We start from the raw sequence: 71,405 nt of genomic DNA, 5'->3' as shown, positions 1-71,405 counted from the left end.
AGCAGGAGTGGACCCAAACGCAGAGGCCGGAATGCAGATATGATGAAAAAACTCTCCTTTAATTGTGGATGGTCATGAACAGTCAAACAGAGCAGAACAGAACTGGCAGATGCAACAACACAAAACGATCCAACAAGGACTGAACAGAAAACCAGAACTTAAAAAAAAACTGAACTAACAAGGAGATGAGGTGCAGGTGGGGAGATGGGTGGAGAAGTCAAGAGAGGGGAGTGAACATACAGGGAGCTAATTGGCTGAGGACACACAGGGAGCAGGGCAGGGCTGACGAGGCTAACACAGGGCAGGTGTGGGGAAAACAGAGCAGGGCAGGACTAACGAGTCCAAATGCAGGGCAGGTGTGGAGGAGCACATGAACACACAAGGGAAACAGAACAAAAACCCAGAAAACAAACTCAATGCCATCTACACTAACCCATCCAAAACCAACCACAAACACAAACCCAAGCACACAACCCAACAAACCAATGACGCAGTCCTCCAAAACCCACCACCCAACCCATACAAGAAAACCCCCATGAACCGAAGGACCAAACAGAAGTGCAAAACCAGGAGACCCCAAAGAACACAACACAAGAGCAAAAAACACCCAAAGTCCAGGCAAGATGTGACACCATACTGGTGAACAAGCACATAGTTTTGAACCTAGACTAAATTAAGTCAAGGGTCAAAGTGTAAATGCCCTGAAAAGGCAGTATATGTGTCAAAGATGTGTGGACACAAACTTTCCTCTGGTCATGTATTATAATGACTGAGCACTACACAACTACATAACATTACAATCAATACTGTACATACATAGTATACTAGTTCTGTACATACTAGTACAGGTGTCACAAGACAGCTCTCCTAAATGTTTGCAGTATTGTGTAACAAACACTAATAAACTTTACTGAAATGCTTATATTAAACAGGATAATATATATATACATATATATTTGTGTGTGTATTCATGGATTATTGTTATGGATTATTATTACCATGGATTCATAATTCACAAACTAAAGTGTGATAACTTCGCTCATGTCTAGTACTGATAGCACTACCTCATAATGTACAACCTACAACACTACCAGTACACTGAATTAATAACAAAGACATTTCAGCAAACATACAACATACATAAATTTACAGGATAGTCTGCAAACTACATCGCCAGTCGAGTGACTTTCCCCACATCACTTACTTAGTCCAAAGACGACACTGCGATTAGCATAACATGACGTTAGCATAGTTAGCTTATTCGCCGTCAGTTAGCATAACATTAGATTAGCATGGTTAGCTTATTGGTCGTCCTGTAATTAACGTCATTACTCCACAATGCACTGACATACCGTAATACCAATACTTTCCCGAGAACATATACGCATTCATCTAACACACTACTGAATATGAACTGTTCATATATACAGAATCACACCTGAAAAGGGAGTTTCTCACAAAAGCAGAAGCATCACATTTTCACTTATAATTTCTCTCACTCTATCAACCACGTCCAAGCAAAGCCAACGTTAGCTAAACTAAGCTAAACTAAACTGTTCTCAAACTAAGCTAGCGTTGGCATTAATTTCCCAGAAATTTATATGATCAATTGCTGGATGAAATGGCACTTTCAACTAGCTACCGATATCAAAAAAGTTGCCTTGACTAGTTTCTGGACGTGAAATGTAGTGCTGGGTTTTGAGTCTTACCTCCTCTCCACAGGTGCAGGTGAAAATGTGCTGGTTCAGCAGGATATAACGTAATGTTAACCAGGAAATGATTTGGTGGCTGGCTGAAGAGAGGTCACCTCGTTTAGGGTAACACAGCAGTTTTGACAAAAACCATAATTATGAGGACAGTAAGCCAATCAAAAGCTGTGAACTTTACATGTGTGAATTATTCATTAGTGGGTGCAGTTACATCGACCCACCTACAGAGGCCGCTGTGTCATACACAGATTTTACACAAATTCACGTAAATCTGAATTGTGGAGACATTTGCTGAAACTTTGGATTCTGGGTCTCTACACCTATAGAAACACATCTACGCTGTCCGAATTATGAGGACCCTGTCCCTGTCCTCACAATTCAAAATGTCCTCGCAGTGTGGCGTGTATTCATGCAAAACGTCTCCATAAACCACAAATGCGCACACACACACACTCACACACACACACACACACAAATACACACACACACACTCACACTCACTCACACACACACAAACACACACTGACAAACACACACACGCACACACATGCACTCAAACACACACTCACAGGCCAGACCAAACAGTCCACGACTTACCTTCAAAATACTTACCTACCTCTTATACCTTAACGCCTACCTCATCTCTCATGGGTGTCAGGATTTTTCGAAAAGTCACTCCATGAGTGGTACGAATAGACTCCAAATGACCTGAAACGTGCTCCTAAATACTTTCTGCGTGCTCGATTTCAGCCTCCACACTTGCTGAAATTTTCATCCCATTCATTTCCAATGGGGAGGACATTTTGCTCTATAACTCGGGAACCAAAAGTGGTAGAGACTCGGGAGTGGGTGGCATCAGACCTAATTCGGGGGCTCTGACCCATGTCTCTACGACCTTCCGTTCCTGAGATACGGCCATTTCAAAAACAGGAAGTGACGTATCTCAGGACTGGAAGCTCGCACATGCTCATGGGTGGTACTGTTGGAAAGGCCGTACCTGAATTAGTGGGGATGGAGCTCGGTTCCAAGTCTCTATGACCTCCCTATCAAAAATTATTCACGTTTGTCCCGTTTTGTCCAGCGAGACAAACCTCGTTTTACCCCCATACCTAACCCTAACCCTAACCCTAACCCCTAACCCCTAACCCTAACCCTAACCCTTAACCCTAACCCCCTAACCCTAACCCCTAACCCCTAACCCTAACCCCTAACCCTAACCCTAACCCTAACCCTAACCCCTAACCCCTAACCCTAACCCTAACCCTTAACCCTAACCCCCTAACCCTAACCCCTAACCCCTAACCCTAACCCCTAACCCCTAACCCCTAACCCTAACCCTAACCCTTAACCCTAACCCCCTAACCCTAACCCCTAACCCTAACCCTAACCCTAACCCCTAACCCTAGCCCTAACCCTAACCTAACCCTAACCCTAACCCCTAACCCTACCCTAACCCTAACAAGAAGAATACAATTATAGTTAGGAGGAGTTGTTCGTGTATCTGTCTGCTTCATGTTTCTGGTCTTCATGAAACTCTCATAGTTGAATCATAGGATCAAATGATCTGGTTCTTTGATTTAAAAAAAAGTCAGAGCAACAATCTTGTTGATATAAACATTTCAGGGTGGAAGTAAACTAAGACTCCCAAGGTGCCTTTCAGCAAGAAACATCCAATCACAGAGTTTAATGTTCTCTTGTTGCACAAAGTGAAATGTTTATCTTCAGCTCACTCTGACCATCTGATCAAACATCCAGCACTTACAATCATCTGAGTAAAGTTTACAAATAAAATAAGTCAGTCAGCACACAGACACACACACACACACTGCTGATATAAACAGTCTGTGTCAGGTCTTGTCAGGTTAATTAATCCTGACAAGCTGTTCTGTTTAATCCGCCTTCCTCTGTCACACCAACCAATCAGAGCTGCTGATGTCATCCTCTCCCCTCACCCACACGGTGTGTGTGTGTGTCTTCAGCCTCAGCAGCAGTAGTGTGAGGACAGAGCTCATATGAAGCGTCGCTGTGTCCCTCTGAAAGCCGACCACAACCTGCTGACCCCCGACACACACACACTGTAAGTACACACACACACAAACGCAAACTGTGAGTACGCACACACATATTATTACTACATTTCTCAAAAAACTTAAGTACAAAGTGAAGAGATTGTTATACATAGCACAACATGCTAGTGAAGCTGTAAACGGGTAGCGTGTTACTATCTTATCACTGTTATTAGTCTTTGGAGCCATTTCAAGGGGAAACTGGCTGAGGAAGTAGAACAAGTCGTTCACTAATTGGAAGATCGGCAGTTCAATTTCCCGCATATCAAAGTGTCCTTGGGCAACATAATTAAACTCAAATTGCTCCTGAAGGCTGTTTGTGTGAATGAGCATTAGAACTCCTGATTAGCAGGTTGCCACCTTGCATGGCAGCCTCTCCCGTCAGTGTGTGAATGTGTGTGTGAATGGATGAATGTTGGCCTGTAGTGTAAAGCACTTTGAGTGGTCGGAAGACTAGAAAGGTGCCATATAAATACAGCCCATTTACCATTTCTAAACAAACTAATGCGACCAAAGTCTTTGTAATGAAGGAACATGTCATCCAGTGCAGTGGTGTGGCTGATTGATGTGTTTTTAATAGTTTTTGACAATGGAGGTCTAGGGCACAGAGAAATAAGATATATCAGGCTTTGGATACACTCACAATACTTGTTAGTAGATCAATTAATTGTTGCTTTGGATCCAAACATAAAGATAAATAGAGAAAATCACCAGAATGATCCTTTAACAATGAAAACACTGATTCAAAGCAAAAGACAGAACAACTTAAAACTAAAATCTTTCCTCAACTTTAACCAAACAGTTTATTTTCCTGAGTTTATTTCTGTTCCTCTGTGAATGTTCTGTGAAACATTATGTGAATGCTTCTGTTTAATGTTAGTTTGTGAATTCAGCTGCTCTTTGTTTTGTTGATTTTTTTGTTGTGGTGATGAGACCGACCGGCAGAGTTTAACAAAAACACTGACGCTTCTTGTGACAGCATGATGTGCTGCTTCATCATGCTTCACCTCGCTCTTTCATGTTACATTACACCCATCACACCTGTTACACTCCGTCACACTCCATTACATCTGTCACAGCTTTACCTACGCAGGTACACCCAAAAACATTCTGTTGTACCTTCACATGTGATGCTGCCATGTTGATCCCAGAACTGTTGTATGTTCACAGGTTGGGGGTCAGGTTCCGTCCTGTCATCCAGGTGAGGTCAGAGGCTGTGGCCTCACTGTCAGGACACCTGAGTGACTCATCCAACAGCGAATCAACTGTTGGATCGACGAGACGGCGCTCAGCAGCGTCTCCAACTCGTCGTCTACGATTTGAGGATGAGACAGAGACAGAGGCAGAGTGTCGTTACTTGGAGCGTCAGCGACAGAGGAGACAGGCAGGGAAGCAAGCGCTGGGCGTCCTGGTCTCTAAACCCGACCTGAACCTGTATGTCAATAGCGGGGCGGGGCTCCAGGGGCCGCGGCATATTGTTGATAGACAGCATGGAGGAGGGACTGTGGGGGAGGGTCAGTGTGACTCTTGTGGTACAGTTTTAGAAGGAGGAGTCAACCTGAACCTCCATCTCCACCCGACCCCACTTGTCCCTGACAATGCAGAGCAGAGCCTGTACTGGCCCCACCTCAACCTGCGGACTGAGCCAATCAAAGAGACATACATCGGCTCAGTCACACTCACTGACAGCAGCAGAGGAGGGGGAGGGGCTCAAGGAGTCCCTAACATGCAGGTGAGGAGGAGGACCAATCAGGTGGAACTAAATGGAAACCAGGCCCTGCACACCACAGAACTACCAATCAACCCCTACGCTGACCCACTGGTCACTCCCACTATTAAGCACACCTCTGTTCTAAGTCTGGCAACCTCCAGACCTTCCTCTTCCTCTCCTCCCCCTGTTACATCAGCAGGGGGGTCGCAGAACACAAGGCTCAATGGCACAACACCAGGCCAGAGTATGAACCAGAACCAGGAGGAGCGGGGGATACCAGCAGCAGCCAAGCCTCACAAAGAGCTCCCATCTGGAGGGGACACGAAGAAGAGCCCCTGTGTGGCTCCAACAATGAAGAACTCCTCCTCCTCAGAGACAGCAGGTCATAATATAATCATACCTGAACTCATACCTCAAGTCATACCAATACCCATACCTATACTTGTACCTATACTCATGCACTTAAATATTTTGTTTTTTTACAGTGGAGAGCCAAACCCCACCCACCTCAGAAAGCAGCAGCGAGGGACATGTAAGACAGCCAATGACAGTACAGCTCCACAGTGACCTCACTGCACTTCCTGAACAGTGAGTTTAAACTCACACTGATGCTGTAACACCACCTGTCCACACGACATACTGCACACACTACATGCGATGGTATGCGTCGCCATGGATACATCGCACAATCATCGGATCACTATGTTTGTACTGAACACACTATCATCCATCAGTCTTTGAGATACCCAATGCATCTTATCCCAAAAATAATCTACTAAAGCTGCTTGTAATTTTGGGAGTAAACCGGTTGGTGGCTCCATACAAGCTGAACGATGCCATAGTGCTGGAGCTACGAGATTATTTATGACTAGAATTCTTCCGCTAAGAGACATCTAGGAGAGCAGCCATTTCCACTTTTTAATCTTCCTGTCATCTTCTCTGTAATGCCCTCCCACTTTCTCTTAAGCATCTCTTCATTGCCAAAAACACCTAAATATTTCATACCATCTTTTTTCCATCCCAAACACCCCAGTAAAACTGGAAGACCACCAAATCAGTTTCCAAGTGCTAGTGCTTCACTTTTTCTCCAATTTACCTTTGCAGTTGAAATGAGACCAAAGTCCACCAAAATTTTGTCAACAATATTCATTTCAGACTGGTTTCTAACCAGTTACATTTAAAATACTAGTGAAATTTTCAACAGAGCCTGTCTCTGCAGTGAAAGGAGCCAAGACTTTGGGCAACTGCTGGCCAAATGCAGCTTTAGTTGATGGACCAATGTGGCGAGTGGTAAAAACATCTGTGCCAACATTAACAGAACAGGCTAATGATGCTTTTAATTTAATAGGAAAATGATCTGACACAGTGGATGTGGCTTCAGAGATAGACAGATCAGAAACAGCTATCCTTTTAGATAAAATCAGATCCAGGGTGTTGCCATTTCAATAAGTCAGCTCATAAACAAACTGAGAAAACCTAAAATATCAACAATGTCAGAAAAGCTTTACTTAGATGATCACCAACATTATTCAGATGAATACTGAAATCACCAAGAATTAGAATCTCATCAGAATGAGTAAAAAGATCTGAGATAATCTCTCAAAATTCTTCTAAAAATTGTGAATAAGGGCCAGGTGGCCGATAGAGTATGACGATGGGGAGTGAACAGAGTCTGTTCATGGCTGAGGGAGATGGACTTAGAATAAAAGTCTCAAATGAGTTGAGCTTAGTGTCAAGTTTGGAGGTTGAATTGAAAATAGACTTGTATATTAAGACAACACCTCCACCATGTTTATTTACCTGAGCTACATGGGCATAAGTATAGTCAGGTGGATAAGCTTCATTTAGGAAAGGAAAACATTTGGTTTAAGCCAGTGATTCTCAACTGGTGGGTCATGACCCAAAAGTGGGTCACAGACCCAATCTGGGTGGGTCGCGGACAGCTGGTCAAAAATAAATAAATATTTAATATGCATCTGATGTTGGACTTGTCTTATTTTGAAAAATATATATTTTGACAGACGTGTCAGAGATGTGCAGCAGTCTCGCGCCATAGCTCAGATCTCAATTTGACCAAAATAATTGTAATTATGATTTTTGCCATAATATCTAATTTTGTGGCCTTATTTATTTTGTGCAGTTTTGATGTTTATTTTAGTGTACATGCAGTTGTCATGGTCCTCAGTTTCTTAATGATGTGCTCTGAAATGCACTTGGTACACATAAATATATGTATTTATGTTAAAAAAAAAAAAAAAAAAAGGTGACATACGTGTGTTTTCAAAGGATATTTTTGAAAAATAAATTTGCTTGGTTTGAATTCTATAAAAGTGGGTTGCGACTTAAGGACCATGGGAAAATATGGGTCCCAGAGTGAGACCAGCTGAGAACCCCTGGTTTAAGCCATGTTTCACATAACCAAATCATATCAAAACTATGTTCAAGAATAAGACCGTTAATTAGTAAGGCTTTGGTAGACAGTGATCTGATATTTATAAAACCAAATTTAAGGGTCTTGTTGCAGATATCAGTAGTAGGCAGAACTGTAAAGCTACCACTAGATGAAATATTAATTGGAATAAGACACCTTGTATTATTAGTTGACAGTTTTGAAGGCCTTCCCTTGGGGTGGTGTGTGGTCACACTTGATTACATTAGATGTTTGGTTCTGTAGATTATTAGGTGCTTGGTTGCACATTTCACCACCACCAGTGGTAGTGATGAAAATTAGATAATTGTGATTCACAGATTTAGGGAAGGAGAGCTTGTGACCAATACAGTGGTGAAGGGAGACAGTCTCAATGTTATAAACCAAGCTATCAATCTAATATAATAATAATCATATAAATATAAATAAATATACACAAATAAATATAAAACCATAATAATTAATAATAATCTCTGCTGTGAGAAATTCCCTAGCTGGACACTTTAACTAAATTAGTGGATTTCAGATCCACAGTAGCTTTAAACCTAGCAGGCTCTCTAATCACCTGCAACCTGCTCATTGATAAATCCCTACTGTCAAACTAAACGTAAACACCTGTCTATATTTCTAGACAAAAGAGCGGTACCATTCCCAGTAGGGTGAAGGCCATCCGCCTTCAGCAGGTAAGGGCAGCCCCAGAAAGGCCAGTTATTAATAAACCCAAATCCCTGCTCATTACAGTAACGAGCCAGCCTGCACTTCAATGAGATGAGTCTACTGTACATCTCATCATTACCCCTCACAGGTAAGGGACCAGAGACAATTAATCGATGCCAACACATCCTTCTGGCCAACTCAAGTATCCTGACTAAGCTAACTTTTGTGATCTTGGACTGCTGCATCCTAGCATTATTGGCACAGACATGAATGACAATATTGCTGAAAGTAGTGGTGCTGTGCACCTGGGTTCTGTTATTCTCCCTTTGTGATGCCAGCACCCTCAGATTAGCCTCTATGTTGGAGACTCTGGCCCCGGGTTAACAGTGAACCCAGGCTGGCGAGGCTAATCTGATATTGTGGGTAATGGTGTCTCCTATCACTAGCATGCATTGTTTAACCACCACAGTGGGAGCAGGAGAGGCCCACTGGGCCACAAGACTACCAATATGGCTGGTGAGGGGTGAAAACTGGTTTGCATTAGCTGGACTGCTGCCAGACTTGGGGCTATGGCTATCTGGAGTGCCCATCATGTCTAATGTAGCCCCAGCCAAAAAAGCTGCTCTAACCACTAGAAACTAGAAACTAGAAAGATCTTATCTGCAACTGTGCAGTTGCAACAGTCATCGCACACTGCCATTTTAACAAGGCTGCTTTGACTGTGGATTGACAAAGCTAACTGCTGAGTTAGGCTAAGCTCGAAGTTAGTAAACAGAATAGCAATGAAATCTTCCCACTAACTTTAATATTGTTTCAGAAGAAACCAGAAAATGTGGTGATATGTGGACTAAGCACAGAACAACAACATAGACCAGAGGAGGCTCATCAATAGAGGAAGAGGAGATTGCTCCTCCTCTATTTTTGAGAGGGAGGTTGAAACAAACCATTACCAAGTCTCAGTATCATTTATAAAATATTTTTTCCTGTCTTGTTTGTGTTCCATGTCTTCCGGAAAAAAAATCCCTTATTGAAATTCTGATCTAAATGCTTCAACAGCAACACCTGCAGGACAGGAGGAGAAAGGGCAGTCTGTGTGAAGTGGTGGTGGGGAGCAGTGGGGGGGCAGTGGAGGGCAGAGGAGGACGGGCTCCTGCTGTCCTCCTCAGGGCATGATCTCTTACATCAATGTAATGTACTTCATTTTTTTCATGCTAATCTATGAATGGCCAAAATATGTAAAATGACGCTCCAAGGGAGAACATCCTCCCTAACCAATCAACAACCAGAATGCAATATTGGAATCACGTTGGTCCAATGATAGTTTCAGAATTTCATCTTCAAATCTCTACAACTGTATGCGGTAAAGCGATAGTCCAAATTTCCTTTTTTCAGATTTACAGGTTACATTTCACTTCTTTTATTGAGCAGTAGACAGCTGCTTCCGTTATCCATCGCAACAGTTGGCATGTTGTAGCAGCCCTGAAGGACTGTTAAGGACTGTCGTTCAGCTAAGGGGAGAATGGATTTGGACTGGGCGGCACAGCAGCGGCAAGACACCACCAGGGAGCGGCTGGAGAGTGCCGCTCTGCTGGCACTGTTTTTGAAATGACATTGTTCTATTGGCATATAAAATTGCCCCCCACCTCTCTGATTTCATCGGGTGGGGACAATAATATAGTATGATGTGGTTTGTTGTAAGATTCCATGTTGGTTTTCCTCCTGTTCTACCCAGTTTTTCACCAGCCACCACTAATATAGACAGTGAACTAAACACAGAATAATAACGTAGACAGTGAACTAAACACAGAATAACAACGTAGACAGTGAACTGAGTACAGAATAATAACGTAGACAGTGAACTAAACACAGAATAATAACGTAGACAGTGAACTAAACACAGAATAATAACGTAGACAGTGAACTGAGTACAGAATAATAACGTAGACAGTGAACTAAACACAGAATAATAACGTAGACAGTGAACTAAACACAGAATAATAACGTAGACAGTGAACTGAGTACAGAATAATAACGTAGACAGTGAACTAAACACAGAATAATAACGTAGACAGTGAACTAAACACAGAATAATAACGTAGACAGTGAACTAAACACAGAATAATAACGTAGACAGTGAACTAAACACAGAATAATAACGTAGACAGTGAACTGAGTACAGAATAATAACGTAGACAGTGAACTAAACACAGAATAATAACGTAGACAGTGAACTAAACACAGAATAATAACATAGACAGTGAACTGAGCACGGAATAATAACGTAGACAGTGAACTGAGTACAGAATAATAACGTAGACAGTGAACTAAACACAGAATAATAACGTAGACAGTGAACTAAACACAGAATAATAACATAGACAGTGAACTAAACACAGAATAATAACGTAGACAGTGAACTAAACACAGAATAATAACGTAGACAGTGAACTAAACACAGAATAATAACATAGACAGTGAACTAAACAGAATAATAACGTAGACAGTGAACTGAGTACAGAATGATAACGTAGACAGTGAACTAAACACAGAATAATAACGTAGACAGTGAACTAAACACAGAATAATAACGTAGACAGTGAACTAAACACAGAATAATAACGTAGACAGTGAACTGAGTACAGAATAATAACGTAGACAGTGAACTAAACACAGAATAATAACGTAGACAGTGAACTAAACACAGAATAATAACGTAGACAGTGAACTGAGTACAGAATAATAACGTAGACAGTGAACTAAACAGAATAATAACGTAGACAGTGAACTGAGTACAGAATGATAACGTAGACAGTGAACTAAACACAGAATAATAACATAGACAGTGAACTAAACACAGACTAATAACGTAGACAGTGAACTAGACACAGAATAATAACGTAGACAGTGAACTAAACACAGAATAATAACGTAGACAGTGAACTAAACAGAATAATAACGTAGACAGTGAACTGAGTACAGAATGATAACGTAGACAGTGAACTAAACACAGAATAATAACGTAGACAGTGAACTAAACACAGAATAATAACGTAGACAGTGAACTAAACACAGAATAATAACGTAGACAGTGAACTGAGTACAGAATAATAACGTAGACAGTGAACTAAACACAGAATAATAACGTAGACAGTGAACTAAACACAGAATAATAACGTAGACAGTGAACTGAGTACAGAATAATAACGTAGACAGTGAACTAAACACAGACTAATAACGTAGACAGTGAACTAAACACAGAATAATAACGTAGACAGTGAACTGAGTACAGAATAATAACGTAGACAGTGAACTAAACACAGAATAATAACAGACAGTGAACTAAACACAGAATAATAACGTAGACAGTGAACTAAACACAGACTAATAACGTAGACAGTGAACTGAGCACAGAATAATAACATAGACTGAACTAAACACAGACTATTAACGTACACAGTGAACTAGACACAGAATAATAATAACGTAGACAGTGAACTAAACACAGAATAATAACGTAGACAGTGAACTAAACACAGACTAATAACGTAGACAGTGAACTAGACACAGAATAACAACGTAGACAGTGAACTAAACACAGACTAATAACGTAGACAGTGAACTAAACACAGACTAATAACGTAGACAGTGAACTAAACACAGACTAATAACGTAGACAGTGAACTAAACACAGACTAATAACGTAGACAGTGAACTAAACACAGAATAATAACGTAGACAGTGAACTAAACACAGACTAATAACGTAGACAGTGAACTAGACACAGAATAACAACGTAGACAGTGAACTAAACACAGACTAATAACGTAGACAGTGAACTAAACACAGACTAATAACGTAGACAGTGAACTAAACACAGAATAATAACGTAGACAGTGAACTAAACACAGAATAATAACGTAGACAGTGAACTAAACACAGAATAATAACGTAGACAGTGAACTAGACACAGACTAATAACGTAGACAGTGAACTAAACACAGACTAACAACGTAGACAGTGAACTAAACACAGACTAATAACGTAGACAGTGAACTAAACACAGACTAACAACGTAGACAGTGAACTAGACACAGAATAATAACGTAGACAGTGAACTGAGCACAGAATAATAACATAGATGGTGAGATACATAAAGAGGTTAGGGCAGAATATAGGGGGAGAAAGTGTAAACAGCAGAAGTCGGTTGGTTATTGAGTGGTTATCGATCAGTTATTGATTGGTTCTGATCTGTTTCCTGCAGGTTCGGCAGCAGAGACAAATTGTCTCGTCTGTCTCTGCGTAATCTCTTCTCCTCTGTTACACTGAGCCGGACTCGGACCAGCAGCCTGGACCGCCTCACCATACGGCCCCGCCCAACTGCATATGACTCCACCCCTTGTGACTCCACCCCTTGTGGCCCCACCCCCTCTGATCCCAGGAAGTCCTCCAGCCTGCTCAGTGTGGTGAGAACACTGTTAGCAATATGATGCTGATGATGCTTACTGTTATGTTTGTACATTTTTAAACTAGAATGTAACGAAAGTTTAAATAAATCAGCTGTTCTGTTCTTTGACCCGTGTTTCCTGTCTGTACAGCAGGGGTCGCCCTTCTTGCAGTTGAGGAAGTCGTCCTCAGTTCAGAGTTTTGTGTCGGAGCAGAAGAAGAAGAAGGATCGATCAGCTGACTACAGACCAGCTGATGAGCGGTAACTTATCTGTGTTTTTACCTGCGATCATCTGTAGGTCAGGAATCTTTGTACCTTCATCTCAATCAATTTCCTATTCTGAAATGAAAATCAGAAAATGAAAAACGGGGCTTTTTACAATATCCTATTACGAAACGAAAATTGGAAAATGAAAAAAAAAATTAAATGGTTTTGTCACTCAATTTGAAAAAATAGATATCAAGGCACTTTCATTAAATTAATTTCATTAAATAAAATATATGGAAAAAGGCCTGAAATTTTGTTAGTTTATTTTTTCTTTGTAAGAACCCCCTCTCTAGGTCAATATTAACCCTAACCCTGCTGTGTCAAGTCTATAAATAAGCACAGAATGACCCACACAAAATAAATGCAAGACAACAGTGGTCTGCCTACAATATGTAGGGTAATCTCTTGACTATTTTATCAAATGTGATAGCTTATTCATGCCCATGTAATTTCTCAGACTCTAAACTTTCCAACTTCAACAAGAATCGGCTGCAAAACGATAGCACATTCTCTGTTCATATATCACTTCCACTAATCAATCAACAGCAGCCTCATTCTGTGGCCAAATGAATAATCAAAGCTATACGGCACTTTGGCCTACAATAGCACATATCGAGGACTCTACCTATTGTAAAAGTTGATGGCAACATGTTGTTGACTTGAAATTCCATAGGACAATTTCCTCCACTGTTACACTAATAGAAGTGTGGAATAGCTCTGGCACAATCCATTATTGATTATTTGGTGTTAAAAATGTCTACTGATGAAATCTGCTAGCAATGATTAACTTCTCAGTTGGAAAAATTTCTCGGTCACAAGAAATAAAAACTGTGTAGTGTTGAAAGTAAATGGACTGTACTTGTATAACGCCTTTCTAGTCTTCCGACCACTCAAAGCGCTTTTTACACTACAAATCACATTCACATACATTCATACGCTGAATGGTACAGGGGCTACCATGCAAGGTCCCAACCTGCCCATCAGTGGAAATCTAATCATTCTCACACCGATGGCACAGCCATCAGGAGCAATTCGGGGTTAAGTGTCTTGCCCAAGGACACATTGACGTGGACTGGAGGAGCTGGGAACCGAACCGCCGATCTTTCGATTAGTGGACGACCCGCTCTACCTCCTGAGCCACAGCTGCCCCAAGTTCCACTATATGTGGCCGAGACAAACTCCACTCAAGCGTACTTCTGACCAATTTATTTAATTTTAATTAGTGACAAATAAAACATAGATTAATGTCTTGCACCATATGTGCAGAACAAACCTGAGGCCAAAGGAGAAGCTGTATTTTTCTGCACCTAGCAGATATCCCTAGATTTTGATCTCAAATGCGAAAAAGAAGTTCAAAAGTTCCACAGGGTATGATGTAAGTGACAGCTGAAGAAAAGGTCACTATTTTGTGTAAAGTCATGCAACATCAGCATGTAACTGATAGATGTCCTAGAGATAAAAGACCTTATGTGGAAATAAGAATGTCAAGAAGAGGAAGTTGTAGAGATATACAAAGAAAAGCCAAAAGAGACTCAGGGCTTTTTGGGAGATCTCCTTAGTCTTTTAGCTTTTTGCTTTTTTTTACTTTTTGCTCAAGTTTTTTGTATTTTAGTTTTGCATCTTATATGACTTATTTTGTAAAAACCAAATAAAACTGGTTTGTATTTTTAAACACTCCGACCAAAGTTCCTGACTTGTGCTCATCTTTGATGTCTTCTGGTGTTCCCTTAAGGTAAGAAAAGACACCTCCTTTGGGATATGCTGACATTAGAATTAAATTTATTTAGATTACAAACTATATTGAATTTTGCTAAGGATAAACTAGTAGTGTTTATTGAATAACAGGATGGTTCAGATTTAATGACTGAGGTCAATTTACTGCTGTACATGTGATAGAGGTATGATTTCAGTATATGGAAATATTTTTCAGAATATGGTTGAGAGATTTATTATAGGTGTTTAATTGGCTAAACTGTTAGGGCCAGGGCTCTGAAGTTGCCCTATAAAACCGGGCAAGTGCCCTTGACTGTCAGAGTGGGCCTCCTCCAGAGATGACCTGTTAAAAGATTCTTGGAGTACTTTCAAATCTCCAACACCTATTTGCACCAATACACTTTGTTGTGACCCGGTTGTTAGGATTCCTGACTACATAGACCCGTTGGTAGTGGTTCAACAACAGCTGGTGATTATAGAAGCCAGGCTGAACTCTGGTTCCCTAAGCAAGTCTAGGGTGGTCTTGCATGTAGATTTTGGGAACCCCGTTCGATACCTCGGTCAGAGGTGGAGGACAACCATCTGTCGGTGCCTTATCCACATCGGCAGGGGGTATTGGTTATCTGAAGGCAGAAACCATTATAGTAGCCCACATATGAACAGAACATAGACTATGGTTTTGGAAATATTAACTGAGTATTATAAATGTCCTCACAAGGCCACAAATCCTATTGACAGCCAATAGTTGCCTAAAATAGTATAATCGCCCTATGATTATAGTTAATTTAATCTCATCAGACATATCTGCCAAAACGGAGAGGTCCAAGCATTAAAAATATCAATCCCTGACCAAAGAACAAGCAATCAGCTTTATTTAAAATAAAACTGTATTACAGGATGCTATCTGTATCTGTCCACTAGGTGGCAGTGATGTACCATAACAACTCAGGTAACAAAACATCCCCGTCTGTGGGCTGTATATTGGTCTGTCATGCAACATAGAACTAAGGTATTTCACATTATTTGAAAAAATTGCCCTGGAAATTATCCAGAATGCCCCCAAAACATATTTCATGAGAGCAAAAAAAAGCCATTGTAATAAAAAGTTTATTTCCTGCCAATCACAACGCCTGCCTGTCTCAGTTACCTACATATACTCCTACTGTAAGTACTATACATACTACTATAAATACTACATGTGCCACTCTCTCAGGTACCTGCAGCGGAGCCTTAGTGTGGAGGACGTCGGGTGTCCTGGATCGCTGCGATCTGTTGGCCGACTTCTTCATGTTCGTCCTGACGGAACGTTTCTGCTGGAGCTCAGCCGGCCACAGAACCAAACCTATGGCTTCATGATCAGCAGAGGGAGCAAAGGTTGTACAAATAGTACTGTAAATACTACATATGTTGCTACTGATAAGCAGAGGGAGAGGACGGGCCAACTCTGGCAAAGCAAATACTACTACAAATGCTACTGTAAATACTAAAGACATGTTGTGATGATGTGTGTCCTGTCTACAGGCGTGTATGTGGAGGACGTGTTGTAATGACGTGTGTCCTGTCTACAGGCGTGTATGTGGAGGACATGTGATGGCGTGTGTCCTGTCTACAGGCGTGTATGTGGAGGACATGTTGTGATGACGTGTGTCCTGTCTACAGGCGTGTATGTGGAGGACATGTTGTGATGGCGTGTGTCCTGTCTACAGGCGTGTATGTGGAGGACATGTTGTGATGGCGTGTGTCCTGTCTACAGGCGTGTATGTGGAGGACGTGTTGTGATGGCGTGTGTCCTGTCTACAGGCGTGTATGTGGAGGACACGTGATGGCGTGTGTCCTGTCTACAGGCGTGTATGTGGAGGACATGTGATGGCGTGTGTCCTGTCTACAGGCGTGTATGTGGAGGACACGTGATGGCGTGTGTCCTGTCTACAGGCGTGTATGTGGAGGACATGTTGTGATGGCGTGTGTCCTGTCTACAGGCGTGTATGTGGAGGACGTGTTGTGATGGCGTGTGTCCTGTCTACAGGCGTGTATGTGGAGGACATGTTGTGATGGCGTGTGTCCTGTCTACAGGCGTGTATGTGGAGGACATGTTGTGATGGCGTGTGTCCTGTCTACAGGCGTGTATGTGGAGGACATGTTGTGATGGCGTGTGTCCTGTCTACAGGCGTGTATGTGGAGGACGTGTTGTGATGGCGTGTGTCCTGTCTACAGGCGTGTATGTGGAGGACGTGTTGTGATGACGTGTGTCCTGTCTACAGGCGTGTATGTGGAGGACATGTTGTGATGGCGTGTGTCCTGTCTACAGGCGTGTATGTGGAGGACATGTTGTGATGGCGTGTGTCCTGTCTACAGGCGTGTATGTGGAGGACATGTTGTGATGACGTGTGTCCTGTCTACAGGCGTGTATGTGGAGGACATGTTGTGATAGCGTGTGTCCTGTCTACAGGCGTGTATGTGGAGGACATGTTGTGATGACGTGTGTCCTGTCTACAGGCGTGTATGTGGAGGACATGTTGTGATGACGTGTGTCCTGTCTACAGGCGTGTATGTGGAGGACATGTTGTGATGACGTGTGTCCTGTCTACAGGCGTGTATGTGGAGGACATGTTGTGATGGCGTGTGTCCTGTCTACAGGCGTGTATGTGGAGGACATGTTGTGATGACGTGTGTCCTGTCTACAGGCGTGTATGTGGAGGACATGTTGTGATGACGTGTGTCCTGTCTACAGGCGTGTATGTGGAGGACATGGTGGACAGCAGCATTGAGAAGCTGTACGCAGGTCTGCTGGCAGTCGGAGATGAGATCCTGGAGGTGAACGGGGAGAAGGTGGCTTGTCTCACTCTGGACCAGGTGACCCACCTGCTGACCCACAACAGCTCTACCACCGTCCGGGTCCTCAGACACTGGAAGTCACCTCAACGGTAGCCACAACACCGTCTGAGGCTCGCTACAACTGCAAGAATAACAACACCAGGGCTGATGTGAGCCATGTGATCATGTAAAGTTCTGACTGTATAATCAACTGACAGTGTTTTTATATCTGATCAACATGTTTTCACAGATTAAAAAGATACTTCAGTCCAGGGGTCCGTTTCACAAAGCAGGCTTAGTGAGTCTTAACCCTGAAATGAGGGAAACTCTTTGTTTTCCGTTTCAAAAAGGGAGGTAACTCAAACCAGAGAAAGAGGGATAACTCTAGCCTGTTTCAGAGAGAGAGATAACTTAAGCTCTTGGTCAGTTACCGTAGCAACAGACTCTATGAACCTAACCTGGTCGGGACCAGGTTTTTCTCAATGAACCTCGAGTTTCTCTCAGTCTCCGCCCTCTTTCAGAGCCAAACACTCCATTTGATTTCCTCATTCATTCAGTCAGCAGGCGAGTTTTGGCGTAGCCTAGTTCTGCCGTCTGTCATTTAAAAAAAATCATTAAAAAAAAAAAAAAAAATCAGAGTCAGTATATTAGAAGTCCATTAGGCACAGTAAGTGGCGACTTTTCACTAACATGGCATGTCCTTTTGATAACGATCCCGTGGATGAAGGTGCAGCATTACTGCGCAGAGAATTAAATATTCGTTGAGAGATGGTTATCAGACCACGCGTAGATGTTCTAGCATTTCCAGACAATTATCTTTTTGAGCGGTACCGTTTCACGTCACAGTCCATCATCTACATACAAAACCTAATCCGTCCTTACATTTGCAACATTACCAATCGTAGTCATGCTCTCACATCCCAGCAGATATTGTGTGTTGTGCTGCGTTTCTTTGCAAACGGAAGTTTTTTGTACAGTGTCGGAGCCAGCCACAGGCCTTCCTATAGTCTGGCTTATGGCCAGCTCCTCTGCCTCCGTTAGAGGTGGCGTTGCTGGACCACCACCCGTTTTACTGCCTTCTCTCTGTTGGCTGAGTAGAAGTCTGTGTTAGTTTAAATAGGCTTAGTTATTTAAAAGAACATGATGTAGATGAGAAGACATTTATGTGTGTGAAACCAGCATTATGTTGTGGATACAACTGCACAGTCAAACAGCCACTTAATATTTACTTTACAATGTAAAACATGATCAAAATGAGGTTCCCCCATGAGATTATGCCGAGGTCTCACCTGTTTGAACAATGTTTTTATGTTTCATCCTAAACTGCTGCCAAGTGCGCTTCTCCCTCGCGGGATTGGACCTAAATGAAATAAATTAATAGGCGACCAATCAAGCAGTTTTCCTCTGTAATATTATTGTGATTACAAAGGACCACATTTAAACTTACGCATTAACCGAGCAGCGATGTTCTCCCACGCCGTCTCCCTCTCTTTCGCAGCTGCAGCGGTGTTGTACTTCTTTCTGAAAACATGTTCAAACTCGCCTTATGAGCGAAATAAGATTTCTAGTTCTAGTGGGGTGAAAAACGCAGCCCTCCGCTTCCCCGTTGCCATGGTGACTCGTTGAATCGGGGTTCCATTGATGCTGGCTTTTTATAGTTGTGGTGCACGGGCTTAACTCCAGGTGAAACTACTCCGAGTTGATTAAACTGACTCAAATCAGCTGTTCTGGAACCGGAAACTCAGAGTTTTCTATCTCAGAGTAGATCAACTCAGAGTTCAGGATTAGACTCAGAGTTTGTTGAACCTGCTTTGTGAAACGGACCCCAGGTGAGGAGTTTCCTTAAAGCCATTCAGATTTTGTTTTTTTAAAACGTGTCCATACTTCTGCGTGACAGACGATCAGTAAATCATTTTCTCAGCTGTTCTCAGCTGTGAATGACACCTGCAGAGGTGTTGTGACGTACATTAGGTCCTTTTCTCTTGTAAAACAAACTGTTTGAAAACACATCAAATCTTCCCTTTACCTGACCTAACATCAGTTCACTGCTGCCCCTGGTGGATCATGTGACTTCCACTATAACTTATAACTAACATTATGCTCCAAACCTTTCAGGTTTACTGTCGCAGTTGCTGAGTATAAGATGAAGCATTTGTTGCCTCATATGAACATTGATTTACAGTATTTAATCCCATGTCTGCAGTATTTATGTACAGTTCACGTGTTTTCATGTTTTTTATATTTTCACCCAAATTAAAAAAATTATGAACTGAAACTTCATGTCTTCTGTTGATGTCTCATGTGAGCTTTTATTAATTGTTGTCCTGAATAACTGAAGGTTTTTTTATTTCTTGTGTTTATGTTTCTTTCATTTGCAGTTGAAATAGTGAGTAAATGACAATTATAGCACTCAGCTATGCTTCATGATCAGTTCAGGTGCACATTTAGTTTATGAAATATCAAGGAAATAAAAAACAATTACTGAAGTGACATAGTGTCATATATCACAAAAATAACAATTAATTCTCAAACCCAAGAATGTTGGTATTGTTGCTTTAAAATGACTGAAACCAGTCATAGTTGATCAGCATATTTTATTCATTTTCTTTATATTGGCACCTTATGTCTATTAAACTTTTTAAAAACATCCTCCATTTATTGGGCATAAGTCAACACATGTTGAGGCATCATTATGCCATCACTTCAGTCAATTACTACATCTGTTATCTAATCAATATTCATAACAAGTGAATGTCACAATGTTTGTTTTGGTTTGATAAGTTCTGCTTAATATTTAAAAAAACAAGACGATTTCTATTTATATTCTTGTCACGAATATTGAGAAAGAAGTAATTTTGGAAAAATATGGTCTATTTATGATGAAGATTAATGAAGATTTGGGTTTGAGATGATCCTGATGTCTCCCCAATTCATTATTTCCTATAGAGGAGCCCCCAGCACTCTCTCACTTATATATATATATATATATATATATATATATATATATATATATATATATATATATATATATATATATACTCTCCTCTGTTTATATAACTATAATAAAATATCTCCTTTAAAGATCAGTCTGTTTTCTTTTCTCAGTCAGTTTATTGCAGATACAAACATCACATAACTCAGCTGCTGACGAAACAAAAACAAAAACAGACTTATGTTTTATCACCAAACTTTTCATCATTCACCGATCAATAACACAGTTTAACAACCAAACCAATCATTCACTGATAAATAATACAGTTTAACATCAAACTAAAAGCTGTAATTGATGTGTGAACAAAATACAATGAGTGGTATCAGTAACACTTTATGAGCAGCAGCAGCAGATGAACAATTAATAAATACTTAATAAACTATGAAGTCATGGATGATTAATTAGAAGAGAAATAATTGTTGAAAAGTCCTTTTCTCTGATTACAGCTATAAACTGTTTATTAGGTATTTATATGCTACATAAGGTTTCATGTAATTATTATTATTCATGTTAATTTTGGTGTTAGGGCTCCATGTTGCTTTTCTTTCAGAAATAAACTTGTGAGAGGAAACACGGATGGTTCATCCTGTCACAAAACACCAACTTCTTAAAGATGAAATCTGACATTTTTTCTGGAAGTCAGAGTGAATTCTTTAGTGATATTAGTTGGAAAAGTCCTGGATGGATTTATGATGCATTAGTGTTAATACACAGAATAAACACTACAGGTTGGTCTGTGTTAAATGAGTGTTTTTTTCAGTAGGTTTTCTGAACACAGTAGTTTGATTAAAACAGTAATGTGAATATTTTTACTGTTAACAACATTTCATCACCTGCAAACATCTGCACAGGTGAGATCTTGCCGCCGTGCATACCGTAAACAACCCCCATTGAAGCTGATGATGTGATTGGCTGCTGTTTCATCTAACCAGCTCACTTGTTACTGGTTTTAAAATAGTCACAAATCTCCCTGTGTCACCACTAAGGCTGCAGCTGCTTCACATTAAAAGCCTTCCAGAGGTTCACTGAAGAAGGACTTTTAATGTGAAACAGCCACAGGAAGTGTGTGGTTTTCATCAATAACAGCTCAACAGCAGAAAACTTCACTGATCAATAAAGTGTAGAATCTGCTGATCAATTAAGGAAACAAAACAAAAAACATTAAATACTGCATCAGGGATAAAATCACAAACACAAACTGTAAACACAGAAAACATCAGCAGGAAGTTTTAGTGTTCTTACATTATTTTCCTCAAAAGTATTTTCAGATTATTTTCTTTCTACAAACCATCAACAAGCTTCAACCTCAGACTGAACAAAGAGAGTCCAGTAGAGTTTAACTGGAATTAGACTAAAGTTAAACTGGAGTTTAACTGGAGTTAGACCAAAGTTAAACTGGAGTTTAACCAGGGTTAAGGTTAAACAGGTTAAAGTACACTCAAAAAGGAGTTAAAATAGACTTGAACTGGAGTTAAACTGGAATTAAAGTAGAGTTGAACTGGAGTTAAACTGGAGTTAAAGTAGAGTTGAACTGGAGTTAAACTGGAGTTAAAGTAGAGTTGAACTGGAGTTAAACTGGAATTAAAGTAGAGTTGAACTGGAGTTAAACTGGAGTTAAAGTAGAGTTGAACTGGAGTTAAACTGGAGTTAAAGTAGAGTTGAACTGGTTCTTTTCGGAGCCCTTTAAATAAATCATCCAAACAAACAAAAACATGGAAACACACAAACATGTTTGACCCTGGTTGACCTTTGACCTCTGCATGATTCAGTCAAACAGTAAAAGAACCGAAGTGCCTTTTCAGCCCCACTGAGGAAGAGAGTCCAGGAGGGTCCAGGAGGGTCCAAAAGAGTCCAGTAGAACCAGGGTTAACAGCAAATCAGCCCCAGATGTTCCTGCTGACAGCAGCTGGAGACTGAAGACTTGAAAAGGTTGGTAGTGATGATGTGGGTCAAGGGGTGAAGACGAGAAGCACAATGTACAGTCCAGCAGAGGCCAGTAGAGTCCAGCAGAGTCCAATACAGTACAAGAGGTCAGTAGAGAGCTACAGAGTTCAGCAGAGTCCAGTAGACACAGGATTAAGACAAGGTCTGTGCTGAGAAGGGAGGGGGATCAATCAGAGGATGAAGAAGAGGAGGATGACCACGAAGAGGATGGCGAGCAACACACCGATAGCACACCACTGCCGACGATCTGTAGACACACAGACCACAAATATCACTTTAAATAACTGAAACTATGTCTAACTTTAGCTACAACTAACTTTAACTCTAAACGATAGCTACAACGTTAACTGTAACTAACTGTAACTACAACTATAACGATAACTATGACAATAATCATAACAATAACTAACGATAACTAACTTTAACTGTGACTATAACTAACGTCAGGCATCTGAAGAGCGACTGACTGGTCCGGCAAAAGGAACATGTGTACATCAATATTCATGAAGGCTTCTGCACTGACCATTTATGGTTGAATGTGGGCGTGTAGAGGGCAGATCCACATGCGCACATTTCCAGGTAGACTGTGATTTATAAAGGGGACATTTCCTGCTGGTGTGCATATGCATGGTTTTATAATCTCATATTTTGGGCACACGCCATTTTTGGCTTTCGTGCGCATGTACACTTTTAGTGTGGATCCTACACACTGTTTTATAAATGAGACTCAGGTCTTTAGCTCAAACCGCATCAGTTCACAGAAAACTGAAATACACACAGTCTGAAAACTGACAGACTAATGTTAGTGTTTCACTAGAAATTACTTCTATTACTCATTATTATTATTCTTTTTTTTCTGCCTCTAGTTCAGCAGAGACACTGAGGGTGACATCATGTGTTGCCGGGCAGATTACCGCTGGTCATGTGAGATACTTTGGCCAGTTTCTTCATGACATTGTCCAGTCTTGACTGAGTGTTGTCCATCTCATGGCTGAAGTCATCCAACATCCTGCAGGAAAACACAACACCTCAGGTTGTTAACCCAGAGCAACCTGAGACCCTGTTCTCCTTTAAGCTGTGTCCCCTCAAACCAAAGTCCTCCCACAAACCAAAATCCTCCCACAAACCATCTTTGGATTCTTACACGGCCTGCTCATCCAGCTCCATGCCGATCCTCTCTGACATGTTCTTCAGGACACCGATTGTTCCCGACACAAGCTCCAGCTGCTCATCCTGCTGCTCTGCCATCAGCTGATAAACAGACACACGCACACCTCATGCTTAATTTGAATCCACCAATTGTATTCAAGCATTCAGGATTCAGATGTTTTAAGAGGCTCTGTTGGTTCTTTGACACCCCGATACCTGCGACAGGTGAAGTTGAGCTGAACTTTAACTTACACCCAAGAACACCTCAGCACCTTCACCTTCGTAAGCAGTCTGAACTTTCTCTTTATGTCACAATGACCAAAACAATTATTCACGTTACCACACTGGCATTATGACATCATATCTTACAGCTCAGTGATCAGCTGTTTTTGGTCAGCTGTTACTGTACCTGCTGCTGAGCCTGCTGCTCCTCTATGAACTGAGAGTTGGCATTCTGCAGTTGGCTGTCCAGTCGGCTGTATTTATCAGGACCCGGCTGCCATATTGGACCCTGAGCCCCACGCTCGCCGAGCAGAGCCTGGACATATAATCAACAACAAACACACCCTCAGTATTTTACATGAACAGCGGCTCTACATCCAGACACAGACCTCCAGAGACCTGACATATCCTCACCCTGACCTCCAGAGACCTGACATATCCTCACCCTGACCTCCAGAGACCTGACATATCCTCACCCTGACCTCCAGAGACCTGACATATCCTCACCCTGACCTCCAGAAACCTGACATATCCTCACCCTGACCTCCAGAAACCTGACATATCCTCACCCTGACCTCCAGAAACCTGACATATCCTCACCCTGACCTCCAGAGACCTGACATATCCTCACCCTGACCTCCAGAGACCTGACATATCCTCCTCCTGACCTCCAGAAACCTGACATATCCTCACCCTGACCTCCAGAAACCTGACATATCCTCACCCTGACCTCCAGAGACCTGACATACTTTCATCCTGACTCCCAGTTGTTTTCTGAAGGGGTGTTTTTCTGTTTGTGACTAGGGATACAATGATTTTAGATTTTGATGGTACGATTATAGTCTGAGGGGAAAAAAATCACGGTTTCATGATTATTACGCATCAATTTATTTCACAACACTACGGATGGATAAACCCACATGAGCATGTTTTGTTTTGAAGAGGGAACCTAAGACACACTTTGCCAAGGATCCTGCAACAGTGGTTGAAATTCAGCGGTACCAGAGGTAGTCTTAGGCTAAAAGCAGTGTTTCCCCTATAATTGTACCAAGACCGAGGCCAAAGAGAACCCCCACCAGGCCAAAAAATTTCTTTTTTTGAATGCCAAAAATATTCGTAAATCAAAAATCAATAGCATTTGGGAGCCTCTGTGCGACACTGTTGCCTGGGAAACTCTTGATGTGACGTAGTGCCACTGCCATCAGAGTCCCTTTAAATTACTGCGAGAGCGAGAGCGTATAAGATGCAGGTTAGCTAACATGAGCATGGCACCGCCTAAAAAGAGAAAAAGCTGTAACGGGGTGACGGACAAACAAATATATCAACGTTTTTCTCCAAAACTGTGGAGTCAAGCAAAAATGCAGATGGGGAAGAAGGGAGAGGGACATTAAGTCATCCTCTCCTTGTGACCACTTTGTTTTAAGTCTTAAATGTACCGAGCAAACAAAAATTTGAATGCAAATATAAATTGCAGACCACCTGCTGCACCACCTGAACGAAGCCAACCACACAAATATGCCATCCCACCTGCCTCGTCCCTTTAGGGACCACAAGGCCTGAAAAAAATTCTAGGATTCTAGGGGAAACACTGAAAAACGAAAATAAACCATGCCAAAATGAACTTTGATTGAACAATGCAGTAATGACTTTAGTTGATTTCTAATATTTAAAATATAGTATTTTTAATTATTTTTATTAATAATATAAGATTAAGATGAACTTCATTGATCCTCTAGGGAAAAATAATACTAATATAGGTAATAAACTGAACAGTTTTATCATTAACTGACATCCATGCCTATTTTTTAAATTGATTTTTAATAATCTATTTTAATAATTAATCTAATTTTACATTTGGCCTAAGAAAATCCTGTCTATTATTGTTTTTGTTGTTGTTATGCAGATGTCATTAATGACTGAAATGCAGTTAATTAGATCTCATGGTGTAGAGCTGGAAGTCTATAAGATCTTTTACACCTGGTGTATCTGCCTGCCGTACCAGTGTTTACTGGTTCTACTGGAAGCAGCAGGATGTAAATGGTCACACCACATGTTGTTGTGATGAGTGTTCATGTATAAACGGTGTGATGCTCCTTTTCCTGCTTTGTTGCTGTTGGTTTACGTTGAACGCGTCACTACTCTGTTGATGGTGCCGTTTTTATATTTAAATCCCAAACAACTCAACGTTTCATTAAGTAACTAAAGTCATGTTTTTAACTTAGTTATTACTGAGTGTTTTACCTTCTCTTGAGCATTATAGCTGGGTGGTGATCTCCAAGATGTTGCATTAAGCTTTAGCAGCAAACTTTTACAAATGTAATAATCCGTCTTCTTGAACGAGCTCCTGTCTGTTCTTTATGTCTCCTAAATATTCCACACTGACACTTTGAGGTGTTTTGTGGTGGATACAACTCTTCAACGTTGGGTCTCTCAGCCAATGTCAGAACACTTCTCATCTCCTTTACGTCATGTGACCCCCTTCAAACATAAAGAAGGGGAGTCGCTCTCCTGGCAGCATGTGGAACTTTGTGTATCTGAGCTTGTTGCAGCTCAGCATTTTAAAATGGTGCACCAGGTTCCACCTGCAGTCTACTGGTTGTGCCAAAGGACATTGTTTTAAACACAACTGCCTAGTTTAGTTTAATTTTCCTCACAGCACAATTAATGCTCATTGAAAAATAATATACCGCAATATCCCTTTTTTGAGAGTGAGAACAGAAGCAGTCGGTGTAGCTGAGCCTTTACGGTTACAAAACCATGATGTGTGAAAGTGCAGTTAATAGGGAAATTGGTTAATCACTGCATCCCACAGGTTGCAACACAGGTTTCATGGCAACTTGGGATATCTGAAGATGTTTAGGGGATTTTTGATACTTTTGAAGATGACCATGGATCTCTGAAGAGGTGTCAGGGGTCTGTCAGGGAGTTTCTGTGTCTTTGATGGGTCTTTGGAGGGTCTTCATGGATTTCAGGCTTTTCTAAAGAGTTTGACTTCATTTTATTGAAGAGATCAGACTGCAGCCTCCCTCACTGTACAAACTGGGTATAACATGGAACACAAGAACACACCTGTGGGCAGGTAGGTCACCAGCTGAGTGGGCAGTTACCTGTTTGTTCTTTCTGTCCGTAGAGGAAACAGCTGGCCTCGACATCTGCTCTTTCATTTCCTTACAGAAAAAAAATGCCAGTCAGCAGCCAATGAGATTAATCAATTCTTCACATATAAATGTATAAATCAGGAAACAGATCAGCATACAACTGAATAAGGTTGTTTTATGTGCTCAGGTGTGGAAGTCTACCTGGACAGTCAGTGGGAAAGGGTCAGATCTGCAGAGGATGTTCACCTGAGCAGACAGACAGGTGAGTTAGTCCCTGCTTACCTTCACAGTGAGTCTGGTGCTGACGATGAAGGCCTTCCTCTTCGACAGCTCTGCTGCGTCCAGGTTGAACTTCTTTGGGTTGGACTCAACGATGCGTTCACTGACAGTTAAGAAACATGTCGATCTTCAAATGTTCACATCCAAATCTCTAAAAACACATCACAGGACGTCATGTGACACCCGGCGTTAGTCAGGTGATCTCAGCGCTGTGTTTAAAGGATATTGATGGTCTCATCGAGGTCCTCCAGGTCCCACTCGATGGAGCGCAGACTGTTCCTCAGCTCATTGGTCGTCCAGTCCATTTCTTCCTTAGAGGCTCCGCCCCCCTCCTGCAGCAACTCGCTCCATCTGTGATGGAGGCTCTGAGCTGCGTTCACTGCCTTCTGTACCTCACTGTTAACAAATAACAAGGTTCAGAGCTGCGTTCACTGCCTTCTGTACCTCACTGTTAACAAATAACAAGGTTCTGAGCTGCGTTCACTGCCTTCTGTACCTCACTGTTAACAAATAACAAGGTTCAGAGCTGCATTCACTGCCTTCTGTACCTCACTGTTAACAAACAACAAGGTTTTGAGCTGCGTTCACTGCCTTCTGTACCTCACTGTTAACAAATAACAAGGCTCTGAGCTGCGTTCACTGCCTTCTGTACCTCACTGTTAACAAATAACAAGGTTTTGAGCTGCGTTCACTGCCTTCTGTACCTCACTGTTAACAAACAAGCTTCTGAGCTGCGTTCACTGCCTTCTGTACCTCACTGTTAACAAATAACAAGGTTCAGAGCTGCATTCACTGCCTTCTGTACCTCACTGTTAACAAATAACAAGGTTCTGAGCTGCGTTCACTGCCTTCTGTACCTCACTGTTAACAAATAACAAGGTTCAGAGCTGCGTTCACTGCCTTCTGTACCTCACTGTTAACAAATAACAAGGTTCTGAGCTGCGTTCACTGCCTTCTGTACCTCACTGTTAACAAATAACAAGCTTCTGAGCTGCGTTCACTGCCTTCTGTACCTCACTGTTAACAAACAACAAGGTTTTGAGCTGCGTTCACTGCCTTCTGTACCTCACTGTTAACAAATAACAAGGTTCAGAGCTGCGTTCACTGCCTTCTGTACCTCACTGTTAACAAATAACAAGGTTCTGAGCTGCGTTCACTGCCTTCTGTACCTCACTGTTAACAAATAACAAGGTTTTGAGCTGCGTTCACTGCCTTCTGTACCTCACTGTTAACAAACAAGCTTCTGAGCTGCGTTCACTGCCTTCTGTACCTCACTGTTAACAAATAACAAGGTTTTGAGCTGCGTTCACTGCCTTCTGTACCTCACTGTTAACAAACAACAAGGTTTTGAGCTGCGTTCACTGCCTTCTGTACCTCACTGTTAACAAATAACAAGGTTTTGAGCTGCGTTCACTGCCTTCTGTACCTCACTGTTAACAAATAACAAGGTTTTGAGCTGCGTTCACTGCCTTCTGTACCTCACTGTTAACAAATAACAAGGTTCAGAGCTGCGTTCACTGCTAACAAACAACAAGGTTTTGAGCTGCGTTCACTGCCTTCTGTACCTCACTGTTAACAAACAACAAGGTTTTGAGCTGCGTTCACTGCCTTCTGTACCTCACTGTTAACAAACAACAAGGTTCAGAGCTGCGTTCACTGCTAACAAACAACAAGGTTCTGAGCTGCGTTCACTGCCTTCTGTACCTCACTGTTAACAAATAACAAGGTTCTGAGCTGCGTTCACTGCCTTCTGTACCTCACTGTTAACAAATAACAAGGTTCAGAGCTGCGTTCACTGCCTTCTGTACCTCACTGTTAACAAATAACAAGGTTCTGAGCTGCGTTCACTGCCTTCTGTACCTCACTGTTAACAAATAACAAGGTTCTGAGCTGCGTTCACTGCCTTCTGTACCTCACTGTTAACAAACAACAAGGTTCTGAGCTGCGTTCACTGCCTTCTGTACCTCACTGTTAACAAATAACAAGGTTTTGAGCTGCGTTCACTGCTAACAAACAACAAGGTTCAGAGCTGCGTTCACTGCCTTCTGTACCTCACTGTTAACAAATAACAAGGTTTTGAGCTGCGTTCACTGTTAACAAACAACAAGGTTCAGAGCTGCGTTCACTGCCTTCTGTACCTCACTGTTAACAAATAACAAGGTTCAGAGCTGCGTTCACTGCCTTCTGTACCTCACTGTTAACAAATAACAAGGTTCTGAGCTGCGTTCACTGCCTTCTGTACCTCACTGTTAACAAACAACAAGGTTCTGAGCTGCGTTCACTGCCTTCTGTACCTCACTGTTAACAAATAACAAGGTTCTGAGCTGCGTTCACTGCCTTCTGTACCTCACTGTTAACAAACAACAAGGTTCTGAGCTGCGTTCACTGCCTTCTGTACCTCACTGTTAACAAACAACAAGGTTCTGAGCTGCGTTCACTGCCTTCTGTACCTCACTGTTAACAAATAACAAGGTTCTGAGCTGCGTTCACTGCCTTCTGTACCTCACTGTTAACAAATAACAAGGTTCTGAGCTGCGTTCACTGCCTTCTGTACCTCACTGTTAACAAATAACAAGGTTCAGAGCTGCATTCACTGCCTTCTGTACCTCACTGTTAACAAATAACAAGGCTCTGAGCTGCGTTCACTGCCTTCTGTACCTCACTGTTAACAAATAACAAGGCTCTGAGCTGCGTTCACTGCCTTCTGTACCTCACTGTTAACAAATAACAAGGTTTTGAGCTGCGTTCACTGCCTTCTGTACCTCACTGTTAACAAATAACAAGGTTTTGAGCTGCGTTCACTGCCTTCTGTACCTCACTGTTAACAAATAACAAGGTTCAGAGCTGCGTTCACTGCTAACAAACAACAAGGTTCTGAGCTGCGTTCACTGCCTTCTGTACCTCACTGTTAACAAATAACAAGGTTCTGAGCTGCGTTCACTGCCTTCTGTACCTCACTGTTAACAAATAACAAGGTTCAGAGCTGCGTTCACTGCCTTCTGTACCTCACTGTTAACAAATAACAAGGTTCTGAGCTGCGTTCACTGCCTTCTGTACCTCACTGTTAACAAATAACAAGGTTCTGAGCTGCGTTCACTGCCTTCTGTACCTCACTGTTAACAAACAACAAGGTTCTGAGCTGCGTTCACTGCCTTCTGTACCTCACTGTTAACAAATAACAAGGTTTTGAGCTGCGTTCACTGCTAACAAACAACAAGGTTCAGAGCTGCGTTCACTGCCTTCTGTACCTCACTGTTAACAAATAACAAGGTTTTGAGCTGCGTTCACTGTTAACAAACAACAAGGTTCAGAGCTGCGTTCACTGCCTTCTGTACCTCACTGTTAACAAATAACAAGGTTCAGAGCTGCGTTCACTGCCTTCTGTACCTCACTGTTAACAAATAACAAGGTTCTGAGCTGCGTTCACTGCCTTCTGTACCTCACTGTTAACAAACAACAAGGTTCTGAGCTGCGTTCACTGCCTTCTGTACCTCACTGTTAACAAATAACAAGGTTCTGAGCTGCGTTCACTGCCTTCTGTACCTCACTGTTAACAAACAACAAGGTTCTGAGCTGCGTTCACTGCCTTCTGTACCTCACTGTTAACAAATAACAAGGTTCTGAGCTGCGTTCACTGCCTTCTGTACCTCACTGTTAACAAATAACAAGGTTCTGAGCTGCGTTCACTGCCTTCTGTACCTCACTGTTAACAAATAACAAGGTTCAGAGCTGCATTCACTGCCTTCTGTACCTCACTGTTAACAAATAACAAGGCTCTGAGCTGCGTTCACTGCCTTCTGTACCTCACTGTTAACAAATAACAAGGTTTTGAGCTGCGTTCACTGCCTTCTGTACCTCACTGTTAACAAACAAGCTTCTGAGCTGCGTTCACTGCCTTCTGTACCTCACTGTTAACAAATAACAAGGTTTTGAGCTGCGTTCACTGCCTTCTGTACCTCACTGTTAACAAATAACAAGGTTCAGAGCTGCGTTCACTGCCTTCTGTACCTCACTGTTAACAAATAACAAGGTTCAGAGCTGCGTTCACTGCCTTCTGTACCTCACTGTTAACAAACAACAAGGTTTTGAGCTGCGTTCACTGCCTTCTGTACCTCACTGTTAACAAATAACAAGGTTTTGAGCTGCGTTCACTGCCTTCTGTACCTCACTGTTAACAAATAACAAGGTTTTGAGCTGCGTTCACTGCCTTCTGTACCTCACTGTTAACAAATAACAAGGTTCAGAGCTGCGTTCACTGCTAACAAACAACAAGGTTCTGAGCTGCGTTCACTGCCTTCTGTACCTCACTGTTAACAAATAACAAGGTTCTGAGCTGCGTTCACTGCCTTCTGTACCTCACTGTTAACAAATAACAAGGTTCAGAGCTGCGTTCACTGCCTTCTGTACCTCACTGTTAACAAATAACAAGGTTCTGAGCTGCGTTCACTGCCTTCTGTACCTCACTGTTAACAAACAACAAGGTTCTGAGCTGCGTTCACTGCCTTCTGTACCTCACTGTTAACAAACAACAAGGTTCTGAGCTGCGTTCACTGCCTTCTGTACCTCACTGTTAACAAATAACAAGGTTTTGAGCTGCGTTCACTGCTAACAAACAACAAGGTTCAGAGCTGCGTTCACTGCCTTCTGTACCTCACTGTTAACAAATAACAAGGTTTTGAGCTGCGTTCACTGTTAACAAACAACAAGGTTCAGAGCTGCGTTCACTGCCTTCTGTACCTCACTGTTAACAAATAACAAGGTTCAGAGCTGCGTTCACTGCCTTCTGTACCTCACTGTTAACAAATAACAAGGTTCTGAGCTGCGTTCACTGCCTTCTGTACCTCACTGTTAACAAACAACAAGGTTCTGAGCTGCGTTCACTGCCTTCTGTACCTCACTGTTAACAAATAACAAGGTTCTGAGCTGCGTTCACTGCCTTCTGTACCTCACTGTTAACAAACAACAAGGTTCTGAGCTGCGTTCACTGCCTTCTGTACCTCACTGTTAACAAATAACAAGGTTCTGAGCTGCGTTCACTGCCTTCTGTACCTCACTGTTAACAAATAACAAGGTTCTGAGCTGCGTTCACTGCCTTCTGTACCTCACTGTTAACAAATAACAAGGTTCAGAGCTGCATTCACTGCCTTCTGTACCTCACTGTTAACAAATAACAAGGCTCTGAGCTGCGTTCACTGCCTTCTGTACCTCACTGTTAACAAATAACAAGGTTTTGAGCTGCGTTCACTGCCTTCTGTACCTCACTGTTAACAAACAAGCTTCTGAGCTGCGTTCACTGCCTTCTGTACCTCACTGTTAACAAATAACAAGGTTTTGAGCTGCGTTCACTGCCTTCTGTACCTCACTGTTAACAAATAACAAGGTTCAGAGCTGCGTTCACTGCCTTCTGTACCTCACTGTTAACAAATAACAAGGTTCAGAGCTGCGTTCACTGCCTTCTGTACCTCACTGTTAACAAACAACAAGGTTTTGAGCTGCGTTCACTGCCTTCTGTACCTCACTGTTAACAAATAACAAGGTTTTGAGCTGCGTTCACTGCCTTCTGTACCTCACTGTTAACAAACAAACAAGGTTTTGAGCTGCGTTCACTGCCTTCTGTACCTCACTGTTAACAAATAACAAGGTTTTGAGCTGCGTTCACTGCCTTCTGTACCTCACTGTTAACAAATAACAAGCTTCTGAGCTGCGTTCACTGCCTTCTGTACCTCACTGTTAACAAATAACAAGGTTCTGAGCTGCGTTCACTGCCTTCTGTACCTCACTGTTAACAAATAACAAGGTTTTGAGCTGCGTTCACTGCTAACAAACAACAAGGTTTTGAGCTGCGTTCACTGCCTTCTGTACCTCACTGTTAACAAACAACAAGGTTTTGAGCTGCGTTCACTGCCTTCTGTACCTCACTGTTAACAAACAACAAGGTTTTGAGCTGCGTTCACTGCCTTCTGTACCTCACTGTTAACAAATAACAAGGTTCTGAGCTGCGTTCACTGCCTTCTGTACCTCACTGTTAACAAATAACAAGGTTCAGAGCTGCGTTCACTGCCTTCTGTACCTCACTGTTAACAAATAACAAGGTTCTGAGCTGCGTTCACTGCCTTCTGTACCTCACTGTTAACAAACAACAAGGTTCTGAGCTGCGTTCACTGCCTTCTGTACCTCACTGTTAACAAATAACAAGGTTCTGAGCTGCGTTCACTGCCTTCTGTACCTCACTGTTAACAAACAACAAGGTTCTGAGCTGCGTTCACTGCCTTCTGTACCTCACTGTTAACAAATAACAAGGTTTTGAGCTGCGTTCACTGCTAACAAACAACAAGGTTCAGAGCTGCGTTCACTGCCTTCTGTACCTCACTGTTAACAAATAACAAGGTTTTGAGCTGCGTTCACTGTTAACAAACAACAAGGTTCAGAGCTGCGTTCACTGCCTTCTGTACCTCACTGTTAACAAATAACAAGGTTCAGAGCTGCGTTCACTGCCTTCTGTACCTCACTGTTAACAAACAACAAGGTTCTGAGCTGCGTTCACTGCCTTCTGTACCTCACTGTTAACAAATAACAAGGTTCTGAGCTGCGTTCACTGCCTTCTGTACCTCACTGTTAACAAACAACAAGGTTCTGAGCTGCGTTCACTGCCTTCTGTACCTCACTGTTAACAAATAACAAGGTTCTGAGCTGCGTTCACTGCCTTCTGTACCTCACTGTTAACAAACAACAAGGTTCTGAGCTGCGTTCACTGCCTTCTGTACCTCACTGTTAACAAACAACAAGGTTCTGAGCTGCGTTCACTGCCTTCTGTACCTCACTGTTAACAAACAACAAGGTTTTGAGCTGCGTTCACTGCCTTCTGTACGTCACTGTTAACAAGGAACACCAGTGTTCTGCAATTTATACAAACTGAGGCTACAATTAGCTTAGCTTCGTGTCCTGTTAGCCTGCAGTTAGCTTAGCTTCGTGTAGTTCTTATAGCCTGCGGTTAGCTTAGCTTCGTGTAGTTCTTATAGACTGCGGTTAGCTTAGCTTCGTGTAGTTCTTATAGCCTGCGGTTAGCTTAGCTTCGTGTAGTTCTCACCCTTTGACGACGAAGAACGGGTCTTCCATGGACATGTTGCCGAGTTCAGTCCATCACAGACCGGAGGCTCCGGGTCCGTTTCACGGTGTCAGACCGTCCGTTAGTCCTCCACACTTCTTCTTTGTTTACATGCAGTAGCGACTTCCGCAGCGGAAATCATCCAGTAACATCACACGCACACGTGACTCGAGTCTTCTTCTTCTTCTTTGGGGTTTAACGGCAGCCTGCATTCCTGGTGTTGCCGCCTTTGTAGGAGCGAAAATACGATGAGCGTGTGGAATTGTACTAAGTAATATACAAAACATTAAGAGTTGCACAACGCCAATGGATAGGTGAAAACAACTCCTTTAATGGAGATTGTTTTCGAAAGTTCTGGTTACAATCTCCGTGAAAACAAAACTTTTACCAGATCCAATTGACCTACGCCGGTCATTGACCCACCCAAAATGCGTTAGGCCACCAGACAAACAGGAGACATCTGGAAATATTGGGAAAGGGGGGAGCAAAGTACACCACACACACATAGCAGAAATTAAGAAATGTCCAAATGGTGCAGAGACACCCACTCCCAGAGGTCAAAGTCCAAGTGAGCATTTGGCTCACGTACTCAAGTGCCAAAAACATAGGCAGGAAGTCACGTCTGCTTTTGGTAAAAATAGGTTGGTGTGTGAAGTTGAATCAGCTGCATTGGTGACGTTCTGAGTTTTGTATGTTCGTGTGTAATGAAATAAAGTCCCGTTGGTTGTCTGCTCATCTCTCTGGTCTCAGCATTTGGTGTGAACATCTTAATATAGCCTGATTTGAAACCCCTATGTAATCGGTGCCATGAAACAAAGTTTCTGAAGGGAAAAATGAAAAATCTGTGGTCGGAGGAGGCTCCGAGGAACAGTCCACTCTGCGCAGGGTGACAGCCGGCAATCCTCAAAAGATAAGGCTTTTAAGTTCCTTACACCAATTCGACTAAAACAAGTGACCGTGTGTTGGGAGGCTGCTCCGGAGAGTCACTGAAGGCCAGAGACCCTCAGACTTCTGGGCACAGAACAGTTGGCTGAAAAGAATTTGGCTCTAGGTTAGATTAGGTCAGTTTAGAATACGTCTGATGAAAACTAATATTGGTGTTAGGTCAGGTTAGAATAGCTTCTTAGCGCAGTGCAGCCCAACTGAAATACAACAACTGGGGTAGCGAGAATAAGTCGGATAACCCAAGAGGGGTTGAGAGCTCCAACATTCCCAAGAGGGGAAGAGACTCAAGAGAAGTCTGTGGCCTAAGAGAGGTCATGTTTTAAGTTGTGTGTATAAGACTCAAGAGGAGTCTGCGACCTAAGAGAGGTCATGTTTTAAGTTGTCAAGAGGAGTCGGTGGCCAAGAAGGTCATGTTAAGTCAGGCGTAGAGAAGCATACGATATTTAACTGTGGGAAAAGAAGTTTTTTGGGTTTTTTTTCGGTTTTCGAGGGATTCAAGAGGAATCCAGAAGAGGTGTTGGTGTAATAAGTAGAAGCTCGAGCCAAAAGAAGTGAAGGTGTGATAGGAAGCTACAATTGGAAGCCAGGTGAAATTAGAAGGTATAAAAGTGCACTATAAATTGGCCATTAATAAGATTCATAACATACGTGTGTCATAATCTAACTAATATAAGAATAGAAATAAGTCCAGCTGGCACACAGGGGGGTAATAATAAATTATGAACCACAATCCGATAAAAGCAAGTAAACAAAAAGGTAAACAGGAAAGTTGTGTTTATTGCGGTTTGTGCATGTGGTAGAGAGTAGAAATATTAGGGAAAGTTTGTGAGGTGAAAATAGGTAGGAGAGCAACACTTAGAGTGTTGTTGTTGGGCTGTGTAAGAGAGCTGGTTTGCATGTGGAGAAGGTATCTTGTCGAAAGTTGAAGACGGACTGAGCAGAAATAAGGAAGAGCGATCAGTGGGGTTTAGTGGGAGGAACCAATATTCACAGACAAGAGCACTTCTAAAAATAACTTAGGTGCAGTAGTGCAGTCTCCTCCCAGCCCCTCCTTTTGAGAGTAACTACAAGCTGCTAGAAAATTCAACCTTTTTATTTATTTATTTATTTTCTTCATGAGATCAAGGGACAATACTTTAGAACAATTTAGAAGATACAAAACTGCAACAGTGAACTGAAACCAAAAAGACCATAGGTAAATTGCAATCTGACATAATGTATCCAACACCAGTTGCAGTAGTGGGAAACAAAAATCCTGATTTGTTAAAAGACATTCAGAAGATTTCGGAAAAGTGGCAGAAGCGAACTGAGGGGTTAGAGAATGTCTGGCCAGAGGGAGGCACGTTTGATGTGGTAATCTGTGAAAGCATGGAACATAGAATAAGAGACTATAAACCTAAAGATAAATCAAAGAAGCGACAGGGAAAGAGAGATTTGGAACTGAAAATTTTAAGACTGTTCAAAACAGAAGGCCAAAACTACAGGGCAAATTTGAAACAAGGCCTCATGAAATTAAAAGACATGACAGCAAAAGAAAAAGGTCAGATAGGTAAACAACTTAATGTGACAGAGGGCGCAGGATTGTACCCAAATTTAGAAGGTTGGCTTCGGTGCAATGGAGGCATAATTGAACATCCTGCGGAGATGACACCCCACAATATCACACATGAAGAGGCAGGGCAGGGCGGTCTCGCCACCAATCCCACTCCAACTAGGGAGAGCAAGAAAGCCACCCTAAAAAGCCCAGAAGACAAATCAAGCAAACCCGAAGCAGTTGAAGGTATCAGCAAAACAATTGAGGGGTTGTTGGAAGCAGGGGTGTTGATTGAAATGCAAAGTACATGCAATACACCAATATTTCCGGTGTTGAAAGCTGATAAATCCAAATATCGGCTAGTTCACAACTTATCCTCACACACTCCTCACAAACGTGCCACCTGATGCAAAATTTTTCACAGTGATTTATTTGTGTTCTGCATTCTTTAGCATTTCACTGGCTGAAGAGTCTCAATATCTGTTCGCATTCACATACAAGGGTAGGAAACTAACATACACCAGGCTCCCACAAGGCCTAAAACACAGTCCACATGTTTTCAATCAGGTTCTCAAACAAAACCTTGCGGGTTTAGAAATTAGCAGCACACTAACACAATACGTGGATGACCTGCTTATTTCTGCAAGAGCGCTTGCGGAGTGCTAGCAGGACTCTCTGAAGGTACTAAAACGCCTGGCAGAAGAAGGACACAAAGTGTCAAGAACGTTGTCAAGAAAGTTGCAGTACTGCAAGCCTCAGGTGGAATACCTGGGGAGAACAATCTCTGAGGTAACCATTGCTATATCTCCCTCACAATTGGGAGGAATTAGTAAAGCGCCACAAAAACAGTTCAACAAATGATGGCATTTCTGGGGCTTACAGGCTATAGTTCTGATTGGGTTGAGAACTATGCGGAAAAAACAGCTCCTCTGAGGGTTCTTATTAAAGAGACAGGAGGCCAAATGTTGAAAGCCCCTCTTAACTGGTCAAACGAAGCAACGGTGGTTTTCGAAACACTAAAACGAGAGATGCAGAGCACACCCACTCTGGAAACTCCAGACTACAGCAAACCATTTTTGCTCTATGTTTCAAACAGACAAAACATGTACGCCTCTGCAGTATTGATGCAAGAAACATGCAGTGGGCGCCAAAAACAACCAATTACATATTACAGCACAAAGCTGGATAACGTGGCACAAGGATGGCCGGCCTGCTATCAGGGTCTCACTGCAGTGCATTATGCCCATGAGAAAGCAACCACCATAACAATGGGTTATCCAGTCACCATTTTAACCCACCACAAGGTCACTGAGCTGATAAATCAGGTAAAGTTTGTAAGCTAGATGTCTACAGTATACACCGTTGTTGACGTATCCTGACGTAACAATCAAAAGGTGTGCAACAACCAATCCAGCAAATGCAATTCCACTGGAGGGCAAAGGAGAGCCACATGAGTTTATAGCAGAAACATTGAAGTACACTAAGCTAAGACCAGACTTAGAGTCAAGCCCACTCCCCCATGCAGACGTAACATTTTTTGTTGACGGTTCTTGCTTCAGAGACCACTTGGGAAATCACGCTGGTTATGCGGTGGTGAGGCAGGATGCGTACACCTTTGTAATGCAGAAAGCAGAAAGTTGTAAGCAGCCATGTTCAGCCCAGTTAGCCAAATTGAAGGTGCTGACAGAAGCATGTCGTCTGGCAGCAGGGAGAACAGCCAACATCTATACAAACTCTGCTTACGCTCATGGTGTTTGTCATTTGTTTGGAGCATTATGGAAGCAGAGAGGTTTCAGGAAGTCAGACGGAGGTCCCATACAGCATCAGAAACAGATAAATGATTTGATGTCGGCAATGATGCAGCCGAGAGAGCTTGCAATTGTTAAATGCCAAGCGCATCGGAAAGGTGATGATGCAATAATAAGGGGTAACAACACCGCTGATGAGGCAGCAAAAGAAGCCTCAAAATGTCAGGAGGCAGTCCTAGCACCAGTAGTGTCTTTGGAGCCCATGGTCGCACTATCTTATTGATAGTGCTGCAGGCTCACTAAGACAAACACTCGACTCCATCGCCCCCTTAAAAAAGAAGATAATAAAACATAAGAGGTTAGCTCCATGGTTTAACTCCCAAACCCGCAAATTAAAGCAAACATTGCGAAAATTGGAAAGGATTTGGCGTTCCACCAAAGTAGAAGTTTCTCGCTTAGTCTGGCAAGATAGTGTTAAAACATATAGGAAGGCCCTCTGTAATGCCAGAGCCGCCTATTACTCAGCATTAATAGAAGAGAATAAAAACAGCCCTAGGTTCCTTTTCAGCACTTTGGCTGACAAAGAGTCATAACTCTACTGATCCATGTATTCCTATAGCTCTCAGTAGTAACGACTTTATGAGCTTCTTTAATGATAAAATTCTAACTATTAGAGACAAAATTAACCATCTCCTGCCCTCAACAGGCACCGTTCTCTCCCCAAACACAGGAACCTTAGAAACAGCTGTAAATCCTGACATATATTTGGACTGTTTTTCTCCAGTAGACTTGTCTGAACTAACTTCAATGATTTGTTCAGCTAAACCATCAACCTGTCTCTTAGACCCCATCCCAACTAGGCTGCTTAAGGAAGCCTTACCCTTAGTTAGCACTTCTTTACTAGATATGATCAATCTGTCTTTAGTAACAGGCTATGTACCACAGTCCTTTAAAGTAGCTGTAATTAAACCTCTTCTTAAGAAGCCTACTCTTGATTCAGGTGTTTTAGCCAATTATAGACCTATATCTAACCTTCCATTTCTCTCTAAGATCCTTGAGAAAGCAGTCTCTAATCAGTTATGTAACTTTCTACATAACAATAGTTTATTTGAGGATTTTCAGTCAGGATTTAGAGGCATCATAGCACAGAGACAGCACTGGTGAAAGTCACTAATGACCAGGGGCGGATCTAGAAAAATATTTATGGGGTGGCAAAAGGGGGGCAGGAATTTTCAAGGGGTGGCAATGAATTAAATCACAGTTTGATAAGACAATAGTAGACATAATTTACACAAACACTTCTGCTTGCAGGACTTTATACATAACTCAAAAACATGTCTCATATGTGGATATAATGGCATGGGCTACTATTTACAAACTCATACAAACTTAATCTCATGCAATCAGTGTTTCATATGAAACAGTCAACTGAATGAGAGAAAGAACTTTGATGACACTGCTGTATGTGGGTCATTATCACATGAAAAGCATTAAGGTAGGACACTGGTGATGAATGACATATGTGTGAAAGGAAGAATAAAACTGTGTCAGAGTGGTAGCATTGCAGGATGCATTTGTATAAGTAACTATCCAAAGTAAAACTTACCCATGACGATCTATGCAGTACGCTGTACTAAAATTAGTATTGCTACATCTGATTACCTCATGTCACTGATGGCCCTGGGTCAACTATGGAAATAAACAGTATTCAAACAAGGACTGGACATGACTTTTAATGGTTACTCAGAGCATACTTTTGACAAATGAGGTTTTTACCAATAAAATCATATCAAATACAGAACATTACAAAAGAGTATGTTAAATTAAAATCTCCACAAACCTGGAAAGGAGTCACATGAAAATAAACCTTGCTCCCAGTCATAAAATGTACAAAGAACTTTTGTGAGTAGACTGTTCCTGGACAGTTTTATACATACAGTGAAAAAGTTTTTGGGCCCATGCATTTTGAACATTGCATTAAGAATCATTCTTAAGTCTTTAAGTACAATTTATTTTAGTACAGTCATAGCTAAACTCTAAATAAATTTTAAAGACATTAAAAACATAAAGTAGGTTCCATAAAAGTTGAGACTGGGGACATATTTAAGGGTGTCTGAACACTTTTTTCCCACCACTGTAAAACAAAGAAAGAGACATTTAATAGTCACTATCCAATGTCATGTCTATAACAGTTGAATGCGGCGATTTCCATGCTGCTCAGCAAAACGTTTTACAAATTTATCTAGATCTAATGCTTTTGTGCGTTTTGATTCAATGCTGAGTACAGCCAAACTAGATAGTCTCTTTTCTGTCATAGTAGACCGCAAATAAGTCTTAATGAGCCTAAGAGATGAGAAACTTCGTTCACAGGATGCACTGCTCACAGGTAAAACAACTGCTATTTTACACAATCTGAACAACTCATAAAAAACATCCTGGTATGGGTCCAAAAACCGAGTAACATTTAGAGTATTTTTTGATTCATGTGTTTAATTTTGGCAATCTAAAATACATTTCAAACAAAATATTAAAATTCTGTCCCCATCTAATTACACTTTCACATTTACAAGTTCCCCAATTATTCATATTTAGACTAACTAACAAGAATATTTATATTTATTTGAAGAAGTCTAAGCAATGTCTCTTGTAGCAAAATTTTATAAGGCATTAATTAGCATATAATAGCTAATACTTAGTTATGGAGTTTAACTTGTGGTATATTACTAATCAATACCAACATTTTCTCTTGTAAATAATGTAAATTGTGTCATGGTTATTATTTTAATACAGTATTTTCTATTACTGAGTTTTTTTTACTCTATTTACTGTCCACTTGCTGCTGTAACTTATCTTATGCATTATCTTATTTCATACCATGTGGACCAGCTCGACTGGAGATAGCTGGTGATGGTTCACTCCTTTCCCTTTCTCTTTCTGAGCCCTGTACTTCATCTTCTCTCTTATTTTCTCCGTCTTCATCTTGGTGGTGCACTCCCTCCATATAATCTCCGCTGTGTTCTGTCACCTCCTCCTGTCCCTGGTCACCTTGGCCTTGAACTCTGTCGCGTTTCTGTTGCCCTTCTCTCTCTCCTTTCAACTCGTCTCTGTCTTCTTTCTTTCCTTCCATCTCCTTTCCCTCTCTCTCCACCTCGTCCTCTCCTCTCTCTCCTTCCTCATCTTTTCTCTCTCCTTTCACCTCATGTCCTCCGTCTACCTTGCTCAATTGTTCATTTTCAATCTCTTTGGCTTTTCTCTTCGGTCCGAAAAAACTGTGTATGTTACCTTTCCTCTTCATTTCTGCTGGATTCACAGACGTTTAACGTTAATCAATGTTAGCTTAAATTAGACGATAGCCAATATTAATGTAACGGTTACATGTACAAAATAACCTTCTTCAACTAGATTTTTTCATCTTAAAAGCAACATAGCAACTGTACAAGTTACACTAACTAACTAACTTACAACTAACGTTATACTAGGACTGTACTTTCATCATTCGATAATTAATCGGTATTTACCTCTTTACTCCCGTGTCTTCTCTCCTTGCTCCTCTGCTTCGCGCCACACAGTTTAAAAATAAAATAAACAAAGAAAAGGTCCAGTAGTGCCGCTCTGACGCTCTCGTGCTGCATTCGGTGCAGTAGGACATCAGAGATTCGCGCTCGTAAAAGTCAAGTTGGCCATAACTTTTCTTTGAATTCGTTGCTGCCAAGTGGGGTGGCAGCAGGGGAGGCAAGGCATTATTTTAGGGTGGCAGCTGCCACCCCATGCCACCCCGGTAGATCCGCCACTGCTAATGACCTCCTAACTGCATCAGACAAAGGATTTGTGTCTATACTTGTCCTGTTAGATCTTAGTGCTGCATTCGACACAATTGACCATCAAATCCTTTTGCAGAGACTGGAACATTTAATTGGCATTAAAGGAACTGCATTAACCTGGTTTAAGTCCTATTTATCAGACCGATTTCAGTTTGTACATGTTAATGATGAATCCTCCGTGAAGGCAAAAGTTAGACACGGAGTTCCACAAGGTTCTGTACTTGGACCAATTCTATTCACCTTGTATATGCTTCCTTTAGGTAATATTATTAGGAAACACTCCATAAATTTTCATTGTTACGCAGATGACACCCAATTATATTTATCAGTGAAGCCTGATGAAACCAATCAGTTAACTAAACTCCAAGCATGCCTTAACGACATAAAGACCTGGAAGACCTGCAATTTTCTGCTACTAAACTCAGATAAAACTGAAGTTATTGTGTTTGGCCCTAAACACCTTAGAAACACATTATCTAATGATAAAGCTACTCTGGATGGCATTACCCTGGCCTCCAGCACCACCGTAAGGAATCTGGGAGTTATCTTTGATCAGGATATGTCCTTTAACTCCCACATAAATCAAATCTCAAGGACTGCCTTTTGGGGACTAGTTTTTCTGCATCTTTTAGGGACAGGACTGCACATCCTGTCCCTAAAAGATGCAGAAAAACTAGTTCACGCATTTGTTACTTCTAGGCTGGATTATTGCAATTCCTTATTATCAGGCTGCCCTAACAAGTCTCTAAAGACTCTCCAGCTGGTCCAGAATGCAGCTGCACGTGTTCTGACTAAAACTAGAAAAAGAGACCACATTTCTCCCATTTTAGCTTCGCTGCATTGGCTTCCTGTAAAATCTAGAATAGAACTTAAAATCCTTCTCCTAACTTACAAAGCCCTTAATGGTCAGGCACCATCATATCTTGAAGAGCTCATAGTACCGTATTATCCCACTAGAACACTGCGCTCCCAGTATGCAGCTTACTGGTGGTTCCTACAGTCTTTAAAAGTAGAATGGGAGGCAGAGCCTTCAGCTATCAGGCTCCTCTTCTATGGAACCATCTTCCAGATTGGGTCCGGGGTGCAGACACCCTCTCTATGTTTAAGAGTAGGCTTAAAACTTTCCTTTTTGATAAAGCTTATAGTTAGGGCCGACCAGGCTCGCCTTGGATCAGCCCTTAGTTATGCTGCTATAGGCCTAGACTGCTGGGGGACTTCCCATGATGCACTGAGCTCCTCTCTCCTCCTCCTCCTCTCCATCTGTATGCATTCATGTAACATCAATGCATGTCACTAACTTTGTTTTTTGTGCTTTCTCATCTCACAGGAAAACCTGAGTCCCGGGCCGAACCTTCGCGGTCCTTCACAGTCCTGATGGCATCCTTCCCTGGCTATTGCTGCTTATGCTTATTGTTGTTGTTGTGATTGTTTTTCTTCTGTCCCCCCTCCCCCTTTCCCTCTCTCTTTCTCTTTCTCAACCCAACCAGTCAAAGCAGATGGCCGCCCACCAAGAGCCGGGGTCTGCTTGAGGTTTCTACCCGTTAAAGGGGAGTTTTTCCTTCCCGCTGTCGCCAAGTGCTGCTCATGGGGGAATTGTTGGGTCTCTGTAAATTAAAGAGTACAGTCTGGACCTGCTCTATGTGAAAAGTGCCTTGAGATGACTTCTGTTGTGATATGGCGCTATATAAATAAAAATTGATTGATTGATTGATTGACCAGAAGACATTATACTGATACAGAAGGAAGCAGGCCAGAATGAGCATAGTCTATGGTTGAAAAGAGGAGCAACTCAGGATGGAAAAGGTGTCTGGAGGTCCCACAAGGGACTCATTGTTGCACCAGTGGCACTGTTAACCATTTTGATCTCAGAAGCCCACAGTGTTGCACACTGTGGAAGGGGGGAAGTGTTGAAAAAGATAGGACAGCAAGGCTATTGGTCTCCATACATGCAGGCAATGGTTCAAGAGATTTTGAGCCAATGTGAGATCTGTGCTGAAAACAAGGTCTGAAAAGGAACGAAAACTCCTGTAGGACATACTCCAGTCCCAGAAGGACCGTTTAAACATCTTGTAATGGACTATGTGGACATGATAAAACCTGTACATGGTAAATGGTACATGCTGGTGATAATTGATCGCTTTAGCCGATGAGTTGAAGCAACTCCATCCAAAACTCTGAGAGCTGACACTTTCATTAAATTTCTCACCAGAGAAGTTATACCACGGTTTGGCATCCCATCAGAAATAAGTTCAGATAATGGTGCTGCTTTTGTTCAAAAAGTAGTGAAAGGAGTCTTACAACATCTGAGAATCAAACAAAGACTCAGAAGCGTGTACCATCCGGCCAGCCAAGGTATCGTTGAAAGTGACATTGAGGCCAAGATGCCTGCCGAGGATACGGGTGGTTTGTTAGGCTCCACTCTTGTCCTTTTTTCCTGCTCCTCCCTGCTACTACTCACTGTTTTGGCCACTGTTTTAAGAAGTGGTCAAAGTCCAAGTGATCATTTGGCTCACGAAAGTGCCAAAAAACATGGGCAGGAAGTCACGTCTGCTTTTGGTATAAATATGTTTGGGTGTGAAATTGAAGCAGCTGCATTGGTGATGTTCTGAGTTTTGTATGTTCGTGTGTAATGAAATAAACTCCCGTTGGTTGTCTGCTCTTCTCTCTGGTCTCAGCATTTGGTGTGAACATCTTAATATTGCCTGATTTGAAACCCCTATACTTTCCTCTGGAGTTAATTATCTCCTACAGTGTCCAGTTTGTTCTCTCAAGGAAGCTGAACATTCAAACCTGTTCCTGTCAGTCCTGATCTCCTCATTCCCTCCATCATGTCCTTTCTTTCTGAGGCATATTTCCTGCAGTAAACAAGTACGTGTTCTACTGTTTCTGGTACCTGAATAATGTTAACGAAGTCCAGTTGGATGCTTCCCTACAATGTGGAGAGTCCTGTTCAGGTTACTGTGTCCTATTCTTAGTGTGGTCATTACTGTGTCCTCTCTTCTGTTTCCTCCTCTAGTTCTCTCAGTACCAACTCTGTTTTGTATTGCATGCAGTTGTCTTCCTCTTATCTCCTGAACCCAGTGCTTTTTCCATGCAATACCCTTTCCCTCTGATTTTGAGATTTTAATTGTGGTGTTATGTTTTCTTTTTTAACAGCTAGTTTGGCTAGTTTGTCCGCTCTCTCATTACCCATAATGCCCTTGTGCACAGGAACCCAAATGAGTGTGACCACAGTGCCTTGTTTTATCATTCGTGAGTGTATTTCCATTATTTCAAATAGTATGTCTCTAGGTGATTACTGGATGTACCTAGCTTTAGGCTGTACAGAACAGGGGTCTCATTTATAAAACAGTGCATAGGATCCATACTAAAAATGTACGTGCGCACAAAAGCTGAAAACGGCATGCGCCAAAAATTAATCGGATTTTATAAAACTGTGCTTACACATGAATGCACGTATATTTCCCTTTATAAATCACAGTCCACCTGGAAATGTGCGCATATGGATCAGCCTCATATCCCGCCCTCTACACACCCACATTTAACCATAAATGGTTGATGCAAAAGTTCCCATGAATACTGATATTCATGTGTCTCTGCCTGACCAATCAGTGTCAAGAGTCAGCGTTGCTCATCACTTGCACTCAGGCAGCTGCAGGTGAAGGAAAGCGACAGCCATGAACGGACTTTTACTGTTTTATTTCCCCATTTTTGGACTTCTTGAAGTTATGTGTATAATCCAAAACAACCATATACAACTTCAATAAACATTCCTGTGGTTTGCACAGTCAGACATCTCTGTTCTTATTGACACCCTTCAGTGGGCCAGCTCCCAGTTAATCAGTTTTAAATCATTTTTACAACACACACTCAGTATCTACAATACAATAAACATTGTATTCATTGATATTTACTCCACAATCCAGCATGATGAGTGCAGGTGGTGAAGATCTGCCGGTGAGGTGACAGGAGAAGACAGAGTGTATGTGGCCACTGCAGTGTCTCTAGTGACAGTCATGTGATCACTGCAGTGATTTTACACACATAAACTACATGGAAACTAAACTAAATCATACCTGCTGATATATGCACAGTATTAGAAGATATTAAAATCTATTAGCACTCTGTTCTGCAATTATTTTTAAGTTACATTTGTTTAAGTTATTTGTGTTATCTTGGATTTCTACAACCAATGATGATTATTTATCAGTTAGCTAACGTGGTTGAGGTGAAAATGAATCATGCTTATGGAATAGTTATAGCTCACTACAAGCGCAAGTACAGATAACACTGCTGGTTTGAATGTTTATGATAATGTGGATCTATAATTTACGTTTGATATTAAGTGAAACTAAATGTGTGACAGGATTATTATAAAATCTGGCTTCAATTCACCACCTCACCATCTGCGTAACCAGTTTCCCGTTTTCTAAATGTTTGTACGCATTGCTCAGAGTTTACGCACAAGTGCACATTCTCCCGTCGAGTTTGTTTTTATAGATCACAACTTCTGTGTGGGAAGTGGCGTTTGCCTCTTTCAGGCCCTATTTGTGTGCATGCAACTGTTATAAATGAGACCCCTGAGCTCTCATTGGCTTGGCTTGTTCAACCCTCTCTAAAGCCTCCAAACTGTGTACAACTCAACCATATATACACTTAAGAAGTTTGATGTTCATTTGCATATTACAACTCTGTGGCTATAAACTGCAACTGCAGAGTCAGTGTTGTCTAATATTGGATCTTTTGATCCGCCTGTAAACATTTGCACATATTCTGTATATTTACTTTATGTATAACAATAGAACTCATTTACTAAATCCGCATTTTTCTTCCTTGCCTTAATTTGGAGGAACTCTAAAACTAGCACCAGAAGTTCTAGTACCCACACAGGGGTCCAAGGCCACATCACCGGCGGACAGAACTCTGTTTTAGGTCAGTTTCAGGTTTCCCAGGTCTCTTGCTGCTGCATCCCCTGTCCAGCCAAAACTTGATTTTTCTGTTCCCTCCCTTTCCCAGCAGGCCTGTAGCACTTTTTGGTTGGGTGATTATCTCTGTGCCCTCTCAAATGCATCCAGTAGTTGACTCTGAGCTGTTTCCTGCGTAAACACAGCGGCATTTCTCCTACCTTGACTTGTAGGGCACACACAGGTGATGTTCTTACCGCCCCTATGCACAATCTGAGGACCTGCATCACATCTAATCCTCCAAGCACAGTTTTTGCTGCAGATCCACATACTTCACGTCCATAATTCAGCCTTGATCCAATTAACACTACATATATATATTTCAAGGATGCTACACAGCTCCCCAGTCCAACCCTGCAAGGCATCTCATCACATTTATAACTTTGCACTTATCCACAATACTTTTAATATGTTCCCTCCATGTTAATAAAAATAAACTCCAAAAAGTATAAATAATTTAATTGTCGAATGATTCAATAGTTTCAATGAGTATTTCCTCTAATCCTCTTTCTTGTGAAGAACGTTACTTTAGTCTTTTCAAATGAAAACTTAAAATCCAAATTCTTCCCTCACATCTCAACTTGATTTATTCCTTCTTGCAATTTTTTAACTATATGGCTCAACTTTCTGCCTATTTCTACAGAGCCAACCTCATACTTATGAGACATTTCAGATCCTACTTTTACCTGGATGGTTCTTTTATTCTGAAAGTTCCATTATCCAGTTAAAAACTTAACCTCCAATTCCTGCTGCATGCCATTCCTTCATAGCATATCATGTGCTTTTTCTCCATCAAAGAAAGCTGCTGCTACTGTTTATTTATTAATTTGCACTTTCCTTACTTCATCCTCTAGACATAACACTAGATCTAAAGGACCCCTTTCTTTCCTAAATCCACTTTGACACCCTGCAATTATATCCTGTTTCTCTAAAGAGTACATCAGTCTTTCATTTACCGTTTGTTCCATCAGTTTACATATGTGCAATGTTAAAGCAGTTGGTCTATAGGTTGTTGGTTTGACTGCATCTTTCCCTGGTTTCCTTACAGGTATTCTACCTTCCTCCCACACTTTATTATACAGTAACAATAATTTGTTCAGACCTTCTGTGCAGTGTTTTATCATCACATAGCATATTTCATCCTTTCCTAGTGCAGTCATACCAGTTTTAGCCAACACTCTGCTCATCTCCAGCATTATTACTTATGAGTGATTTTAATGTGAATTGGGAGGATAAATCTAAGAGGAAAAAACTAAAAATGGTCACAGAGAAATGGTAACTAGAACAACTAGTAAAATGCCCCAACCATAAAGTACAACTTGGCAAATTTTAGACATATTAAAAACTGTCTCTCTCTGGATGCAGCCAAAAATATTTATGCAGCTATGATTCTTTCCCAGATGTCTTATTGCATCACATGTTGGGGGCAGGCTGGAGAAACAGCCATAAAACCTCTTGAGTCCTTATACAAAACTCTAAAAACTCTGAACAAAAAGCCAATGCATTTCCATCACTGTAGGGTTCTGGAGAAATACAATTTACTGAGCTTTGACAATTTTACATTATTCTCAACATTGTTCAAGTTTATAAAATTTTAAAAAGTTTGGCCCCTCCTCCACTATGTGACTTTATGTATCACTAAGTAAGTTCTATTAGATCCTCCAGAATATCATCTATACCAGATTGTACCATTTCATCACACTGCATTTGGACAGTCAGCTTTTTCTGTGAAAGCCACAACTCAGTGGAATGTCGTACCTGATGATATGAAGAGCTGCAGGTCAATCAGTGCATTCAGAACCAGGTTGAAGAATCTGTTATAAAAATAAATATTCTTCCTTGAATCAGTTCTTATTTTCTATGTTACTTCTCTCTCCCCCAACACTTTTCTTTAAGGATCTTGACTCTATGTGCAGGAATTTTATATGGAAAGGGAAACCTCCCAGGATCAGCTTATCCACTCTTTCTCATTCCAAAATCTCTGGTGGCCTCTCTTTATCCAATTTTAAACATTATTATTGGTTTCAGTTGAGCCATTAACACATGGTTGGACACTTCCTCAGTTACAGCTTGGCACTCTTTAGAAAATGCTTTATCCTCTCCGATTAGGATTCAGGATTTGCCTTTCTTTGCCATTAAACAAAAAACTGCAGAATTATGTATGGGTCCTATAATTTCCAATACACTAGCCATCTGCTGTTGTATAGGAAAGCATTTATCTATTGATTGTAAATACCATGAACTATCGCCCATTTGGCACAATAATGCCGGGGGACTTCCCATGATGCACTGAGCTCCTCTCTTCTCCTCCTCCTCCTCTTTTCCATCTGTATGCATTTATGTAACATCAATGCATGTTACTAACTTGGCTTCTTCCCTGGTGTTTTTTGTATTTTCTCATCTCGCAGGAAACCCTGGGATGCAGGCCGAGCCTTCGCGGTGTCCTTCCCCGGCTATTGCTGCTGTTATTGTTATTGTTATGATTGTTTTACTCACAGCACACGCACTGCACTAAAAATGTATGGAGTACCTTGGGATGCACCCCTATCCCAACCCCCTTTGATAGCAGTAATTATTTCCAAGACTAAACTGGTAGCTTTGGTTTATAACAAACTATCTCCTTGTGACACCAAACTACTCCCAGTAACAAAAAGTTGGGAAAAAGATTTTCATTCCTTCAACCTTGATTGGAATTGGCCAACAGTCTGGAACATATTTTTCCTCATCTAAAAATCTTGCTCATCAGATAATTCACTATAAGTTTGTACATAAATTTTACTTAACACCAGAGCGCAGATATAGATTAAAACTGATGACCAGAATTTATCAATAAGACTGTTGGAACTATCACTGATAAAGTCCTCCTCAGCTGCACTGCTCTTTATCTTATTAGGTACAACCCAAACATTTTGTTATCTTTTCTGGAGAAACAAATAATAATTTGCCACCTCAACTGGTGCTAAGAAAACCATTATTCAAAATTGGTTTGAACCCACAATTATTATGAAGAGAACCTGGCTCACCTTTTCTTCTTTGTTTACTTGAAACGTCCACTACCAGAATCAGTGGAGCTACAATTGATGCTGTGATCAACTGGTCTAAAGCTATTGAGATAATCCAGGCAATTAACTTAACCTAACCTTTAGCCTTGCCTTGACCTCATTTCCCTTAATGTAACCTTGTCCATTCAGTACTACGGGCTTTGTACATGTATGTGTATGTTTATATGTGTATATTTTTAATTAGCTTATATTGTGTTTACTCTGTTATTTTTGTGGTTGTTTTCTACCGTGGATCTGCTATCGAGGGCAGTTCTGGGTCTGAGGTGTTTTGTTTCTTTGTACATTTACATTGACACATTGTTTTTTATTCTATTTTGGGATCTTTTTGTGTGTCTATCTGTTGTTTGTGTTATCTTTGTCTACTGACGTGGGTAATTCATGGGAGGTTAAAGTGTTACAGCTCAAGGGAAGTAATGGGTCACATCTGTTGGACAGATAGATTTGATTCCTAGTATCACAGAGCATTTTTTGATATACTGATTTGGAATAACTATACTGTATATTGTAGCTGAATAGCCATGTTTATCAACACTTTTCAATATGCAAATGTGCTGCAGATGAGCTGATCTGCTGCTGAACATTGTTAACTGTTTGATGTACTCAACACAGCCACTTGTTATACTGTCTAAGGCTGGGTATAACTGAAATATCCTGTCACCCTAACTCTCCCCCCTTTTTTCCTCTTATTTATATCATTAATTTATAGTTATTTTATTTATTTATCTTGTCTTTTTCATTTCTGACCCCTGAATGGAGTTCCCAATGAGCTTGGTGGTCTACAATCTTTTTTTATTTCAATAAACATTTGATCACACACACAGAAAACAACACATGGTGACTCTTGACTTTCCTGCACACTAAGATTGTCTCTCACTTCCTCCCTTTTCAAACCCATCATATCAAGATGATGAACTATTGCACAATTATTGAATCCTTTCAGTTTTATACTTAACCTAAGCTATTGCATTTATCACTCCCGCTATAAAGCTCACCAACCTCTTCTTCTCTGCTCACATCTTCCTTTTATTTTCCTGCTCTATATTCACTGTCATTTGCCCTTTATTGTGACTAAGCTCCTTAGCCTGTTTTTCCTGTCTAGCCATCTTAACTGCCTCTGCATAAGAGACTTTTTCCTTCACTCTAATCTGTTGCACCTCCGCCTCTCTTCTCAACACTTCACAGCTCCAATAAGCAACACTGTGATTCCCTCATGCTGCCTGAAAGATGAAGCCCAGGTTTCAGCTGCTATGATGCTTCCTTTGTGAAGTTTTTCAGCAGGAATTTCATCCGTTCATCAGGTTCATCTGCCGGGACACAGTGGATCCCACTAACATAATTAATAAAACATAATAAAATAAATACATACATACATAAAACATAATACAGTAAATAAAAAAAAAATAACAGCAACAACAAAACAACAACAACAACAACAACAACAACATCAATAATAATAATAATAATAATGATAATAATAATAATGATCTGCTGGAGAAAATCATGTCATTTTAAGAAACATTTATTTGTTTTATTTTGTTGCACTGGGTGACTCCATCCGGCAGGTGGCGGTAAAGCTCCTCTAAGCCGCTAATAAACCAAGAGAAGAAGAAAAGCTGCAACGCGGTATTTCGCTCAGCGTGAGTTTGTTTCCTTTGTGTGGAGCAGAGAGCAGCAAACAGCTAATAGCTAATCTGCGGTTTATTAAACCGGTTTGTTAGCTTAGCATCAGCCAAACATCCGCCCGGTGAGCCGTTCATCACGTTACAGGTGAGAAGTTAAAGGTGAGAAGTCTGACGTTCAGTCTGTTAGCGGTTAGCTTCCGCCGTTAGCCGTCAGTATGTGCGGTGCTAACACGCGGCTAACGCTAGCTGTTCATTAGCTTAGTTTCACCACTTCATTCGTAATATGAGACCAATCAGCACTGAGCAGCGCTCACCTGTCCAGTCTCACGCGGGCTGTCCGCAGGATCCGGGTTTGTTCTGTTTCACATGGCCGGCTAATTAGGCTAATGGCTAACGGTGCTAACTTTTTATGTTGGTAAACGTCGTGTTTGAGATCGTTTAGACGCTTTGAGGTAATATTTTTTAATGAGTGAGCTATCTGACGCAGAGGCATCAGGTGACGGCGTGCATGCGTGCAACATGATCGGAAATGTCACTTGTTAAGTCTCTTTCCTGCTTAATTTTCCGACATACTTTGGTAGCAACGGGACAGTTTGTCTTAATACTGAACCTGCTGCTGAGTCAGAACATCAGGAGCTTTACTCGACAAGTTAAAGTCGCACTACAGGCAACAGAAAGCGTGGACGGCGAGGTGGAATAAGAGCGAGGCTCAAAAGAGTTTTCTGATGAACACAGAGGCCCTACTGATCGCTACATACTCTGTCAAAGTGGCTGCAGACGTGTCCATCTGCAGCAGAGACACGTGTGTCCTGTTGCAGCAGAGAGAGAGAGACATGTGTCCTGTTGCAGCAGAGAGAGAGAGACATGTGTCCTGTTGCAGTAGAGAGACACGTGTGTCCTGTTGCAGCAGAGAGAGAGAGACATTTGTCCTGTTGCAGCAGAGAGAGAGAGACATGTGTCCTGTTGCAGCAGAGAGAGAGAGACATGTGTCCTGTTGCAGCAGAGAGAGACAGACATTTGTCCTGTTGCAGCAGAGAGAGACAGACATGTGTCCTGTTGCAGCAGAGACAGAGAGACATGTGTCCTGTTGCAGTAGAGAGACACTGTGTCCTGTTGCAGCAGAGAGAGAGAGACATGTGTCCTGTTGCAGCAGAGAGAGAGAGACACGTGTGTCCTGTTGCAGCAGAGAGACACGTGTGTCCTGTTGCAGCAGAGAGAGAGAGAGACACTGTGTCCTGTTGCAGCAGAGACAGAGAGACATGTGTCCTGTTGCAGTAGAGAGACACTGTGTCCTGTTGCAGCAGAGAGAGAGAGACGTGTGTCCTGTTGCAGTAGAGAGACACGTGTGTCTTGTTGCAGTAGAGAGACACGTGTGTCCTGTTGCAGCAGAGAGAGAGAGAGACATGTGTCCTGTTGCAGCAGAGAGAGAGAGAGACATGTGTCCTGTTGCAGTAGAGAGAGACGTGTGTCCTGTTGCAGTAGAGAGACACGTGTGTCCTGTTGCAATAGAGAGAGACGTGTGTCCTGTTGCAGTAGAGAGACACGTGTGTCCTGTTGCAGCAGAGAGAGAGAGAGACATGTGTCCTGTTGCAGTAGAGAGACACTGTGTCCTGTTGCAGCAGAGAGAGAGAGAGACATGTGTCCTGTTGCAGTAGAGAGACACTGTGTCCTGTTGCAGCAGAGAGAGAGAGAGAGAGACATGTGTCCTGTTGCAGTAGAGAGACACTGTGTCCTGTTGCAGCAGAGAGAGAGAGAGACGTGTGTCCTGTTGCAGTAGAGAGACACTGTGTCCTGTTGCAGCAGAGAGAGAGAGAGACATGTGTCCTGTTGCAGCAGAGAGACACGTGTGTCCTGTTGCAATAGAGAGAGACGTGTGTCCTGTTGCAGCAGAGAGACACGTGTGTCCTGTTGCAGTAGAGAGAGACATGTGTCCTGTTGCAGCAGAGAGAGAGAGACATGTGTCCTGTTGCAGCAGAGAGACATGTGTCCTGTTGCAGTAGAGAGAGACGTGTGTCCTGTTGCAGTAGAGAGAGACGTGTGTCCTGTTGCAGCAGAGAGACATGTGTCCTGTTGCAGTAGAGAGAGACATGTGTCCTGTTGCAGCAGAGAGAGAGAGACATGTGTCCTGTTGCAGCAGAGAGAGAGAGACACGTGTGTCCTGTTGCAGCAGAGAGACACGTGTGTCCTGTTGCAGCAGAGAGAGAGAGAGACACTGTGTCCTGTTGCAGCAGAGAGAGAGAGACGTGTGTCCTGTTGCAGTAGAGAGACACGTGTGTCTTGTTGCAGTAGAGAGACACGTGTGTCCTGTTGCAGCAGAGAGAGAGAGAGACATGTGTCCTGTTGCAGTAGAGAGAGACGTGTGTCCTGTTGCAGTAGAGAGACACGTGTGTCTTGTTGCAGTAGAGAGACACGTGTGTCCTGTTGCAGCAGAGAGAGAGAGAGACATGTGTCCTGTTGCAGCAGAGAGAGAGAGAGACATGTGTCCTGTTGCAGTAGAGAGAGACGTGTGTCCTGTTGCAGTAGAGAGACACGTGTGTCCTGTTGCAATAGAGAGAGACGTGTGTCCTGTTGCAGTAGAGAGACACGTGTGTCCTGTTGCAGTAGAGAGACACGTGTGTCCTGTTGCAATAGAGAGACACTGTGTCCTGTTGCAGCAGAGAGAGAGAGAGACATGTGTCCTGTTGCAGCAGAGAGACACGTGTGTCCTGTTGCAATAGAGAGAGACGTGTGTCCTGTTGCAGCAGAGAGACACGTGTGTCCTGTTGCAGCAGAGAGACACGTGTGTCCTGTTGCAGCAGAGAGACACGTGTGTCCTGTTGCAGCAGAGAGACACGTGTGTCCTGTTGCAGTAGAGAGAGACGTGTGTCCTGTTGCAGCAGAGAGAGAGAGAGACATGTGTCCTGTTGCAGCAGAGAGACACGTGTGTCCTGTTGCAGTAGAGACGTGTGTCCTGTTGCAGTAGAGACGTGTGTCCTGTTGCAGCAGAGAGAGAGAGAGACATGTGTCCTGTTGCAGCAGAGAGACACGTGTGTCCTGTTGCAGTAGAGACGTGTGTCCTGTTGCAGCAGAGAGACACGTGTGTCCTGTTGCAGTAGAGAGACACTGTGTCCTGTTGCAGCAGAGAGAGAGAGACACTGTGTCCTGTTGCAGTAGAGACGTGTGTCCTGTTGCAGCAGAGAGAGAGAGACACTGTGTCCTGTTGCAGTAGAGACGTGTGTCCTGTTGCAGCAGAGAGAGAGAGAGACATGTGTCCTGTTGCAATAGAGAGAGACACGTGTGTCCTGTTGCAGTAGAGAGACACGTGTGTCCTGTTGCAGTAGAGAGACACGTGTGTCCTGTTGCAGTAGAGAGACACGTGTGTCCTGTTGCAATAGAGAGAGACGTGTGTCCTGTTGCAATAGAGAGAGACGTGTGTCCTGTTGCAGCAGAGAGAGACATGTGTCCTGTTGCAGCAGAGAGACACGTGTGTCCTGTTGCAGTAGAGACACGTGTGTCTTGTTGCAATAGAGACACGTGTGTCCTGTTGCAGTAGAGAGACACGTGTGTCCTGTTGCAGTAGAGAGAGACGTGTGTCTTGTTGCAGTAGAGAGAGACGTGTGTCCTGTTGCAATAGAGAGAGACGTGTGTCTTGTTGCAGTAGAGAGAGACGTGTGTCTTGTTGCAGTAGAGAGAGACGTGTGTCCTGTTGCAATAGAGAGACACGAGTGTCCTGTTGCAATAGAGAGACACAAGTGTCCTGTTGCAATAGAGAGACACGAGTGTCCTGTTGCAATAGAGAGACACGAGTGTCCTGTTGCAATAGAGAGACACATGTGTCCTGTTGCAATAGAGAGACACATGTGTCCTGTTGCAGCAGAGACATGTGTCCTGTTGCAATAGAGAGAGACGTGTGTCCTGTTGCAATAGAGAGAGACGTGTGTCCTGTTGCAGTAGAGAGAGACGTGTGTCCTGTTGCAGTAGAGAGACACGTGTGTCCTGTTGCAGTAGAGAGAGACGTGTGTCCTGTTGCAATAGAGAGAGACGTGTGTCCTGTTGCAATAGAGAGAGACGTGTGTCCTGTTGCAATAGAGAGAGACGTGTGTCCTGTTGCAATAGAGAGAGACGTGTGTCCTGTTGCAGTAGAGACGTGTGTCCTGTTGCAGCAGAGAGAGACGTGTGTCCTGTTGCAATAGAGAGAGACGTGTGTCCTGTTGCAGCAGAGAGAGATGTGTGTCCTGTTGCAGTAGAGAGAGACGTGTGTCCTGTTGCAATAGAGAGACGTGTGTCTTGTTGCAATAGAGAGACACGTGTCCTGTTGCAATAGAGAGAGACGTGTGTCTTGTTGCAATAGAGAGAGACGTGTGTCCTGTTGCAATAGAGAGAGACGTGTGTCCTGTTGCAGTAGAGAGAGACGTGTGTCCTGTTGCAGTAGAGAGAGACGTGTGTCCTGTTGCAGTAGAGAGAGACGTGTGTCTTGTTGCAATAGAGAGAGACGTGTGTCCTGTTGCAGTAGAGAGAGACGTGTGTCCTGTTGCAGTAGAGAGAGACGTGTGTCCTGTTGCAGTAGAGAGAGACGTGTGTCTTGTTGCAATAGAGAGAGACGTGTGTCCTGTTGCAATAGAGAGACGTGTGTCTTGTTGCAGTAGAGAGACGTGTGTCTTGTTGCAGTAGAGAGAGACGTGTGTCCTGTTGCAATAGAGAGACGTGTGTCTTGTTGCAATAGAGAGAGACGTGTGTCCTGTTGCAGCAGAGAGAGACGTGTGTCTTGTTGCAGTAGAGAGAGACGTGTGTCCTGTTGCAGTAGAGAGAGACGTGTGTCCTGTTGCAATAGAGAGACGTGTGTCTTGTTGCAATAGAGAGAGACGTGTGTCTTGTTGCAGCAGAGAGAGACGTGTGTCCTGTTGTAGGAGAGATATGATGAGAGCAAAACTAAGCAGGACACTTAAATAAGCTCTTTTCACACCTGCACTGCGACCCAGAGGTTATCCAGAGGTTATCCAGAGGTTATCCAGAGGTCATCCAGAGGTCATCCAGAGGTCATCCAGAGGTTATCCAGAGGTTATCCTGCTGGGTGCTACATGTGTTAAAGGGCAACTCAGGAAAATGTCTGAACGTGATTGTGCTGTTGTTGTCCAGAGGTCATGTGACAGCTACTGTCTGAATAAAGACTTTAACTGATCACATGAACTCTGCTCTGCAGCAGGATCCTGGACCCGACATCCCACCTAAAACCGCTGATCCGTCTTGTTCTAAATGATTATTGCTCTGACTTCTCTTGTTATGAAATGTCTTGAAAAAGTGATCAATAGCCACTTTCTGAATCACACAGTCATGTGATCAGATTCAATAAAATGATCAAATCAACCCACTCAGTCACTAACAATAGTTTGATAAACAGCTTGTTAAAATGACCTTTTATTTTGTAATCTCCAATATTATTCAATTATTTTACACAGAAAGTGAAGCGCTGCAGCAGGCAGAACATAAACCTTCCTGCACTAAAGTTCATCTACTTTAATGTGTTACTGAGTAAATGCAGATGAAAGTGTGTTTATATGTGTGTCTTTGTGTACATCTTTAAATATTGTATAAAAATGTAATTTTTAATGTGCAAACAAAGAAATGAAGTAAAACATCAATCAATAGTTAAAATACTGAGAACAGAAACAGACGTGACGTCTCGCTTGTTCCCAACACTTTGTTTCAGTTTATAACACAAATTAAATAATGAAATGATCATATTGTCTCTGTAATATTTGGTTATTTAATGTTTTCTGATAAAAGTTCATCAACACATCTGAAATCACAATAATTAACATAAATTAAAGAAATCTCAGCAATATTTGCAAGATCTTCAGTTTTGCTAAATCAGCAGCTGCTTTTGATTCAGACCAATGTTTGCGTTTCATGTCGTGGTAACTTTGGTCGTCGTGGTAACTTTGGTCGTCGTGGTAACTTCAGATGCAGGAAGTGATTAACTGACTCTTCATTGGCAGAAGGTTTAGAAAGTTGTGTTGTTTTCCTCCATTTCCTGCAACTTTACTGCAATAAGAGCACAACAAACTCATCACGCCATGTTATTGATCAAACACCAATCAGCTGTTTGATCAGGTGACAGCAGGTGTGTCCAATCATGGTCTGAGGTCATCGTTGTTACGTGATGACATCAGAGCGAGTCGGGATCAAATCTAACCGGCTGCTCCGAGCCGTGATTGATTCTGACTCAGACTCATCGCCAACGAAGCTGATCTGCTGAATATCTGATCACCGATCAATCGTTAACGGTCAGCTGTGATTTTATTTCAGACGCAGTAAACCAGCTGACTCGTATCCATGGCGCTCAGACGAGGTCACATCAGGTACCTGAAGGTGAGTCGATCAGAACCAACCTGCACCTGTGAGGATGTTCTACGTAACACGCGTGTGTGTTGTATGTAACGTGTGTGTTGTATGTAACGTGTGTGTGTGTGTTGTATGTAACGTGTGTGTGTGTGTTGTATGTAACGTGTGTGTGTGTGTTGTATGTAACGTGTGTGTGTTGTATGTAACGTGTGTGTTGTATGTAACGTGTGTGTTGTATGTAACGTGTGTGTGTTGTATGTAACGTGTGTGTTTCTGTGTGTTGTATGTAACGTGTGTGTTGTATGTAACGTGTGTGTGTGTTGTATGTAACGTGTGTGTGTGTTGTATGTAACGTGTGTGTGTTGTATGTAACGTGTGTGTGTGTTGTATGTAACGTGTGTGTGTGTTGTATTTAACGTGTGTGTGTTGTATGTAACGTGTGTGTGTGTTGTATGTAACGTGTGTGTGTGTGTGTGGTTTCAGGTGTGTGAGGTTCAGGCGTCTCAGAGTGATGTCAGAGACGGTCAGCACGCTGCCAAAGGAGCCTCCACTGGAAAGGTGAGCACTACCATCTGATGGGCTGAAGCTCTCTGTGTATATTTCATATTTGTTGAAATGCATTGTGGGAGCTGCAGGTGTGTTGAGGGTGATGTCATAAAGGTGAGTGCGTGTGATTGCAGGAGCTGTACGATAACGGCTACAGCGAGCAGATGATGGAGGACGAGGACGCCAGAACCAACCTGATCGTGAACTACCTGCCGCAGAGCATGAGCCAGGATGAGCTGCGCAGCCTGTTCAGCAGCGTCGGCGACGTCGAGTCCGCCAAGCTCATCCGGGACAAAGTGGCAGGTAACTCCCCCACAGTACTGCTACACTACACCTGAACGCTGCAGGTGCTGTAACCCCACAGTGAGACGGAGCCTTTATTTACTGAGACCTGTTCTAGTCCATCAAAGTAAAACCACTACAGGTAGATGTGATGTCACAGTGATGTCATGACTCAGAGAAACAAGAGGGAAGATAGTCATCATCTGCTCACCTGTACCTGTAGAGTCACTCCCTCCCTCTCACCTGTACCTGTAGAGTCACTTCCCTCTCACCTGTACCTGTAGAATCACTCCCTCCCTCTCACCTGTACCTGTAGAGTCACTTCCCTCTCACCTGTACCTGTAGAGTCACTTCCCTCTCACCTGTACCTGTAGAGTCACTTCCCGCTCACCTGTACCTGTAGAGTCACTTCCCTCTCACCTGTACCTGTAGAGTCACTTCCCGCTCACCTGTACCTGTAGAGTCACTTCCCTCTCACCTGTACCTGTAGAGTCACTCCCTCTCTCTCACCTGTACCTGTAGAGTCACTTCCCTCTCACCTGTACCTGTAGAATCACTCCCTCCCTCTCACCTGTACCTGTAGAGTCACTTCCCTCTCACCTGTACCTGTAGAATCACTCCCTCCCTCTCACCTGTACCTGTAGAGTCACTTCCCTCTCACCTGTACCTGTAGAGTCACTTCCCGCTCACCTGTACCTGTAGAGTCACTTCCCTCTCACCTGTACCTGTAGAGTCACTTCCCGCTCACCTGTACCTGTAGAGTCACTTCCCTCTCACCTGTACCTGTAGAGTCACTCCCTCTCTCTCACCTGTACCTGTAGAGTCACTTCCCTCTCACCTGTACCTGTAGAATCACTCCTTCCCTCTCACCTGTACCTGTAGAGTCACTCCCTCCCTCTCACCTGTACCTGTAGAGTCACTTCCCTCTCACCTGTACCTGTAGAATCACTCCCTCCCTCTCACCTGTACCTGTAGAGTCACTCCCTCCCTCTCACCTGTACCTGTAGAGTCACTTCCCTCTCACCTGTACCTGTAGAGTCACTCCCTCCCGCTCACCTGTACCTGTAGAGTCACTCCCTCCCGCTCACCTGTACCTGTAGAGTCACTTCCCTCTCACCTGTACCTGTAGAGTCACTTCCCGCTCACCTGTACCTGTAGAGTCACTCCCTCCCGCTCACCTGTACCTGTAGAGTCACTTCCTGCTCACCTGTACCTGTAGAGTCACTTCCTGCTCACCTGTACCTGTAGAGTCACTCCCTGCTCACCTGTACCTGTAGAGTCACTTCCCGCTCACCTGTACCTGTAGAGTCACTCCCTCCCGCTCACCTGTACCTGTAGAGTCACTCCCTCCCGCTCACCTGTACCTGTAGAGTCACTTCCCGCTCACCTGTACCTGTAGAGTCACTTCCCGCTCACCTGTACCTGTAGAGTCACTTCCCGCTCACCTGTACCTGTAGAGTCACTTCCCTCTCACCTGTACCTGTAGAGTCACTTCCCGCTCACCTGTACCTGTAGAGTCACTTCCCGCTCACCTGTACCTGTAGAGTCACTCCCTCCCTCTCACCTGTACCTGTAGAGTCACTTCCCTCTCACCTGTACCTGTAGAGTCACTTCCTGCTCACCTGTACCTGTAGAGTCACTTCCTGCTCACCTGTACCTGTAGAGTCACTCCCTGCTCACCTGTACCTGTAGAGTCACTCCCTGCTCACCTGTACCTGTAGAGTCACTTCCCGCTCACCTGTACCTGTAGAGTCACTCCCTCCCTCTCACCTGTACCTGTAGAGTCACTTCCTTCTCACCTGTACCTGTAGAGTCACTTCCTCCCTTTCACCTGTACCTGTAGAGTCACTTCCCTCTCACCTGTACCTGTAGAGTCACTCCCTCCCTCTCACCTGTACCTGTAGAGTCACTCCCTCCCTCTCACCTGTACCTGTAGAGTCACTTCCCTCTCACCTGTACCTGTAGAGTCACTCCCTCCCGCTCACCTGTACCTGTAGAGTCACTCCCTCCCTCTCACCTGTACCTGTAGAGTCACTTCCCTCTCACCTGTACCTGTAGAGTCATTTCCCTCTCACCTGTACCTGTAGAGTCACTTCCCTCTCACCTGTACCTGTAGAGTCACTTCCCTCTCACCTGTACCTGTAGAGTCACTTCCCACTCACCTGTACCTGTAGAGTCACTTCCCGCTCACCTGTACCTGTAGAGTCACTCCCTCCCTCTCACCTGTACCTGTAGAGTCACTCCCTCCCTCTCACCTGTACCTGTAGAGTCACTCCCTCCCTCTCACCTGTACCTGTAGAGTCACTTCCCTCTCACCTGTACCTGTAGAGTCACAGATAATGAGGTTATAAGCAGCAGTATTGTAGTACTACCGTGTCAGGTTAGTGGTAAAGCTTCTAAGGGTTGTTAGTACAAATACTACAGTACTACTGAGGTGTATGACCAGAACTACTACAAAGCTCCTGATACAGTATATTAATACTGCAAGTGAAAGGTACTGAGTACACACCTGTAGTATATCATGACAACTGAACTTACTTTCCAGTAGTAGTAATCCCAGCTGCAGTAGTTGTATTAATAGCAGTACTGTCTGTAGTACCAGTTGTATTAATAGCAGTACTGTCTGTAGTACCAGTTGTATTATCAGCAGTATTTTCTGTGTACTTTCTCTCAGCAGCTGTTTTTTTTTTTGTTTTGTTTTTTTTTTTGTTTTTTTTTAAATGTTTCAGGTGTTTTCTGGTCAGCTGGTTTTTGGTTTCCATTTGTATTTTGTTTTTTTAAATGCAGTCTGGTGCTTTTGTTTTTGTTTTTAAAGGACAATTCTGTGATTTTAGTTATTTTATTAATGTGGAACATTTGAATCTTTTTGTTTTCTGCACTGCTGTTGTGACATGTTTGTATTTTTTACACCAGGTTTAATGACATCAGTCTGTGGAAGTGTTATACAGGTATTGCATGTCGGGGCTGGGCGATGTGGACCAATCACTTTAAATATCATTCATTATTATTATTCTGCAAAGTCAGCTGAAACTGTTTACAGATAAAATTAGTCTCTTTTTGGATTAATTGACGAATCAGAAACATTTCATCACGTAGACGATTATAAATCCTCCCTGCTGATTGGTCTACAGCCTGTTAACAGATATTAAAGGACGGGTAACTCAGGTGAACACTAGGGATGCAAATTTTTAACCATTTACTTAATCAATAGTGGGCTGCATTAACATTTGGTTATTGATTAATCATTAGTTATTTGAGTTATGGACGTGACCAATGTTTGATGCAAACTCAGAATACTTTAGGAATTTAAAGAACAGACTAAGTTTACACCAAGTTACTTGAAATATACATTAAATAACACAAAATAATGACTTCATTTAAAATAAGGAGCTCCTGTCTGTCGCCGTTCAACGATTGGACAACAAAATCAACAAAAAGTATTAAATAGCTAACAGCTGCACAGCGTCCAGTTTATTAGATATTAGATCAGATATGTTGGACATCGTTTTTGCTTAATTAGAATCGCTGCAGCCTTCAACAGTAAATAACTTGTAACATCATTGAACAAATATAAAACAGTAAATCTGCAGTAGAGTTACACTGCACGTCCCTCGTCTTCAGCCTTTTAATCGATTCAACCATTAACACAATTAATCAATAACTGATTAATGATTGACATCCCTAGTGAACACTGAACAGGTGTTTCTGTTCAGACTTAACATCAAAGTTTCTCTCCTGTGACGACATCAGACTTTAAAATAGAACCACAGATATTAGCTGTGTCTGAAATCACTCTTTGTACTATATAACAAAACAAGTAGTGTCCACGTTCACTACTTTCTGCTATAAGTCCCACAATGCAATGCTCCACATTTTAAAGATGTGAAAACTACCGTTGCACGACTCTACAGCTGATGGTGACGACGAGTTGGTGTCGGAAATCTGGATTTGCTCCTGTTGAGTAAACGGTTTAGTGTCTGTTATAGAGGGAGGAGTGATTCAGGACACAGCCTATATTACCCACAATGCACCTGGAGAGATTGTGGTGTGTGATGCTAGTAGCGGCTAATGCTAACCTCCAGCAGACATGAGGAGGTCTCACTTCTTTCTAACTCCAAAACCCCAAATTTTATTAGTGTTCAGCCCCAACCGATGCTGTGACATCATCAGCTCCCTCTTTACACGGAGAACACCTGGAAACACCTGGAAACACCTGCTGAGGTTCAAACACCTGCAGGTCACCTTTAATGTTCAGTCTGAACAGAAGAACCAGTTTGAGTGTTTGTTGTTTTAAGATGTGAAAAACAGTGAACATGTCCTTTAAAGGGAGCGAGACGCCCAGCCCCAGACCAACTGTTTGAGTTTTATATTTAACTGAGTTTAATAAGGATGTACAAATGTTTGAAATGCTGTTTTCACCTGTTTTATTTTATTTTTCAGTAAATCTGTAATAATGAATGTATGAAGATGGAGACTTGTAGTTCTGAACGAGACCAGAAAGCTGTCGGATGTTTCAGTTTCAGCTCTGAATGTTTGCTCAGAGTGAGCACTCCTGTCAGAAATGTTTATATTCCGTCCTCGTGTTTAGAGCGACACCATGTGGCCAACAGGTGTATCAGACCTCAAACTCTGCTGCGGCGCTCTGTGATTGGTTATTTTAAGGCCTGTTCAGATCAATGATTCACAGCAACAATCCGACATCTGGGCCGTTCACATCAAAGCAATGAAACCGTTTCCATAGCAACAATGCATCGACATACCCCACTACTTCTGTAAGACATGGATGACAGAGGCAGTGACTTGCTAGCAGTGTTCGCAGTAACACTTGTCAAGAAATGCTCGGAAACCAAGGATCTGGAGACAGTTCCTACGATGTAAAGAGTCGGTCGTTCGCCTATTTCCTGAGCAATCTCGTTGTCTGGAGGAGTCTTTGAGGCCATTAACACCAACTTCAGGGACTCCTCTTCATCTGGAGAGACTGATGTTAACGCTCCGCCTCTCGGCAACAGGTGAGAAACATTGTCATGTTGGCCTGTAGTCAGATACTTAAACTCAAATAACTCAAAGACCTAAAAGTTGAGTAAAGCGAGCTCCAGATATAACAACACAAAGGATTATCTGTTGGCTCATATGTGGAGGCCAGTCATGAAGATTTACCCTTTTCTGTGTGACAGTTTTAAGAGTCTTGGCTACCTGATCCGCATCAGTCTCTCCACTGTTGCTGACACCGTCCCGAATCTACAGAGCGCTAAAAGATGACCACTTAAAGGCAAGTTCTGTCCATTTTAAATGTATTCATTATATTTTATGTTCATTTATTTCTATTTATTTATTGAAGTTTTGGACTCTCCTTGTAGTCTGGTAGCTTCCTCTAGCTGGAGCTCGAACTCAATGTTCTCATGGATCTGATTTATCTTCTGCTCAAAGATTTTACAGAATAATTCGATCTTGTGGTTTTTGTGCCTACTGCACTGAGGACCTCATCTTCCTGCTTTTCCATTTCACTCTTCTGTTTCTTCTTGGCTGGAATGACATTAAACTGGGTGCTGCTTCCCACTCCGTCCCCTTCACTCCTCCACCTCCTGCTCCTCCTCTGGCTCCTCCTCTGGCTCCTCATTCTCCTTCTCTGCTTCATCATCTTGTAAACAACAAACATAATTAATGCATATTCCCTATCATTTCATTTGGACTCTCTATTTTTCAGTGCCCCAACAGTCAGATGAGTGGAAAAAGTGTTGAAGGGATTCCAGGAGCAGTGGCAATTCCCATAATGCCTTGGAGCTTTGGATGGACACACACCATCATACCTTCACCCTCCTCTGGCTCAACATACTAAACTACAAGCACAGCTTCTCCACTGTGCTGATGGCCCTGGTTGACAGCAGCTACAGATTACCGTATGATGATGTAGGATACGCCGTAGTTGTGGATGAGGCGTTCCCACTGAAAGAATACGTGCTGATACGCTTCCCCTGGAAAAATCTCTAACAGCTACAAGTACAGGCTGTCAAGGACACACAGGGTGGTGAAAACGCTGTTGACATACTGTCAAACAGCTGCCGTGTCTTCCTGACACACATCCACCTGCCGCCGGAGACCGCGGACAACTCAACTTCCTGCATGTCGCCACATAGCCTTTCAGTGTATTACAGTTATCACAGTGTAATAACCAGGGCTGTAGTCAACCAAAGAAAATGTTGGTCCACTGAAATCGTACATAATCTTCAACTAATCAATTAGTCGTGGGGGGGGGGGTTGACGTAACGGGACAGAGTGTGCAGTGAACCCAGCAGTCACACATTTCTCCGTTCTCTATTCCTCTGTTTAGCGTCATCAGGTTATGCTAACCCATTGTTGCTAACTTTGGAGCTAACCCTCTCCGCAGTTGGAGAAACAACAGACGTGACTTTTTAGCATTTATTAACTGACACACTGTCGTCTGTACTGTACATTTACTGCCAGACTGACAACTTCCTGCTAACTTTTTCCTCTGCTCTGCTCACATCCATCGTCACTTTCCTGCCGCTCGCTCTTTCCCGCTCGCTACACAAACGTACTACGCAATTCCTATTCCTTTACGGAGTTACGCTACCGATAGTTTCCTAGGCAACGACACAGAGGATGACTGCACAGAGACTCCCAAACGCTATTGATTTCCCAATGAATGGATATTTGGCGTTATTTTTGGCATTAAAAATTATTTTTTGGCCTGGCGGGGGCTCTCGTTATCATTATAACAGAAACACAGTTAGACCCAGCAGGACCCAGATCCATCAGGTTGGGCGAGTTCAAAGTTCTGAAAACAACGGGGGTGTTTTGAATACACAAGTAATTTGTTAGCCTGTTACTCCCGTTGCAGGAAATAATGGATTAATCCTGGAAAGCTGCTCTTGCAGCACTTTTCTCCTCATGAAAGTAACACGACGATTATTCGACCAGTGAGAATCTGGTCGGACGAGAACATATCGATTAATGGACCAGTTGACCAGCAGACTGCAGCCCTAATAATAACAGAAACATACAGAGTAGAGAACTAACTTATGTCCACTGTCCTTCAACACCAGTTTCATTCATTACACTACTCATACCTGACAAATGGATTTACAGAAGCAAGTTAATAACTACTCAGCATTAACATTATATAACTGCTCATGGTGATGGCTTGTCAAAGGTTCTGGTAACGTTAAGGTTAGTGTAGGCAAACGTTATTCCCATGAATGCTACAACTTATTGGTCACCGTTATGGTGTAACCACTAATGATAATTATCAGCTGAAGTAGTTAGCTATAATCACAAGCTACATTACTATTAGCAGATTAAATGTTACAGCTGTTTGGCTGGTGTTTAGTCTGTTAGCTAACTAAACTCACAACATTAGCTTAACGTAAATGAAAAAGAACAAGACGTATCTTACCGGACGCACCCAGGACGCTCGCAATAATTCTAAAACCGTTTGGTATCGTTGTGAATCATTGATCTGAACTGGCCTTTAAATGTCACAGAGTCGACTGAAGCGAAGGGACGTCTCACTCTGAGGAATTATCCAGGGTCTAAATAAACAGTTTTCTGGGTTTTTTCAGAAGAATTCAGTGTTGATGTTTTTCTAAAACTTGGAGTTTTCTTCACGTTTGTTTTAAGTTTGTGACTTATGTGTATTTGAATCTCCAGAATGTGTGGCGGCTGTAACACACAGTTATTTTGTTATTTTATTTTGTTGTTTTCCTTTGTGTTTCTCTAGGCCACAGTTTAGGTTACGGCTTTGTTAACTTTGTTAACCCTAATGATGCAGAGAGGGCTATCAGTACCCTCAATGGCCTGAGGCTACAGTCTAAAACTATCAAGGTAATGTGCCAAAGGTGCTCTTTGATTTTCCTGTCTCACCTGATAGATGTGTTATGTTCTCCAAGTAGCCCTGGGCAGTAGGGGGCGCTCTCTCCTGCTAACTGTCTGACGGATCCAGGTATTTTTCTCATTCTGCTGTCATGTTTGTTTTTTTTAACTCGGCACATGTCCACACTGAATCTGTGACTTTGTTCAGCTCAGTGCGACAGTCTGCCGAACCTTTATTTTCATAAATTGATGCATTTATTTTTACAAACTGCCCAATGAGCCTGTTTGATGCTTTTTTTGTCTTTTTGTTTATTTTATTTGTGACAAATCTGGATAACTGTTGTTTTTAAGACATTTTTTTCCATTGAATATTTCAAGAAATCTTCAAAGTATTTCTGGATTTTTTTACTGAATTTAACTGTATTTTTGTTTTAAATTGAGATGTTTGTTTCTGTTAATTTGAGTTCAGTATGTTTGTGTGATCGTGAGCTGAAACACTTCCTGTCCTCTCACAGGTGTCGTTTGCACGGCCAAGCTCAGATATGATCAAAGATGCAAATCTGTACATCAGCGGGCTGCCGAGGACGCTGAGTCAGCAGGACCTGGAGGACATGTTCGCTCGCTTCGGACACATCATCAACTCCAGAGTGCTGGTGGACCAGGCCTCCGGTAAACACACTGACCAATCACAGCCCTGCGATTCTCACACGTTGTCCCCTCCCCTTTTAACCATCCTCATTGACTGTTCAGGTCTGTCCCGGGGCGTGGCCTTCATCCGGTTTGACAAGAGGGCCGAGGCAGAAGACGCCGTCAAACACCTCAACGGGCACACGCCTCCCGGCAGCTCTGAGCCAATCACAGTCAAGTTTGCGGCCAATCCCAATCAGGCCAGGAACTCTCAGATGATGTCACAGGTCTACCATGGCCAATCACGGCGCTTTGGAGGACCTGTCCATCACCAGGCCCAAAGGTTCAGGTACGCGCCGCCGTCCGTCTCTGACCACTTCCTGTTTACTGTAACTGCAGCGTTTCACAGCTGTCGTGTGATCGTCCGTAAGAAGTAATCAGATCGCTCATAAAACCTTTAGAAATCAGGTTACATGTCTAAGACCACAGTAATCTGATTACTGACAGTAATCTGATTACTGACAGTAATCTGATTACTGAAAGCTGACTGAAGGGCGGTCAGGTTGCAGGTAATCAGATTACAGCTCAGAGTTTCAGCAGCGAATCATGACACTAGTGTTGTTTTTAATCATACTTCCTGTTTCATCATCCAGATTCTCTCCAATGAGCGTTGACCACATGGGCGGAGGGGGCGGAGTCTCAGGGAGCTCGTCCGCCGGTTGGTGCATCTTCATCTACAATCTGGGCCAGGACGCCGACGAAGCCATTCTTTGGCAGATGTTTGGGCCGTTCGGCGCCGTCGTCAACGTGAAAGTGATCCGAGACTTCAACACCAACAAGTGCAAAGGCTTCGGCTTCGTTACCATGACGAACTACGAGGAGGCTGCCATGGCGATTCACAGCCTGAACGGGTACCGCCTGGGGGACAAAGTCCTGCAGGTGTCCTTCAAGACCAGCAAGGGACACAAGTAGAGAGTTGAAACGAGGGAGGGGGGAAATGAACAAATAAGTCTTTTTTTTTTTTTTTTTCTTTTTTTTTCCACCAACCGTCAGCGGAAGTTGTCAGTTTGACGTTTTTTGGCAGTTTTCAACAGTTTTCAACAGTTTTTCAGCAGTTTTCGACAGTTTCCAGCAGGTGTTTATGTCGGTCCGTTACTGTTTTTCTGAGCATGCCCAGTTGGTTTCAGGCTGTTTGGCTGAATGTTTGCAATTTCCATCCAAGATGGCAGCCTGTGATCAGCAGGATGATTGACAGGTCAGCTGACGGTTACTATATAACCTCAGTTCCGTCAGCTGTCAGGGTCAAAGGTCACTGTCACATCATTAAGTGTTCAGTTTGAGTAGGATCGTTTTATTTTGGAAATATTAAAGTCAAACAGACAATGAAAATATATAAAATCAATAATTCTTAAAGGTTCGTATTGATTTAGTGATTGCATGTAGCAGAATCCAACAATCAGTTCGTCTCAAACATGTTTTTCTTTCAATATTTGCAAAAAGAATCCTGTGATGCATCACAGTGATTGGTAGCACTGTGGGCCAATCAGCATGCAGGAGGTGGGGCTCCAGTGTCTGAATTGATTTCCTGTTTGAACAAAAAGTGAAGTTATTTTATGTGTAATTTTCTCTCTGTGCTGTTTTACTTTGTGTCGCAGCTTTACAGCGAAGTTAGAATAAATCTGTTTAAGCTGAACTGACGTGTTTGTTTGTGTTTTCTGAAGAACAGTCAGCTGATGTTTCAGTGCATCAGCAGCTCTCTGTGGTCTTAACTCAGATATCATGATACTAGTAGATACTTCTACTAGGACAACAACCTCCTCAAAAACCCAAACTGATGTAATTTTTAGTAACAAACCTGAGAGAATTACTGGACTGTCAGATGATAACATGACCCTTATGTCCAGGAAACTTATTTACCATAATAACAAAGAAGTAAACATGATCTTTAGGAGGAACTCAAACAAATGGATGAAAATCTAGAGACTTCGTTGTTCAGATACAATAAATAACATTAAGGAAAATTTTGTTAAAAATATTGGAAGTAGAGCAAAGTGATCAGCTTTGACATCTGGTTTAAGTCGAGACAGACGAGCATTTAACAATGTTCGATATAAAGTCCTGCAGGAATTGAGGAGGGCCAAGACATATTTTTTTAAATATCGTATAAATATCATAAATGAAGCCAAAGGAGGAAAACCATTAACCAACTGACAAAGAAAGACTAAAGGCCCAGTGATAGAAGAGCCTTCGCACTGGACATATGTGGAACTTTAAGTCAGATAACCTAACTAACCCTGAACCTGCTGCATTTAACAACTGTTTCCTCAACTTACTGAACTTGGCTCCTCGTTTTGGAACCAAAACTAAGGAGATGCTCTGAAGCTAAAGACATTTATGAATACGACTCCTCTTTTTTAAAAAACAATAAAGAGGTTCTTTTGGAACTTCTCACCGATCTTGTTCATCTTTCCATAAGGCATCAACATTCCCAAAAACCTGGAAATCTGCAGTTGTGACACCCGTTTACAAAGCTGGTTAACCAGCAGATGTAAACTAAAGGCCCTGTAGCTTTCTGCCAACACAGGACATGTCTCACTTCACTCAATGCAATCTAGTTTTAGAAAGCATTAATCAACTGAGACCGCCAACTGTAATCTCACAGAGTCAAAGCTTGACAGGTGTGGCGTTGTAGGAGAAGTATTCTTAGATTTACACATGACATTTGACTCTGAATCATAATATCCTCTCTAAACACAAAGCACACGGATCGGAACAAAGCTCGATTGGCTCCAAACTAGCTGTGATGTCATAAATTCTGCAGGTGCGTCCAGGTGATAAACTGACAGCTGAGAGCAGTAAAAACACCACAAACACCTTTAAGGCTGAGATTTTATGATGCTTCCTTAAGTGAATCAGAATATACAAAAATGGAAATATTTCAACTTTAAAAAATGTTTTCAAAGGTTTTCAAGGTCAAATTTGAATCAATAACATTGATTAAATCTTAATGTTCTCCTTTAGCTACCATGAGACCATAATATAGTGTAATAGTGACTGTTTTTCATAACAAATTCATTCATTCAGCCAGTATTTATACTATTTATAGTATTCAGTGTTTCCTCTAGGTTGACGGCCTCGGAGCGGCGGCGGGGGGATTATATTGTTGGAAACATTTAGGATAATGTGAGTACACAACTAAACAAAATATATAACATAGGTCTGGTCATTTTTAGATATTATAATGAGGAAAGGTTGCATATTGTACCTTTCACTGGCAGCACAGAGTAGACGGGCAACACAAACGAATTCCAAAACACCAATCAGTGTCAATAAATCAGTGAAAAGCAGCTCACAATCACAAAAAGCCGTCGGAGAGAAGCAGAAAACCATTTAGACTTGGTGCGAGGGTGATGGTGCGAGGGTGATGGTGCGAGGGCAGTGCAGCATCTGGACGGTCTACAGCGTTCACATGCTGGAGTCATCTTGTCATCCAGTAGCATGTTTT

The 71,405-nt window shown here is 42.4% G+C and overlaps 4 protein-coding genes across 9 annotated transcripts in view; 2 read left to right on the top strand and 2 right to left on the bottom strand.

Moving 5' to 3' along the window:
* LOC121900015 (N-lysine methyltransferase KMT5A-A-like) overlaps positions 1-139 on the bottom strand; it is a 9,118-nt gene extending 8,979 nt beyond the window's left edge. Inside the window, exon 1 of the transcript XR_006096865.1 lies at positions 1-139. This exon is cut by the window's left edge and continues 27 nt beyond it. The gene's annotated coding sequence lies outside the window, so the exon portion shown is untranslated.
* Positions 140-3,152: 3,013 nt separating this feature from the next.
* On the top strand, positions 3,153-18,142 carry LOC121900014. Of its 3 annotated transcripts, none has more exons than XM_042415880.1 (7): positions 3,153-3,786; positions 4,946-5,868; positions 5,972-6,074; positions 12,833-13,034; positions 13,170-13,276; positions 16,209-16,369; positions 17,727-18,142. In XM_042415880.1, exons 1-7 carry the CDS (start codon positions 3,722-3,724, stop codon positions 17,921-17,923), a joined length of 1,758 nt encoding a protein of 585 aa, XP_042271814.1. In that variant the 5' UTR covers positions 3,153-3,721; the 3' UTR covers positions 17,924-18,142. The 3 variants fall into 3 exon arrangements, with proteins under 3 accessions (XP_042271814.1, XP_042271812.1, XP_042271815.1); XM_042415878.1 differs by having other exon boundaries at positions 13,167-13,276; XM_042415881.1 differs by having other exon boundaries at positions 13,167-13,276; positions 16,517-17,798.
* Positions 18,143-20,900: 2,758 nt separating this feature from the next.
* stx6 (syntaxin 6) lies at positions 20,901-34,804 on the bottom strand. Its single transcript, XM_042417839.1, has 8 exons — positions 34,581-34,804; positions 27,720-27,889; positions 27,497-27,591; positions 27,224-27,283; positions 24,304-24,432; positions 23,890-23,996; positions 23,660-23,754; positions 20,901-22,992 (listed from the first exon to the last, which is right to left on the bottom strand). Exons 1-8 carry the CDS (start codon positions 34,613-34,615, stop codon positions 22,916-22,918), a joined length of 768 nt encoding a protein of 255 aa, XP_042273773.1. The 5' UTR covers positions 34,616-34,804; the 3' UTR covers positions 20,901-22,915.
* Positions 34,805-52,266: 17,462 nt separating this feature from the next.
* LOC121900668 (ELAV-like protein 1) lies at positions 52,267-69,593 on the top strand. Of its 4 annotated transcripts, XM_042417141.1 has the most exons (8): positions 52,272-52,439; positions 58,580-58,642; positions 59,099-59,173; positions 59,296-59,464; positions 67,182-67,285; positions 67,789-67,942; positions 68,024-68,249; positions 68,554-69,593. In XM_042417141.1, exons 2-8 carry the CDS (start codon positions 58,607-58,609, stop codon positions 68,870-68,872), a joined length of 1,083 nt encoding a protein of 360 aa, XP_042273075.1. In that variant the 5' UTR covers positions 52,272-52,439; positions 58,580-58,606; the 3' UTR covers positions 68,873-69,593. The 4 variants fall into 4 exon arrangements, with proteins under 4 accessions (XP_042273073.1, XP_042273072.1, XP_042273075.1 ...); XM_042417139.1 differs by having other exon boundaries at positions 52,267-52,453; positions 67,789-68,249; XM_042417138.1 differs by having other exon boundaries at positions 52,268-52,439; positions 67,789-68,249.
* Positions 69,594-71,405: the final 1,812 nt, after the last annotated feature.

This window comes from Thunnus maccoyii, chromosome 7 (genome assembly GCF_910596095.1).
Source record: "Thunnus maccoyii chromosome 7, fThuMac1.1, whole genome shotgun sequence".
Taxonomy (NCBI): domain Eukaryota; kingdom Metazoa; phylum Chordata; class Actinopteri; order Scombriformes; family Scombridae; genus Thunnus; species Thunnus maccoyii.
The sequence above is the reverse complement of the archived record's forward strand: the minus strand, read 5'-3'. Positions and strand labels throughout refer to the sequence as shown.

Excerpts from the sequence above, each read along its gene's own strand:
- LOC121900014 (XM_042415878.1), top strand. The coding sequence starts at position 3,722 with ATGAAGCGTCGCTGTGTCCCTCTGAAAGCCGACCACAACCTGCTGACC. Across the intron at positions 5,869-5,971 it reads CTCCTCCTCAGAGACAGCAG|TGGAGAGCCAAACCCCACCC; the intron begins GTCATAATATAA and ends GTTTTTTTACAG. Across the intron at positions 6,075-12,832 it reads CTCACTGCACTTCCTGAACA|GTTCGGCAGCAGAGACAAAT; the intron begins GTGAGTTTAAAC and ends TGTTTCCTGCAG.
- stx6 (XM_042417839.1), bottom strand. The coding sequence starts at position 34,615 with ATGTCCATGGAAGACCCGTTCTTCGTCGTCAAAGG. Across the intron at positions 27,284-27,496 it reads GCACCAGACTCACTGTGAAG|GAAATGAAAGAGCAGATGTC; the intron begins GTAAGCAGGGAC and ends TTTTTCTGTAAG. Across the intron at positions 23,755-23,889 it reads GAGCTGGATGAGCAGGCCGT|GATGTTGGATGACTTCAGCC; the intron begins GTAAGAATCCAA and ends GTTTTCCTGCAG.
- LOC121900668 (XM_042417139.1), top strand. The coding sequence starts at position 58,607 with ATGGCGCTCAGACGAGGTCACATCAGGTACCTGAAG. Across the intron at positions 59,174-59,295 it reads AAGGAGCCTCCACTGGAAAG|GAGCTGTACGATAACGGCTA; the intron begins GTGAGCACTACC and ends GTGTGATTGCAG. Across the intron at positions 67,286-67,788 it reads TACAGTCTAAAACTATCAAG|GTGTCGTTTGCACGGCCAAG; the intron begins GTAATGTGCCAA and ends GTCCTCTCACAG.